Raw genomic sequence first — 71,810 nt, forward strand, 5'->3', positions numbered from 1 at the left:
TTCTCTCTCTCTTTTCTCTCTCCTCCCTCCTCCCCTTGACGCGCCGCCACCTCCCCTGCCTCCCCACCTCGCCCGCGCGCCACCACACCCCTCCCCACGGCGGCGCGCTGAACGCAGAAAGCGGCTCAGAAGCGGCCAGCGCGATCGTATGACTCCTCGACTTCCCGGCCGAAATTCGGCCGATCCGGCCACCAATCGGACCGGGTCTTGTGTCTAAAATCATCTACTCGTCGAGAGCTTTCCATAGACACCAAGAACACCGAAATCCATCGAGCGGTTTGTCCAATTTTTACCCGGGAAGTTTTAGCCCATTTTGACTTTCAAGCTAGATTTCTCGCAAACCGTGAATCCCACGAAAAAACCGAGAGTACCAGAGCGCTCCACTCATCGAGAGCTTTGCGGGGATATAAATTTTAAAATTTTCCGACACCGTTTTTCGGTGGGTCCCACGGAACTTCGCAGTGTTTTTCCGAGCATTAAATGAGCTTAGAAAATTCTGAAAAATTTATGTACTAACTCCCGTGTTGTGGGCTTCGTGTAGGTATCCTCAATTTGCGGAAATTCGACAGTTGCCCAGGTCTGTAAATTTCGGGCCAGGCAGACACATTACTGGAAAAGTCTCCAAATTGGACCGAGGTTTTGGCTACCCCCCCATTGTCAGACATCCCGAGCGCGTTCCCGAAGTCAGAATCGGCAAAGGTAAACCCGAACCTTGCTTTTTAATAATTTTCTAGTGCTTAAATAGGATTAAAAATTCATAAAATATTAGTGGTAGCTCAGAAAATTATGATTCTTTTTGCAATAGCCTAGTAATATTGCTAAGGACCGCGGGGCAAAGTTTTAGAATTTTTAGAGCTTGTTTGGGTAGTTTTTGCAAAAATGATCAATTATAAGGACTAAATTGAAATTTTACATATTGTGATGGATGACTGATTTGATGGGCCCAGGAGGGGCTGTGTGATGTGATTGAGTTGTGGATATATGGATTGTGAATATAGAAGTGTGTTTTGAGCCATTTTGCAGGTTGGGTAGGTCCTAGGTATAGGGGAGACTCTGCCGGATTTTCGGCACGACTTATGACGTATTTGGTCTTTTCTTGATTGTATTGAGTCATTTGTATTAAATAATTGTAATGTAATTGTTAGGTGAGCCGAGACAGCCTTCTTCCTCCGCCCAGCCGCCACAGTAACCGTTGTCAAGTATGTGAGTAAAATAATAATTTTAATTATAATTTCACTATTATTATATGTTCAAACATGCCCATGCATCACTTATATGCATATATCTATGTAGATAAACTTTAGGCACAATTTATGTTGCATTCATAACTGTGAGAGTGCCATGTATGTTGCTGTGGTAATTTGGAGTAGTGTGCGTGCGTTGGCGTGCGTGTGATGTGGTGTGGACTATGGATAGGACAGGTAGTCACGGCTTGAGATCTTCGCTGGGACCCGATCCTTCGGGGGGTAGTCACGGCTTGAGTTCTTCGCTGAGACCCCCGATTTGGTTTATTAAGCGAAAGTCCGGCTTGAGTTCTTCGCTGGCACCAGGTTGGATTTAAGAGAGCTGTATAGGGGATCAGCTCCCATATATTATGATTGATATCACTGGGTGTGTGAGTGCTCCAAATTACCTTTATGATGTTATGATGTGAAAATGCTGTTGATGTTGCATTTCACTCTACAGGGTGCATTAGTTTTAGATAGTTATAGAGATTATGGTTAAAATTTATATTTTACTCTCTGAGTCGAACGCTCACTCCTGTTCAATATTTTTTTCAGGCCACAGGAAGATATTTTTTAGATTAACCTGCTTTCTTTCTCGCAGGTCGATTATTAACGTTTGTATAAACTTGTTAAATCTTAGAATTTCCGCATGTGTTAGAAATGTTTATTTGATATGGGTCTGTAAACTAAATTATTATTTTGGACCTGTAAACTTAATATGCTATGCATGTTTGATGGATTGGATGAGGGAGCTGGGCTCCCATTTATTTTTATGCTGATGAGTATGTGGAGGGTGAGCTGAGCTCCCCAATTGAGTATTTATTGTGTTTACAGGTCGGGTGAGTCAAAAACTCCCCGTTGGTAGGTCCATTTTATAGCCGAACTCTGTCCGGTTGATTTATTGAAATTGGGCCCAAATGGGCCTTAGAGTTGGATTAATGAATAGTTAGGCTTACTACGGGCCTCGGGGGCTCTAGGCTGGCCCAGGTCCTAGTGCCGGTCCGGCCCATAGGTTGGGTCGTGACACTACTCTTAGGAATAGTAAAAAATTATTCCTTTTTAATAATATATAAGCTTTTAAAGCCCGCAACATTTGTTGGTATTTTCTTTTACATTTATCATATTAATATAATTAATGAATAAAAATATTTATATTGAAAATAAATTCAATTCCATTTTATTTTAATATATTGAGATCAACAACATAAATGTATTAATATCACTATTATAATGTAAGTTGAAATAAATTATACTCTCACTTTAAAATATATAAAATTAAATATAATAGAGTATATATATATATTTTTTTTCATAAGGTGTATGGACGTGATAAAAGTATAGCATGTCATGTTCGTTAATAAATCAATATTTCAAAAAGTTATACTTTTCTCTATATTTTTTACTTTAAAGTCATCTGATAATAGGATATAAACTGCTAGATCCTATGTGCTATTAAAAAAAGGTGTTTTTAATTATCTAAATTCAAATTAAAATAATATTTTCTCTCAGTTTAATATATTTTTTATATATAGTCTTCACACTACATGTTTTATAATTTTATTTATTATTTTATAGTATGAGGGTTAGATTTTTCACATATAATGATTTATTTATTCATTTAAAATAAACAGATTAATTACATAATATTATTTTTGATATTTTAAATATATTATAGTATATAATTATTATTTTTGAAAATATTAATTTTTATTTTTATATCATCATTAAGAAAAGTATAAGATTTTTAAAAATTATAATATTTTACCTTATCAATAAACTAATAAACTAAAATATTATAAAATTTTAAAAATAAAAATGAAAATTTAGAATTTAATAATAAACGAATAAAGGTTGGATCATTCATAATTTTAAAATAATAAATATCAAAATGCATATAATATAAAGTATGAAGAGTTTTTAAATTTTTATAATTTATATGTACAATAATCAATCCGAAAAAAAAAAAATCTAACTTCTAAATTTCAGTCACAATCTATGGCTATTAGTTAAAGTAATTTTTAAGATTATTATTTTTATAATAATTTATATTTATTTTTAATTTTTTAATATAATATATTGTTAACGATTTAATTTTTAATATAAAAAATTTAAATTTATTGATTAGCTAAGTGATTCCAAGATCAGTTTAAAAGTGAATGTTGAAATATTTTTTTTATTATTGACTCTGAGTGTATTCGTATAAATATATTTTATAATAAAATATATGTATTCATCTCAGCTGATATATCATTGATTTATTATATTTGCATCTGTTGTTATCTTTAAATCATAAGATATTTCTTATTTAAATTTAATTTATAATAAATTTAAAATATAAAATATATAGTAAAATTTATTTATTAAATATATAAATTTTATATATTTATATTTTAATTTATAATAAATTAAATTTAAATAAAAATTTTCTTAGAAAATATGTCATATTTGATTGTAGTGTGTCAATTAACTATTTCATCACTAATGAGTCTATGACACGTGAGCCCAGGATTCTCTGCGTCTCTAAGTATATAACTCATGTATGAAGTGCAAAAAGATGATAAGGGGGTATTTTTACTGTTCCTAATAACGGTAAAAGTATGCCCCTTAATAATAATAATAATAATAATAATAATAATAATAATAATAATAATAATAATAATAATTTAGAATAATGTAATAAATATAATATAATTAAAAAAATAAATTAAAATCAAAATTTATTTACATTATATTTCTTTGTCCTGTCAAATTAGTCCTCAATTCTTTTAATTCTAATTAACTAACAGAATTAGACATACCATTTGCGCGTCGTTGAGTAAATTATTTTTTATTTTATTTTAAAAAGTTAATATTTATTTTTTATATTTTTTAAAAAAATGCAAAAAATTTTTTATTGTTTTAGTTAATTATTTTAATAACATAATTTAATAAGTTTGATTAATAGATTATTTTTATTATTTTTCTTAATTATATTAAGCCTTTTAATATGCTACTTTTATATATATATATATATATATATATATATATATACATACGTGTTAAATGTAATTTAAATGCAATTTGAAATTTTGAATAATTATATACCTATAAAAATCAAATTGAATTTTCACTTTTAGATAATTATTAATTATTTTCTTTTACATATTTATATTTTTAACAACTTGTAAGATTTTTAAAATTTGAATAAGCTGATGAATATATATATACTTTTTACTGTTTAAATTATATTAATTTAATTATCTAAAATGTTATGTATGATTTTTTAAGAAATTAAATGGCTTATTCTTGTAAGGCATTTTTAAAGACTTAGTTTATTTTAAATTTAGCCATTATTTAAATTTAACAGTATTTACTTTAAATCAAAATAACCAACTAAATTAAAAGAAAGGTAGGAGAAAATTCTGTAAATAAAAATTTTTAGAAATGAAATTGTAATTGTCAACTCAAAAGATAAATTAGTAAAAGATCCTTAACATATTTGATAGTACGAAAATAATGTCAAAAATAATTATTAAAGATTAAGAATCTCTAAAATAAAAAATAGAATTTACTCATATATTTGATAAATTATTTTTAATAATCATATGGAAATAAAATTGAAGATGTTACCTGAATTTAATAGTTTAAAAAGGCTTTTACTGTATTAAATTTTCAGTTCTTAATTATTGTAACAGGCGCAATAAAAATTATAAAAAAATTAAAATAAAAATTTTAAACTCAATTAAGATAAAATTATTAAGTTAAAACATTATTTAATACTAATAAATAAATTTATAATTAAGAAAAAATAAGGTAAAATGAAATTTCAAATTTAATTTTGAAAAAATTATTAATTTTAAGTACTATCTAATATATTTATAATTAGAAAAAGATAAGTAAAAAAGAAATTTTCAATAGAGTTATTTTTTTTTATTACATCAAGTGTCAATTAATGGCAGCCATAAGAGTTAAATTTTGATTAATAGTTTTTTTGTATTTATTCATGTATTAAGGATTATGAAAAACTCATAATGTTCAATAAATTATTAATTTCTTTATATATATTTATAAACATAAATTATATTAAATACATAAAATCTTTCATGTTATCTCATATTTTAAATTTAAATAATTATATATTTTAAAATAAAATTATTAAAGTAAGAATTATTTAATAACAATAATTTTATTTATAATTGAAAAAAGATAAATTAAACTTTTAACTAAAATTATTATATTTAAAAATATCAAATGTCAATTAATGATAAAAAAAAAAGTTGATTTTTTATTAATTATTTTTTAACACTTTGGTTATATATATATATATATATATATATATATATACACTTTTATATTCCTTGTGTTTTATAAAGATAGAAAAAGATTAATTAAATTATCCTCTAATCATATATATATATATATATACACTTTTATATTCCTTGTGTTTTATAAAGATAGAAAAAGATTAATTAAATTATCCTCTAATCAGAAATGAAACATTCATTCAAGATCAGAGACTTACAGAACAATCCTCATGAAGAAGAGAGAGGAGCTGGGTTGGGGGCTTGCAGCCACCCATTTACAATATTACTCAATCTATTCCTCAATCTGGCAGTTCCGGCTAACCAATCAGCACATCTGTTTGTTGTTTTGAAAGCATAAACAGCGTTCAACTAAGGATAGGATTGCAGAAGACTCTTAATATCAATTAAAATTGTCATTACACGGTTTAGTTCAAATTTATATATTTTAAGAATAAAAAATTTACGATTTCAAATTGAATCGAATCAGCGGATTAAATAAAAAAAAATTATAAATATTTTATGATGTCTTTAATTTATTTATACAAATCTCAAATTCTCTATATAATTATTCTCTACTCTCTTTTTAATTCTCAATACTCCTTTAAATTCTCTACATAATTATTTTTTATACTATTTTAATTTTTTAATACTCTTTTAATTTCTCTACTTTATTATTATATACACTTATTAAAATTTTTAATATTATTTCAATTATTCAATTATTATTTTATACCCTCAACAAAATTTTTAATATCTTCTATTTAAATTTTTTTTTTCTTTTAGACTATCTTTTTAATTATTAAATTTTATCTTATAAATTAAAAAAAAAGCGCAAGAAATAGAATTGAAAACTTTGAGTATTCTAATTCCAAAAAAATACGAATGGATTAAGTTCAAGCACTTTCTTTCTTCTTTTTAATTTTTTTTGAAAAATTAATTCATCTTTTTTATTTTTAATTTTTTAATTAAGTCTAAACTTTTCGTATTAAATTTTTTTAAAAAGAGAAATTAATTTTTTTTATTTTATTTTAAAGGAAAGATTTCTAAGAAAAAATAAAGTATTTTTATAAATATAATTTAATTTTAAATTAATAAATTTGTTATACAATTTTTTTGTTCAAATCACTCCTTAACCGCCCTCTGAATTATCTTAAACTGCCTTATTTCGAATTGTCCTATAAACCATATTAAATCAGGCTTCAAACCAAAATCATTAATTTCAAAACTCTCTTTTAAATCGTCGGTTGAAATTCATAATTTTTCTCTTCCTGGGCCGTCGTAACCCATAATCACAGTTTTGTTTTGTACCTTTTATATTAATTGTTCACTAGTAGCTGGGCTTGTAGGATTAAAATGTTACCATTAAGAGGCAGACATGCATTTTCAGAAAAGAAAAGAACGAAAAAACGATAAAGGAAAAAGTAAAAACTAAAAAGGAACCAATAGGGACATCTTTCCCACAATTTTTGTCCTTTTCAATATTTCAATCTCTGTGGCTGTGAACATTTACAAGCTGGTACTACTGCCAGTGCCTTCTAGCAGAATCAAATAGGGATCAAATACAAAACCCATATCATGTGATGAACCAAAGTTTTGGAGCAGCAACACTAAAGCAACTTTTATTACATGTTATCATTTTGTCGTCGTAGTTTTCAGTTCTTGACTTCCTGACAACCCAAGAATGGACAAAAAAGAAAGGAGTCTAGTCCCACTAGACTAAAAGTTAAAATAAGAACGAGGATGGCAAAAGTTTCTGAACTCAATTTGCCTCGCCTCGAATTCGATCAATTTTTCTCATCCTAACTTTGATTTGTGTAGGCTAGGGACGGGATGACATTTTCTCCGCCTTGAAACTCTGTAATTAGCCCAAAACAGTAATTTATTACTATGTTGGACAGATTATGAAAGTAGCGATACCCGCCCTCGACTCGCTTGATTGCCATTCCTAATAAAAATTCACTGCTACTTCTAATAGGTATGAGAAGAGACAATGCACATATGGCCATATTCTGCCTGATTCCTCTGCCCTTCTCTATCTCTGCCAAGCCTTCAAAACTTTCTCACTCTAAGCACCTTATCTTTTCCTATTGTTGCAAGATTCCAGAGATTATGTTTCTTTTAACAACTCTCTTCTCCCAGTCCTGTTTGCCAAAACCAGTGACAATGAAGCTGTTGTTTTTGTTGTTATTACTTGAAAATAATGCAAATTCATTGTTTACTCCAAATGGGTCTAATTCTAAAAGGTTTCTGGCAGTGGCATCTGAAGAAGCTTACCTGAAATGACTAAAAGCAAAACAAATGTATTCTTTCAAGCATGCTCTCTTCCAGAAAGCCAAAAAAAGGTTCAACCCTTGTTTAACAATAAAAGTGAACAAAAAAAATCAAGCTCAGGAGATTTTATTACAGCGCAAAAAGCTATCAATTCCATGCCAGTTGTCAATAACTACAGGGTGGCTATCTCCATGAGCGCAGGAACTTACAGGTAACACTTCATTGCCCAGAGGTCTTATACCTAACGTTATATTTGTGTCGTGTCTAGTGGAGTTAAATGCATCTTGATATTGGAATGGATGGAAAATTCAGGGAGAATGTTGCGATTCCGGCAAGCACGGCTTACGTTACCCTAGATTCTCGAAGGTGAGGTGCTGGTGCAAACAAGACAATCATAAGTGGGATGACACAGAAGATAAAATGGGACAGGGAGGACCTCCATTTGGTACCTATGGGTCGGCAACATTTGCCATTAATTCAGGACATCCATTGGGTACCTATGGCTCTGCAACATTTGCCATCAATTCTCCTTATTTCATTGCAAAGAACATCACCTTCATGGTCAGCCTCATAATATTTATCTTATCTGCTATATCATCTTGTTTTATATTATGATCATTTTGTTAGCTTCTTTCTATGTAAACTCCTTATACATATTACCTTGATAACTACTATCTGTTTCAAGCTTATTGGAGTAGCTAGTTTTTATACAATTTCCAGTGGTTCGCTACAGAACAAGGCCCCATCGCCACCCTCAGGAGCTCTAGGAAAGTAAGCAATCGCGCTCCGAATATCGGCAGACATAGCAGCATTTATAGGCTGCAAATTCATTGGAGCACAAGACAACCTTTATGATCACATTGGCAGACATTACTACAAGGAATGCTACATTGAAGATTCTGTCGATTTCATATTCGGAAATGGACTCTCGCTCTATGAGGATTGCCATTTGCATGCCATCACGAATAGTTTTGCAGCCTTGACCACACAGAAAAGGGATAACTTGCTTCAGGAAACAGGCTTCTCCTTCGTCAAATTGCAAGGTCACGGGGTCTGGTGTCCTCTACTTGGGCACAGCATGGGGCACTGTCTCTAGGGCTGTCTTCGCATTCACTTAAATCGACAATATTATCACTCCCTGAGGATGGTAAAGAGTGGGGAGACAAAAACAGGGGAATGTACGTGCCTTCATATCTTTCGTCTACAATTTTAATAATCAGCTCATTCTTGCTTAGCTCAAACTTGAAATTCTAATCATACAAATATTTTGAAACTCATGGGTCTGTTTACCAAAACTAGTCATTGGACTAAGTTTTAATCATTTTCCTCATAGTGAAGAATTTCACTTATTTGTCCTACAACGATTGTAGGACGGTATTTTATGGTCAGTACAAGTGGCCAGGGCCAGGGTTCTGATTTTGTAGGAAGAGTGTCGTGGTCTAGGGTGCTCACTGAGCAAGAGGCCAGGCCGTTCATTTCGATTGGTTTCATCGAAAGCCATGAATGGCTTCCCAGGTCATGATATCTTCAACTATATTCAGAGCACATTAATGTCAGCGCAAAATTATAAAAATATCATTCTCCATCTTTATAAGAGAGATTGATCGGACTCGCTTCTCACGATTCAAGTTAAACAGGTTTCATCAGTTGCTCCTTTAAAAAAAACCATGGCTAAGAGTTTTCAGCAAGCTTGCAAGATCAACGATTTGAACATTTTTACCAGGTAGAGAGCATGCAGTCCAGCTTGATGCAGGGTTGAAACGTACATGCTTGCTTAAGTTATTAAGAATTACATAACATGGATATTAATCATATTTACAAATGAACCATATACAGTTAATTCACAATTCCAACATAAATTCCCCACGTGACGATGATGTGGGCAACTTGTGCTACTTTCTACTAAATGACCTGGACGATGTCCACCCACTCCAACGAAGTGGCAGCATCCAAGCTGGGTCAACTAATCAAATAGAAAATCAAAAACAGCTAAATTGCCATCAGAGGATTGCCATCAGAGGCAAAAATTATCAACCCTTGTGCAACACTTAAGTTTGAGCAAATTATTTGGCGTCAAATCAGCATTGTTATTCAGCAATAACTAACAAACAATATCATCATTGAAATGAATATGACAGAATGTTGAACAAACACTTGCAAAAAACAAGATTTTAGTGATAATTATGGAGAGAAGTCCAAAATGGTACAATACCCATGGTAATCTAGTTGGATTCTAAACATGAAATAATCTTGAACAAAAAATAGCAAACTCAAACAAAAGTTTGGAACAGATCACAATTGACCTTACTTTAGTTCCACTTCGGCTACGTTAGGATAGGTTAGGATTTTCAACAAAGATGATTGAAATATAATTTTCAAATTCACCCTCGAAGATTTGTTGAAAGAATATTTTTCTTTTTTATGAGTTTAAATCATTATTCACACAAGAATTATTAAACCCAGACTGGCCCTCCAAGTTGACTTGGCGAACCAATGACTCAAGCATCAAACCGGTCTGAGTTTATAATTAAACAGGATGAGGAATTGAAACACTAAAAACCATTCTACCCATTTTTTGTCAACCCATGTGACCCAACAGGTTGACATGATTAATAAAAGCTGCCACATCGTCTTTAACAAAAAAAAAAAATTTTGAGTGCCAGTAACTAGTAAAGAGATTTGAACCCAAGATCTCATGAGATGCAAATCCCCACCAACTTTTCATTGTTAAAGGCTATCACAGTGGAAGAGAAGAAGTCAACTCCCACATAACCAGATAAAGTCAGTGATTGAAATAGGGAAGCGAAAAAAAGATGGAGCTAAGGGACAGGAAGACTTTTTTGTTGTTCCTATTCCTTACCTTATCATACTCCTTATTCTTATTTTAGATCAATCAATATACCTTCCACCGATGGCTTGCTAGCAAGCAGGCTTGTCTTTGTTGTATTGGAAGAGACCCCCTTTCCATTTCAAATCTTAAGAAAACAAAAATTATGAAACCATCAGGTCTGTCATCTCTACTCATTTGAGTGTGTGAAGCAGGTTGCAAGGATGGGAAAGAAGAAGAATAAGGGTGCTAGGCTTTCTCCCGACCAAGGGGAGAAGCTTTTAGCCAGATTAAAAATTGGTCTGTTATGAACAAGAATTGGGATAAGGCTAATAGATAATCGGATAGTTAGGCCAATAGATCACATAGGGGATCCCCCAATCTTTCCTCAAATTAGGATCATACTCCCTAGTCGTCTTGTGCCACTTGGGACCTGGTCAAGGGTGGTAACTGATTGCCCATCGATGGAAAGAGGACATCGTCCGTGGAATACAAACAAAATCGACAACCAAAGGGCAAAGTAACCCTATGAAAGGAGGTAAGGTCCGATATACACACACAACCTAACGAATGTTGAAAATTTAATTAAAAAAATTAAAAATCAGTCAATTAAACTTATTTATTTATATTAATAAATGTACTATTTAATTAATTTTGTTAATGATACACCAATTGAACCACTAACCCGCTAGTTGAACCAGTTACTGATGACTCGATCCCTCAGCCAGGCCAAGGCTTTTAGGCTGGGTTTAATAACCAATTCATACAATTTGAACTAAAAGCTAAATTCAAATCCTTAGATCTCAAATTTGGTATCCGATTTGATTAGGTTGTGTTTGGGTTGAAATTTTGAGTTAAAAGGATTTGATTTCATGTTTTAATTAAAATTGCATAAATAGAGATTTGAACTTGTACAGGAGCATAAAAATATGCTTCAACAAAATTTTAGAGGGTGTATTCCAACTCTACTATTTTAGTAAGTACTTCAAATTCATTTTCAAACAAATGCTCGTCCACATTAATGAATCTGATCTCCATTTCTGGGAACATCCAACCACCATTTATGAATCTACCAAATCAAAGAAAACTTGTGCAAAGTTCTTCCAAATCCTTTCTTTTCAAATCTTCACCTATCCAAAATGCAATTTTAGTCTACTTTTATTCAACTGATTATGCAATTCAATTCATATGTTTAATAACAATATATTTTATGATGACACATTCAATTAAATTTACCGAATGAAGGGAAGAACAAAAAGAAGAAGAAGAAGAAGAAGAAGAAAAGAACTCTACAAGATAAAGGGATTTCAAAAAAAAAAACAGAAACTAGGGTCAAATACAGTTCAATTGAACTGAATTCCTCATTTTGGATGATTTTCAAGCAGACCACAAAGCTACTAGTAGAAAAGGCACATAGAATTGCTAATCAGAAAAATGCACAGTGAGGTGTACCAGAGAGGAAAATAATCATGACTGGAAGAGCGTTGCAGTTGCAATATAACCATTTTTCATCACCTGTCAACACCAAAGAAAATACTCATTAGTGAGAGAAATACAGTAAGAACTGCACCCATACAATTATACATCAGTTGCACATTTTTTTAACAATAGCTCAACCTTGAGCATAGATCCAATATTGATCATAGACGCATCAAAGGGCTTACCTCAAAGGCAATGTTCTGATAACCATAAACCAACGTGGATCCAAAAGGATTACTTGGAGAACCCTGTTTTCGAATAACTGCTCGGCCACAGTCCCCAAGGATTTCCTGAAGTGAATAATCATTCTTTATTTATAATTATCCTTCACTAGTGCATGACAAAAGAAAATTTTCTAATGCCGAGAACTTAGGAAAAAAAAAAAAGAAGAAAATTACGATGCATACAACTAAAGAATCTAAGTGTAAAAATACTAGCACCTTGAACATATGCACATTTATGAGAATAAAAAATCTTAAAGAACAATAATTTTACAAAATGAAGAGCATTGTTTATGCTAAGGCAAGCCAGCCTGGAGAAGGACAAAAGAAAAAAAAGAACTAGACACCCAAAATTTGCAACAAAAATTGAAAATTTAAAGGTTAATAAAGAATGCAGGGACTGGACAATGACATTACAAGGGCTAACTCCTAAAGAAGACGGAAAAAAAAATATTATACACTATGTCCCTAAAGCTTTGTCATACAAAGAAGAAATAATGATGAAAAGTTATACCTTAACTTGGTCCCACTTTGTGCTTGGTGTAATATGTTTCGAGTTATTTACTTCAGAAAAGCCCCAAATGCAAGCAAGAAATGAAAATTAGTTTATCAGTTTCTCGATTAACAGTGTCAACCAAACTCTTCTAAGAACTGACAAAAAAGAACAGTCAGAACCTTGTATAACAAAATTGCACTTTATATATGAATTGAAATCCACATGACCAGGGTGGTTTGAGTGCAAAATGAACTTCTTGACCTTATGAGTCTGCAAAACCAAAATGGTTATCAGAATACTTCTGACTCATAACATCATGATTAAATACAAACCTCCCAAACAACATCACCTGCTCCAAAATCATAAATATGAAGAGGTGATGGAAGACATTAATACCCGTCCATCAAATAAGATGTCCAAACCACGAGTGAAATAATTATAGAAGTGATCTTCACAAAGTATTTTCCGTGTACGAGGGTCTGAAGCAGAGTGAATGGCCATTTGGTCTACCTGCACAGCAAACAAAATAGTTACATACCAACTGGCACATCTTTGTGAATCTAATGACAAGCTAGCACTGAAAATAATGATTATGCTAATAGTAGGAGAACGAAATCGCCCAGAGGGGGGTGAGGTTGGGGGGTGGGGGAGTTTCAACAAAAGTAGTTAAAAGGTGCCTCAGTTTTGGTCTCCTTTCAATTGAAATCGGTCATACATCTATAAAACTATATCATGACTGTGATCCCACACTACTGATATCCCCATGTAAGGGTTATTGCTAAGTGAAGCTGGGCAGATTACTGCAATACTGCTTGCTTGGCTAAAATCCCACTGTCTAATCAGGAGTAGTCTTTGAGCGTCAAGATTGCATGTAGAAGATATAGTTAACTCTAAAATACCTGCTTTTGATGAAATCCACAAGGATGACCTAATTCACTCCAAACATCCTGCATTTGAAACAAGAGGACACACACAAGATAAATGACACATTACTAACCATTGCAATCTCACATATGATTGCACACACAGCCCCATAAAAAAATTAAAAAAAAAAAAACTTTTTTTTCCGTGGAAATAAAGAAAAGCAGAGAAACCAGTGAAACTTTCCTTGGGAGAACTCAATTCTTCAACAATAAAGGCCCACTACCTAACTATGGCATATAACAAAAAACCAAAAATCTCTGAATCCAATTTGACGCTGTGTTACAAACAACTTATTTTTATTTGATATAACAATTAATCATTTCACCAACTTAATAAGAAGTGTGATGAGAAAAAAAAAGATCATAGCAAAAAGTTATTGTCAAAATCCAAAAAAGTTTCTTCATGAAGAATGAAATTCCTCACTTTTTACCCTTACAGGCGCACTTGTGTGCTAAAGAGAACTCACAAACTCCTCATTATTTAGGGGAAAGGCAAATTGGCACACAACTATTGTTGCATGATAAGTGGGGATCACAAATGTAGCTGAAATCAAAATAGTGGATGCATATATGATATGAATGTAAATTTACACACACACACACACACACATAAAATTATAATATTGGAGCTCAACCACGTAAAACTATAATTTACCTGTTGAGATGCACCAAAGGGAATACGCTGCCCCCCCGTGGAAAAATATAACTCTTCACCAAGCTGCAAACATCTATGTAGAATAAAAACAGATCCAAGAGACAATAAAGAAAATAAGGTTTTTAACCTAAAAATCTCACAATACCACATCTGTAAGATATCGTCAATCAATTTGATGCTAGTAAAATAAAGTTAAAGCAGGAAGTCATTCACTAGAGAAATTGATCAACTGATTACTAGACAACTTTTAAAAGAAAATTTCGGGGATGATTAGGGAAGTGTCAAACCTTAACATGCACCTCTTCCATGTACAGGCTGGTAGCAGGTAGCGGAGGAGCAGAAGCATTGTCTATTAATGATCCAAGACCACCTTTTTTGTTTGTAGAACTATCATATATAAACACACGGCATGTTACTGGTGTAGTACCATCTGGAAACTCCAGTGGCAGTTCTGCTGCCAGAGAAAATTAAAAAAAAAAAAATTATTAGAATATTACAATTGCTAAAATAAGTATATGCATGTGTAGAATAGATTACATTACCTTCTCCATTGGGGCAGCAATCTGTATACTGGCTAGGAATTGGAAAAGTAAAGGATAGGCCCTAATACAATATATACATCAAAATAAATACCACAGTAGAAAAATATGTGCGATCTGAGAAATAAAATATTCTGACTGTAATGTTTTCCATGTACATACTGGGTAGAACAGAGTGTATACTCCTCTATCTTTGTCATAAATACCAGGAAAGGTTGGCCCGAAAATTGCATATACGTCTACAAAAGTAGCTAAAGTCGAAGGTCCCCTAAATATTAAAAGAAGAGTCAACAATTATATGACAAATAAAAATAAAAATACAAATAAAAAGATTTGCATAAAGGGAGAAGGAAAAAACAAGACGTTCAGAACATATCATACCCAATAAGAAAGGTGGCATAGCGCATTTGCAGCCGTTTAACATCAACAATTTCAATCAACCGTAGTCTCTAAGAGAACCCATAATTAGAGTAAACAAACTAGCTTAGATGTAGTGACCATTAAGGGGCAAATTTAGAGATAAAAAGTTAAAGCAAAGAAAATGAAAATTCCTCATCCAAGATGTAAGGTAAGCAACAACTATTTAAAAACACGCATGAAAAATGTCTAAGAAGCAGATTAACCGAGTACCTGGGACCAAGGATCAAAACGAAGACGAAAACCATGAACCGGAAAGCCAATTATAATGTCAGAACTAAGTGGTTCCTGCGTGTAACAGGCATAGTAATGAGTGATTGTATTGTTACAGAAAGAAGCCGTAGACACCTGAAAGACAGACGCATAATGGCATACATACTTTTTAAAAGCTTAGGAAAAAAAATCATCTAAACCAAAACATAACAAGAAGGTTCAGCACAGGAGAACCAAAAATTTTAGTACTTGGAGTTGGAGACCCACCTCATCATAAAACCTCACGTCAACGACGTCGTAAGTGTTACGCTGCTCCTCAATCTGGGCCAACGCTTCACATATTGGCATTCCTGAAAACAATTCGAACAATCCAATTTTTAGATGATTTCATTCTCGTTTTTTCCTCGGAAGCCAACAGAAAATGGAATGTGAATTGGTAAGATAACTTATAGAACGATAGGCAATGATGCGGAAGTAGAGAGAGAAATTACCAAGAGAGAAGGGGCCGACACCGTGGCCAGGGTGGAGATCGAGAACTATGGTTCCCACGGCGGTGCCCACGCACCTTCGACGACGCCGCTGGGGCGGAGGCCGGTGCTGCAACATATTGAATTGAATTAGGAGATTGCTTGTGTGTATTGTTTTAGTTGAGATTGCCTCCTGTACTCTCGCAAAAAACAAAATCAATTTTAGGCGGTTGGAACGGTTTTTTTTTATAGCATCACACCATCACTGTCCAGCTCGGAGATGGAGACGGAAGGACACCAAAGCCTTGCTTGCCACCCAGCGCACGAAACGTCAACACTCTGGTCGGTCCCACTTCTCCAATTTTTTTTCATTAGATAATGGATTTTTTTTTTTTTAATAATCCACTTGATATGATATTTTTCTTTTTCCAATGGATAATTGAAACAACTGATACGCTTTTTTTTTTTTTTTCCTTCAAACATGCAAATATATAATTGCATTATCAAGACCCATAGGACAGAATTACATGAAATTGATATAATCAAGGTTTAAATCCAGCTCCAATAGAAACCCATATTCAGAGCGAGACCCACCAATAATAAAAAGAAAAAAAAACTACCCAAGCCCATATTTACACGAGAACCAAGCAGCATTGCCGGAATTTCAAGGCTCATAAGCAACCAAACCCCTGCAAAACACAATTGGAACTTTGTTGAATCTCCCATTAGGACCCTTCCCACCAGCACAGCAAGGCAACAGTCACCTTTTAGCACAAAACCCTAGTTGGAGCAAAAGTAGTAATTGAGAAAACTCAAAACACAACAACCCAGAGCTAGAAGGACATCTAAAGCATCCGAGAAATCCCAATCGCCGCTAGACCAATGCTACTAGATCTGACCAAACAGCAGCAAATGCTAAGAAGACAATAGCTAAACCGCATTGGTTCAAGGCGTTTCAGTCTTTGCAGGCTTGGGTCGGCCATTTTTCGTCTCCTGCCAGCCAACTACTTTGCAAACCACCCTCTCCCCATGACAGCACCACCACCAGCCCACCAGATCACACCCTGTTACAGGTTTCTAAAGTTGCTCTCTCCTTTCTCCCCATCTGCACAAAATAGCAAACCAAACATATACACCCCGACCTCAAGGAAGAGGGAGAGCTAACCTCCTCACCCATTCGGAGAACTAAAACGGTGTTCCCTTCCCCTCCCTGAAGGGCAGGGGAAGCCAACTCAGGTGGCTCGGCAATACCGGCGGAAGAAACTAGGGCGAAACTTATCATCTCGCTTCTTGTCTTTGAAGTGTGAGGCAGCTTTCTTTGTCTTGCAGCGGGTATAAGTGAAATGCAAAACGTCCATTTTTAACTCTCGGTGCCTGTTCCGCGTTACTTTTGTAACTGTCTTGAAAAAAATATATTTTTAAATATATTAATTAAAATTTAATTTTAATTAATTTAATTATAAAAATATTAAAATAATAAAATATTTTTTTCTAAAATATTTTTTTAAATAATATTTAAAATAATATTTTTATTTAAAAAAATAATTTCAATCTTTAAAATTCAACACCAAACTTAAGGGTTAAATAAATTTTTAAAATTTTTTTAATTTAAATAAATCTTTTAATTTTAAAAAATTAATTAAATAATCAAAATTAACAGTATCACTTAACATTGTCAAAAAAAATGATAAAGTTAACTATTTTTTACGTAAAATATTAATTTTATATTTAAATAATTAAAAATATATATACAAAAAACGTTAAAAAAATTATTTATTTCAGAAAAATAAAATTAATTCCAAATATTTGTAAAAAACAATCAAAACAATGAAATTTATGAGCCAATTTAATATCTACATAAATAAAAAAAATTTTACTAATGTTTGAAAAAAAATATTGTATATAGAAGTTAAGCCTGCAAGAAAATGAATACAATAAAAAATGACTGAATTGTCAACTATTTTAATTATAAAAAATAAATGCAAATAATAGAGCAATAAAAAATAAATTGCTTCTTTCTACCAGTGAATTAATACGCATTTCAACAAAGAAAATGGAAAAAATAATAGAGCAATCATAAACAGCCATGAATTAAATTTTTATAATAAAAAAATAATTCAATTTACTCTATTTACTTCTCTCAGACCTTCTATCAAACAGATTATAAGCATTTGATGTAAAATAATATAACATATGAAATTCCTATTAATTATTGATTAATCACCATCCAAATTTCCAACAAGAAATTCATGACACTTGCCATCAATTTCTATATTATGGCATTAGGCATGATAAATGCACAAGTAGAGGAGGCAAAGGCTACAGTCATGGCTGTGGAAGGCTACAGTCATGTATATACAATAGAGAGGTTTATGATGACTTTCAAAATTTTTATATTATTTAATCTAATTTTATTGGTAATATTATAAGTGAAGACACTAGCGAATTTACTATAATAAAAATGGAATCAATTAATTCCTTATTTTTTCATAAATTTATTTTATATATTTATTTAAATTAATCTCTTGTAAATTTAAGTATTAAACTCATTTTTTTAATTGATAATATATTATTTATCTCATCTATAAAAATATTATAAACTCTATAAAATGGTATCTATTAATCTTAAATAATAGATCCAAATCTTACTTTATTTTATTTAATGGAATTGAAATTATCAAATTTAATGAAATATATTTTTTAAGTCCAAAATATTTTAATGAAATGAGTTAGGTTTTTAATCCATTAATTAAGGGTTTGTTTATCTTATTTTTTACAAATTACAACATATTTTAACAATAATTTTGAGAAAACAATAACAATTACAATCGAAAAAAAATGATTTTTATAAATATATCAAATTTATTCAAAGGTGAATAGTATGAATTTTTTTAACTAATTAGGTAAAAATATTATATTTTTATTTTTACAAAATAAAATTTACTTTATTAATAATTTATAAAAATAATAAAAGTAGCAAAATAAAAATAAAACAATTACATAACATATGTCTATTTAGTATTACTTTAGAGTTGTTATTAAAAGATATTTTCTTAAATACATTAATTAGAATATATTTAAAATTAAAGTTAGCATATTATAATTATAATTATTTCAAACTAATTAAATAATTTTAAAGTAAATTTTACTAATAATATTTAAAATAATATTATTTAAAAAAAAATTAACGTCCTTAGTCTCGATGTAAGCGAAGTCTATATCCATTACAAGGCTAAAGCGCAAGCTCAAGGTCACCGTCAAGTTGGTTACAAAGCGCCCCTTGTGGTGAGCCAGAAGTGTGAAATGTGAAACGCGAAACAATAGTGGCGGCTCCATGCCAATATGGTCGTTGGCCCTTACTTTCACATTTAATTTCTTGTCCATTAGGAAGCGAAAAAGGACAATAACGATAATAATAATAATCTATCTGTTTCTGAATAGTTGGACTGATGCTTTGAAATTATATATTAAGCATATAAAATATGCGTATGAGTCATAAAATTTAATATATTTTAATAAATTTACTATAATTTGATTAGAATGTCAAATAAATAATTTTTTTTTATCAAATTTATTAAATTTTTTTGATCTTTTCGAAGTATACTATTAACTAGAATTGTTAAATTATATATTTTAATTTATTTTATTAATTAAAAATATTTAATTTAATTTTTTTTTTAAAATGTCCTCTTTTCTTGTCCCACCAAAACTTTCCGTTCATTTTGCTTCTTGTCCTTAGTCTTTGCGGCTTTCACTTTCTTCGTGTACCTGTCTACTCTTTTTTGCTTTTGGGTACCTGGATTAATAATTGTTTCTTTTATATTTATTTGAATCCAACAAGAATTCAAATTTGAAATTTTATCACTTTAAATATAATTTTAATATTATTAAAGTAAAATATTATTGATATTGTTTATTCTATAATTTTTGTTATAAATTTAAATTGTAATAAAATTATAATTCATAAGTTCACGTAATATCTTATGTTATTTAAATTTTATGACTTATATTTTATGTAATAATTAGATATTTATATAAAAATCAAGAAATTTTTTTTTTGTTTGAAATGGGGAAAAAGAAAATTTATAGGAAAATTTTAAATTTTCTTGTTGCTGTGAAATTTTATTGTCTTGTTGTTTGATTTTAGCGGAACCTAATATTGTTATTATTGTTATTGTTGTTCTTCAATTAAAAAGAGTAAAAGATTGAAATTAAAAGAGAAAATTTATTTAATTTATTTTCTTTAATATTTAGGGTTCAAATAAAAAAAAAGACAAATTCTAAAGAAATTTAGAGTTTACTAGTCGATGATGATGATAATAATAATAATGAGAAATTTATAATCCGATTATTTGTGAAAAATATTTTTTATATAAAACTCTAATTTTTATTTTTTTTGATAAAAAGTAAGGAAAAATATAAAAATGTATCCATTGGTCAATAAAAAAAATAAATTTTTAATTCAACAAGTTGAAAAATATTCAATTTTTGACAATTAAAAAAATAAATTATTAGAAAGTATCCTTAAAAATTATTTTATTTATCAAATTTTAATTATTTTATAATAATATGATTAATTTTTATCACTATATATAAGTCTTTTCCTATATAATTATCTAATGTTAATTATGAAAAGTTATAATATAATTTGGTGATAGAGAAGTTATTGTTTCTATTTTAAAAAAAAATCTAAAAATATAATTTTTATTATAAAGAAAAAAAAAGCCACAATTTAAGATTCTTTTTAATTTAATTAAATTTTAAAAAATTTAAATGTCACTAATTTAAATGTTACAACTTATTGGATTAATAGGATAAAGATTGAGAATAAAGAAGTTAATTAAAGAAAGTAATAATTAAGTGGTGTTATGTCAAAAACAGTAAAATGCTATAATTATTTATTTATTATATATTATTAATAAAAATACTAAGGGTAAACAAAAAAAACTTGAAAGTTTTTCTTATCTGTTTATAACATCTGTGCATGATTAGGTATATGAAAAAATATATTTATTATTTTGCAATATTTGTAAGAGTTATTTTTTTTTTTTAATTATTTGAGCAGTTTGATATTTTTTCTTTTATGAGTTTTATTTTATATATACTCTGATTATATTAATGAAATTTTTATTTGGGAAATAAAAAATAAAAATTTTTTGATTAATTAATGGGATAAAAAGTGATAGAATATAAAAGATTAAAAGTACAAAACCATAAAGTATAGCAGAAAGTAGGATTTGAAAGACGAAGTCCAAAATGTCCTGTAATTTAAAGAGGTCGAAAAGTGTATGTCGAAGAGAATAAAGTGTTATTTATTAAATTTCTTTAAAATTTGAACTTAAGAAATATTATTCTTTGAATATAAAAGCAAAAGAGGGAGAATAATGATTTAAAATGTCATTTTAATAACATTTAATGAAATATGTTTTTATAATTTTCAAATATTTTTTTCAATTTCCCAAACAAAATTATAATTTAAATTAATTTTAATAAATATTAGGTTATTTATCATCACATAATTAATAAAATATTAGGTTAAATCTTTTTAAGTTTTTTTAATTATGTAAAGTAATTTTAATAATTTTATTTTGACGTTGATTATTAAGTTGATTTAATAATTAAAGATAAAAATATTATTTTTAAATTATGAGACCCACATATATGAATTTATATAAGGGTGGCCATGGTTTTAGGTATGGTTTTTTATTAGAGTTGGCAGTTTCTATTTATGGCATGAAAACCTAAAATTGGATCAGGGAAGGTGATTCTCTATAGTTTTAATTCTAATTTAATTTTGTTTCAATCAGATTTGAGGTAATTTAATAGTTGATTTTTATCTTAAACTCTTTCATATTTTATAAAATTTATAGTTTAGATTGAACTAAATTATTAATTTCGATATAATATAATTTAAAATCGTCGATAGAAAATCGCGACTCTTTGTCTAGATAATTTTGATCATAAATGAGCTCATGAATTATTGATCGGTTTCGATCTCAACTTGGATATGGCAAGCCTATATTCAGTCTTAAAAATATATTAACTGTAATCACTCAAACCTTAAGTGGCAAAATTTGGTATTGTCGATGTCATCCGGACTCGTTCTCCTCCATTGTCATACAAGGAATTCTTCTTAATGTTTTAGAATTGTCCTCAATAATTCAAGAGATTAGTTTTTCAGCTGTGGAAGAACTTGCAAAAAATTGCACATTCTTTAGCTACAAAGTTCCTGCAGAATGCTTAATTTCGTTGTAATTTTTATGGCCAATTTCTTCAGGATGCTTAATTTCGTTGTAATTTTCATGCTCAATGGACTTTGTGTTGTTTGCCCATTTCAAAGCTACTCCTAATATATTTCAACCTAAACAAAACTCAAAATGATGGGAAAGATAAAGCGATTCAATTGAAGGGCAATTTGATGACTTGACTCGAAGTCCATTTAATTGGATGGACCTAATCAACATTAATTTTGATCCAAACTCTAAATCAATGCAAATTAATTCATTAATAGAAATTAATATTTTTGACTTGAAAAACATGCAATCCACAAATTAATCTAAATTTCAATTTTTTTAATAAATATATAATGTGTAAATAAATTAATTTACAATTTTAAATGACAGGACTTAGTATTGTTTGAAAAAGTATACGAGACTTAAATAGTTTATAATTTAAAATAATTTAAGTATAAATAATTCAACTCGATCACATTTATAAAAATTCAAAAATTTAAAAATAATATTTTCGTGTTAGATGGTTGCTACACAATAATTTTTAAATTAATTTTGATAATGAATTTTGAAATTAATATAAATTTAATAAATTGAATGACTCAAATATGATTATAAATACTTTAATATTAATTATTTGTTAATATTAAATCATTATATTATTTTGTGTTAGTTAAAAAAGGACACGTGTATTGATCCAATTAATAGAGATTATAATTTTTATAAAATTATAATTTTGTGATTTTAGCTAAATTTATCAGAGAAAAAAAAAAAAAAGAAAAAGAAGAAGAAGAAGAAGCAGTGTCTCCAGCAAGACAAACCAAAGAAAGAGAGAAGAAAATTGAAAAACGGAGGGTGATCTAATAAAAAAGGCAAAGAGCAAAGAGCAAAGAGGTCATGTTTAAAGCATTTGGAAACAAATTTCCAAAAAGGCGGTCCTACGCCTCTGGGATCAATCCCTTCCCTTTCTCTGTACTAGCATGCTACCCTTCCCATCACTAATCACGTGGTGCTCATTTTGACAATAATCTAGTGCCGCGTTTGACGCCTCCCTATTCCCCCTTCCTCACTCCTCCTTTCTTATTCGTTCATTTCCCTTCTCCCCATTTCTCCGACTGGCCTGGCCTTCCCCTTTGGATGCTTTCGTTTCGTCCTCATCTTTTCTTCCTCTTTCCTTAAAAATTATCTAATCTTATTCTTAATTTTATAAAATATTAATATGTTAAAATAATTTCTTAATATGGAGATTAAATTTTAGATTTATCATTAACTCGAAAAATAGTAAATTAATCAAGACAGATGAGCGCAATGTGTAAAATTCATTGCCCACCCACCCCGGATAACAAATTAAAATGGAAACATCTTAACGCGCGCACACACAAACGCGAAAAAGGAAATGCCCTGTCACATCTCTAACCAGTCCATTTCCATCTGCCCACTATAGTTTTTTCTTTCTTCAACGATGACCACCTCCTCCAAAATCCCAAAATCAAACTTAGGGTTTTCTCAACTTCAATTTGCATCTTCTTTTTCTCGTTTATCTTTCTTCTCTATTTCCATCTAATCAGTCTGTAGAGTACAGTAATTTTCTCAAATTCAATTTAATTCTATTCTTTTCCAATACATGGACCAACAACAGCAGCAGCTACAGCTGAAGCTGGAGGAGTATAGACCTTGTACCCAACAAGATAAAGAATATGACAATTCTTTACGTGGCGCTGATCCTATGACCATCGATCAATGCGAGACGATTCGGGAAATGGACGATTCCCAGCTCGTTGGAACTTCTACTGCTGTTGCTGCACATACACGAGATGTGTCCATGGTGGATGTCGAGGTTAGAACTGTTGCGACAGTTGCAGTTGCGGATATGAGTACGATCAAGCGGAAGCGGGGCCGACCTCCCAGAATTCAGGGGAAAACCGGGCCGCCATCTCTGTCTCAGAGGAAGAAGAAAGATGAGGAGGATGTTTGCTTTATTTGTTTTGATGGTGGCAGTCTCGTGCTTTGTGATCGCCGGTGAGTTTGTTTGTTTATGAATTTTATCTTTGGTTGCCGTGAAAATTTCCTAATGGAAGAGGAAAGTTTTGCTACATCATAAGCCCTAATAGTAGAGCCTATTTTTGTTTAGTCAAGCGGCAGAACCGGGGACTTTGTACTTAAATGGGTGTAATATTTTTTTTCAAGCTGAGGTAATAACAATTTAGAGTTTAGTTTTGTGAAGTTTTGGAACCAAATGGATGTTTAGGTTTTTATTGCTGTATTAGTTTGCATAAGTAGTTCTTGTGATGCTATTCACTTGCTTAACTGTTTTGGGTTCGTACATGGTAGGGGTTGCCCTAAGGCATATCATCCAGCTTGTATCAAGAGGGACGAATCATTCTTTCGATCAAAAGCTAAATGGAATTGTGGTATGTGTCCAAATTTCAGTCCATTGTTTTTGGACATTTGTCAATTGCTTAATACCTGTTTTAATTAGCCCTATTCTATACAAAACTCAAACTCAACTAAGCCTATTCTATACATTAAAGTTAAATTGCATGGCAGTGTGGTTGGGTTTTTATTGGGAGGACGGGTTTATAGTCCAAATATGAACTTAATTTTGTATGAACACAAGCATTTCTTTGTAGTTTTAAAATTTTTGGTGCAGATTATCTTATTGCTATTTGATAAATGGGTACATTGCTTTGGCTGCTAGCTATAAGTTGTAATATATGTTAACTGACTAGTTACATATTCCATTTTACAATGGCATTCTTGTTTCTCAAGAGTACTTGTTGTTACAGTCAGTCTTTATGAAGTTGCCATTCTTTTTTTCTATCATTAACTTGAGTTCCCAGCTGGAGACCATCTAATTAAGATCTATTTTCAGGATGGCATATATGTAGCAGTTGTCAGAAGGCTTCACATTATATGTGCTATACTTGTACATACTCCTTGTGCAATGCATGCACCAAAGATGCTGATTATGTGTGTGTAAGAGGGAATAAAGGATTTTGTGGAACATGCATGAGAACTATAATGCTGATTGAAAATATTTGGCTGGCAAATACGGAAATGGTATGTTAAATTCTCTCTTTGACCAGCTTCATTAGCTTTATTCATTTAATTATGTGTGCGAAGGGTACAAGCATCAGATTATAGGAGAGAACTTCTGAATATACTCTTCTGCAGGTTGCCATTGTGTCTTTCATCTAGTCTTTATCCTTCTTGTTTTCATCAGTACTATTTTAAAGTCTGTTGTAAAATGGCTGAATTTTTCTTCCTAAATGCTTTTCTATTTTGCTGAAGACTTCAAGCTTGATTGTTCATTTCTTTGGAGCTGGGACTCTGACATACCTGTAGTTAGTAAATTAATTGCCACTTGATCATGCCATTTATAGATGTTCTCTTTTGAATATAAATTTTGCAGGTTCAAGTGGATTTTGATGACAAAACTAGCTGGGAGTATCTCTTTAAGGTCTATTGGGTTTACTTGAAAGCTAAGCTGTCTTTAACAATAGATGAGCTAACGAGAGCTAAAAATCCTTGGAAGGGAGATGAGTTACCTAAAACCAAAAATTCTTGGAAAGGAGCTGGCATTGTGGTTCCTAAGGAGTCATCTTCAGGTGAAATTTATCGTGATCATGACGAGAAAAGCTCTTGTTTGGACAACTGCTATGGAAATGTGGAGGCAAATCATTCTAAGAAAAGAAAAACTAAGGATCAACCAAACCTTCTCAATGAGAACCACTCTCTAGTTTTGGACAAATCAGGCAGTGACAAAGTCACACCTTTGCTTGAAGGAACAACATGGGCAACAAAGGAGCTCTTGGAGTTTGTAGCACACATGAAAAATGGGGACATATCTATGCTTTCTCAGTTTGATGTCCAAGGTCTTTTACTGGAATACGTAAAAAGAAACAATCTCTGTGATCCACACAAATCTCAAATTGTTTGTGATTCAAGGCTCTTAACTCTGTTTGGAAAGCCATGTGTGGGTCATCTTGAAATGCTGAAGCTTCTTGAATGCCATTTTCTTATAAAAGAAGAATCTTCAGCTGATGATGCTGTTAAAGTGGGAGTTGCTGATGCTGTTGGTGGACAGTTAGAGGCTGCTGGAAGCACTGATGGTCAACTGATTGCAAGTAATGACAGGTGTAAAACACACAAAAAGATGGATGAGAGGGGACCACAAATTTATCCAAATCCAGATGAATATGCAGCAATAGATGTTCACAATATTAACTTGTTATACTTGAAGCGTAATTTGATGGAGAACCTAATGGATGATTTCGAGAAGTTTCATGAAAGGGTTGTTGGGTCATTTGTGCGAATTAGGATTTTGGGTGGTGATCAAAAGCAAGATATGCACAGGCTTGTCCAAGTTGTAGGTATTATTCATATAACCACAGCTGCTAGTTACCTTTCATGGAAGAAAAAGCCAATGCTTCAAGATTTACCTTTTATGGAAGAAAAAAGCATGCTACAAGATTTATCTTTCAACAATGTATTTTGAAGCATAAGCTTGACAAAATTATAAGTTTTTGATGATTTTGTGTTTAGGTACTAGCAAGGTGGCTGAATCATATAAAGTTGGCTCAAGAACAACCGATATTATGCTTGAAATATTAAATTTGGACAAGAAAGAGGTTATATCAATTGATGAAATTTCAAATCAGGAGTTTTCAGAGGTGAGAAAGGCACAGTACCATTTTCTTGATAGAATTGACTAAAGACATATAATAAATAGATACTTCTCTTTCCTTCAAATGTTTGTAATTCTTTTCTTTCAAACCTTAAGAGTTTGCAGAAAATATTTCTTTTGTGTTCTCTATTGTCCGTATTTTTAGATCTAATATTTATAGATGAATACGTTGCCTTTTTGAATTTTTTAGATTAGGTTTAAGAAGATAGAAGTTCCTGGCTACTTGTTGTTTGTTGGCTTCTCTTTATTTTTCCTTTTCTCCCTAGGAATTTCTTCAGCGTAATCCCATCCACCAGGAGATATGTGTGTTCGCATGATATTTGTGCAACTCATGTTTTAGTGGATTAATTAATGGAAAACAATTATAAGGAACTAGGGATTTAAATCTTGGTTACAGTTTGGTTGTTTCAAACATGCCTAGGCTCACTTGGGGACATCTTTTTTGTTTTTTTGGGATGTGTAGCATATGAACTATGAACATACTTGTGTCATAAAGTGGACATGCATGCTAGGAATGCATATTTTTGTCTTTGCATGCATCTACATACTGCATAGGAGTTTCTTGAGCAAGTAAGCAGCAATTGTAAATATTTGCTCTTCTCTGTGACATCCTTATTTATTCTATGCTCTACATTTTATGGTGGGAGCATGATTGTTTGGCAACAGATTTCTTTTCCCCGTTTGTTTTTCATCTAATTGATATTCAAAACCCACTATGATTTTGATGATGTGATTTCCAATATACATAATAAATTAAGGATTTCAATCTTTCTTGTGCTCTGCTTATTATTCTTTGGTCATTTTGGAAAGATTCATTAGTCATCACTTCATTTATATCTTGGTAAAAATTGACTCTTTTCTCCATCTTTTTGTACCTTATCAAAACTAATCAATATTTATGGTGTTCTGAGTTCTGACTAATCAAATGAATGAAAGGAAAAGCTTGTTGCCATTATCATAAAAGATATTAAATGATCCAGATTATTATCTGCAGATAATATACATCATGCATTTGACTGATATTGGTTGCGCCCTTATACTTTATCTAAAGCAACATTACACGTATTGGTTATGCTTATACAGCAGAAATTAGACTCTGGTTACTCTTCCATTAATTTAGTGGGACACTTGATTGTAATAGCGTGTACCAAGCTTGAGATAATTGTTTTTGATGTGCCTTTCCTGGGGCCTAGATCATCACGGGTCTCATGGGTTGGAATTCTTTCTAATCTTTAGCTTTATCATTAATGATTGAGTTAATTGTAGTAGGTCTATCATTTGCATTCCTCTTTTGATGTTGCATTCATACTTACCTTTCCTAGGGCCTAGATCATCACGGGTCTCATGGGTTGGAATTCTTTCTAATCTTTAGCTTTATCATTAATGATTGAGTTGATTGTTGTGTCTATCATTTGCATTCCTCTTTTGACTTTGAATCACGTGCTGATATACACAGTGACTACACTAACATTACTATATACAATACTACCGCCACAACATTAATTAAGTCTTAATCCCAAACTAGTTGAAATTGGCTATATGAATTCTTTTTCGCCACTCAGCCATTTTTGAAATCAATTTCACATCAATATCCAAACCAACATTACTATATACACCTCTTATATTTGGCAATCAAGGGACTATTGGGTCAAGTAGTAACTTGGAGCCTTGTTAAATGAAATGTACAAGTCTTCCTTTGATTTTAACATGGTAATTTTGTCTCCAGGATGAATGCAGACATTTACGCCAGAGTATAAAATGTGGGCTTATCAAACATTTGAAAGTGGTTAGTATCTCCACAATGTTCACTTATATTTTCCAGTTTAAATATATGTGCCCCCATCCAAATTAGAAAATTTTTTTTTCTTGGATATAGGGTGAGATTCAAGAAAAAGCAATGGCGCTTCAGCCTTTCAAAGTTAGTGATGTGAGTTCCAGCTGGGTAGTTTTATATGACCTGAAATTCCATTGTTAAATTTGAGGTTTTTTATGGTGGTTTTATGGTTTCATATTGACTCCTGTAATTATTAAAACTTGATCTCTTATACTTTGCCTTACTCTTCTGATCCAGTGGCTGGAAGCAGAGATATCACAGTTTAATCCTCTTCATGATCAAGCTATCGAGAAGGGACATGGGAAAGAATATCCTTTGCTGTATGAGATTATTCTGATCTCTCTTGTAGTTTGGTTTTCTCTGTGTTTGCTGAATGATTCACTCGCATTTACTGGCCATATTTAGGCCCAGTATAATTTACTTAAATTCACTCAATGAAAACATTTTTAGTTTATATATCATATGCCATAAAAAATTGCAATTGGGGGTGAGAATGATAAGATGGGTCATTGTTCACATCTTGAGAGGTCAGAGGTGGTTAAGTAACTATCTGCATTTTCTGAATGGCTCTTTTTTTTTCTTTTCATAATTTTTTGTGGCCATCTTCTATATTCAACTCCTACTCCATAACTTTGGCTTCACTTGTTTGTGAACTATGCTACTCGTTTATTGGCTGGTATCCATCTGTCGCTGCAATTTGACTAATATGTTTTGCTACATAAATTGCTTAGAGGTTCTATGGGAGGAAGAGGACTTGGGTTGTTTTGCATCTACTGCAATATCTGCCTCCATTTTCGTTCTTCCTTCTCTCCTCTCTTGTCAGTATTCAAAAAAAGCATGTATAAAATATCACATTAACTACTGAAATGTGTGGAAAACTTGGAAGAATTTTATCAAGTATTTCCTTGACTATGTTGCACGCTCAGAGAATGTGTGGAAAAATTAGTACTTCTGAAGTCACCGAAGGAACGTGAGTGCAGGCGACTTGAGATACCCAACATACATACAGACCCAAATATGGATCCAAGCCGTGAATCTGAAGAAGGTGCTGGAGGATCACATGAAAAGGAACAAGGTTCTTAGCCATGACTTGTAAAATTGAAACAATTTGTGGTCATTGTAATGATTGGAAATTTTTCTCTACATTTATTTGGTGGTAACTTTTTAACCTTACATGCAGGTAACCACTTGAGACCAAGATTAACAGGTGTTGACAGAAAGGCTGCTGAGCTCAATTCTTCACTAAGAGAAGTTGATGGGCATGGTGTAGGAAACAGTGCAGAAAAGAATTTAGCTACTGCCTGTGAGAGAAATAGAAACATGTGCACTTTTTATGTGGATAGGGATGGTAGTGCTTGGGTTCATGAGAGAGTTGATAAATCCACATGGAGTCAGGGAGGGGGAGCATATGGGCTTAATAGTCTGAATACATCAGGGAATCATTTAGGTGCCACTGGCTCAGCAGCTGGTGATTGGAATAGTCAATCAGCTGTACAATCTGATTCACTTCCTGCGGTTGCATCAGCTGTTATACCATCACCACTTTCTTCAGGGAGAGAGCTATCTGTTACTGATTTTGAGACAGAAAAACTGTGGCACTATCAGGATCCATTAGGAAAAGTTCAAGGGCCATTTTCTATGATCCATCTGCGTAAATGGAATACAAGTGGGCTTTTTCCTTCTGATCTTAGGGTATGGAGGATAAATGAGAAGCAAGATGACTCTATTCTTTTGACTGATGCATTGGTCGGCCAGCTCCCTAAAGAGTCACTGCAGCATTGCAACAGGTATTTACTGCCTCAGGAAGCAACGGTTACCTCTAATGATGCAGGTAAAAAGTGGGAACATGGGCTCAGTCTGAGTACTGATGCTACTTGGGTAGATGGTAAAGGAGTTGATCATGGGCAGAGGCCAGTGCAAAATGCTGTTAGTGTCAATGCTAAAGGTGATAATGAACTCTTAAGTAGTAATGAGCTGGGCTCCCATTCTTCCACATGGACTAAGGCTGTGGATGTTGCAATTACCAATGATGCACAGGCTCAAAGTTCCTTGCAAGGCTGGGAGTTGTCTGAAGGTGGTAAATCTTTGGCTAGCCTCTCACCTTCATCTTCTGAGAAGCTTTTTGGAAGTCTGTTGCTTCAATTAAGGGAAGGGCATGTGGATGAAAAATGGAGTTCCAATCCTAGAAATGCGGACAGGAATTCGCACAGGGCCGCTGAGGGTAAAACTAATATCAAAGAGAGTGATGAGAAATTTGAACGAGCCGACAGTGAGGGTCATTCAAGCCAATCCTCTGGACAGAACTGGGGTTCTCAGCCAATAAACAGTTCCTCAAGTGGATGGGATTCCAACTCTGGTTTTGTGTCTGTGTCCAAGTCTACAGAGAAATCTGAGCAGAATCAGGAAATAGGTTTCTCTGATCTGCTTAGTCGAACACCAAAGCATAGTGATGGTGATTCGAAAGGTCAGCCTGCTAATAACAAACTGTCTGCTTGTTCAAATGTTCCTGCCCAGGATTCAGGGCCTAGTTGGAGCACTGCTTCCAGTTTAGTGGTTGGTGGTGGACAACTTCCTGAAGTAGCTGGTAACTGGGGTAGCTATTCTCCCACTCCTGCCAAACCTTCTGTTGAGGAATGGGATTCAAATGTTGTGAATGCATCTTCACGGAAACCAACTGAAGGGGCCAGTGATCATGCTGCTACTCCTACTTCAGGAACTGACCAGTTGACTCATTCTTCGCCAACGCACCCAGCAATTGATGTATCTAGTTGGCAGCCGATTGTTCCTGAGCCCAACGAGTTCTGCTCTTTAGTTGATGAATCTGTTTCAGATCTGCTGGCTGAAGTTGAAGCAATGGAATCTCTTGGTGGATTACCTTCTCCTACTTCAAAAATGAGCTGTGGTCGGGAATTGACACAAGGTTCTGACGATGATTGCTTTAGTCCTGTTGCGCCATTTAGCCCAGCACCTGATCCAGGTAAAAGTGATGCATTGAGCTCCACTGGTGATGTACAAATGCCTTCTCAGTTGACTGCATCTGATGAACCACTTCGGCTCTCTCACATGCCTTCTCAGCCAACTATAACAAATAAACTACATGCAGTATCTCAAATTCCTTCTCCGTTGACTGTGACCGATAAACCTCACCAGTTATCTCAGATGCCACTGCATTCGATCATACCTGATGAACATTACAAGGCATCTCCAATGCCTTCTCAGTCGACTTTAACGGAGGAACCACTTGGGTTGTGGCAGACTGATGTTCTTGATCCTCAAAAATCATCCTCGAGTGCTGAAGTAGAGGGAGACACAAAGCCCAGTGATGTTTCAGTAAACCAACGGAAAACACGCTCAGAAATAGAACCTCTGGCATCTTCAACTGTTAACCAAGGAGATGAAGGTTCAGATATCCGGGCTCCTACTTCATCAACAGTTAGCCAAATGGAAACTGGTTCCAACACTCGACGTGCAAACTTGAATAGGGGAGCACCTCAAGGAAATGCAAGCATGGCATGGGGAACTGGTCATGGGTCAGTTCAGCAACGAACTAATTCAACTCCAGCTGTTTCTACGGGTAATGTGGGTGTAGGCAGTTGGGGAAGCCAACCAAGAAATGGCGGGGACAACAGATATTCTAGTCCAAGAGACCACCGTAGTTACCATTTTCAAGGTCGAGAATCAGGTTTTGGTAGGGATAGATGTTCATGGAACAGGCAGCCAACATATGGTTTTGGAAATGGAGGTTCATCCAAGCCTCAGGGTAAAGGGCAGCGAGTATGTAAATTTTATGAAAGCGGGTATTGCAAGAAGGGGGCATCATGTAGTTATTGGCACCCATGAAAATATTAGAATCCAGTTTCGACGCAATTGTTGTGCATTCAATTATGTAACCATCAATTGTATTAGGACGTTTGGCCATGTCAATGGTCTAATTTAACATGTAAAAGTATTAGAAAGTGGCGTAATGCATTTGTTCTTTGGATAGTGCAGTTTAGGGCTGCATGTTGCAGCAGTAAGCAGATATAAATTCTTTTTTTTTTTTTTTACCGTTTCCGATCAATGCAGAATGTACTGTAGGAATTTTTCACTGTAAAAAATGCTTGCAGCAAACTGTGTTTGACTTTGAATTGTGCAACAATATATCTGGGTTGCAACTGCTCTACCTATTTTTGCTTGATGGCTGCCAGTAATGGGGGATGCAAGCTTCCGAGGAGCTTGTACAGATTCCCTCTGTTTGGGAAGATTGAGTGGGAAAGGAGAATAAAGACAGGAAAACAACAAGCGTTTTTGTTTGTTTGGATAAAGCACCAAATAAAAAAAATTGAAAATTATATAAATTTTTATTGCCATTTAAAATATTTTCTATAACTTTCCCTTTGTAACGAGTTAGTTTGTAACAGTTCTATAATGTGAATCAAACGAGAAGATATATTTCATTAGCCGAAAGGAGGCTAAGAGCCCCAAATGGCTTTGGAGGCTAACAAATCATGCGAGTCAACTTATACCCATTTGATACGCGCGGAAAAATAAAAAAAAACCTTACACCTATTTGATAAAAATACTAAATCAGTAGCGTTTCCACGTCAAAAGTAGCCATCACAAGGAGACTAATCAACTTAGCAACAGCGTTTTAATGAAAGTGACGTCGTTTGGCGCGAACCTAAGCATTTGCCCCACCTGGATTTTCGACTTCAGAATAACGAACCTTTCAACTTCCAAGTTTCAACTAAACTCGCTGTTGCATCTCACCATCTCAACGAGGAAGAACTCTGAAAAATTCCAAATCATGGCGACCACAAAGACGACAACGACGTCGTTGCTCCCGCCGACGCAGAGATACGCTGCCGGAGCATTGTTCGCAATCGCTCTTCACCAAGCCCAAATCCATCAAACCCAACCGCTAGGCTTGCCTCCGCACGATGAACCAACGGAAGGGGAGCGAATCAGTAGTAGTAGCAGTAACAGTAGCGACTCAGTATCCGAGGACCCTGATCTCTGGGTCCACGAGAACTCAGCTCTGCTCCGCCCTGTTTTCAGGTCCCAATTCCTTTCTCTTCATTTCTTTTATTCTTGTTCTTTGGATTTTGCTTTGGTCGCCGAATAATTAATTGTTTAGCTGTTGTTGGGGGATTGAACCAAACCAGAAGAGATGCAATAACTGGATTATTTGATTCTTTAATTGACAGATTTCTAGAGGTTGATTCTAATGCGTGGCCCGGACTTGAGGAGACTGCCGGCTCTTCTCCGGCTAAGCATCATGTTGGAGCAGTATGTCCTTTTTATTGTTTCTGTTCTTTCCCATCAATAAAATTAGGGTTCAACAAATTTTCATTTTGGTGGTTCCCTTCCCATCAATGAAATGTACGTGCATTTCTGTTTTAGAAATATAATATCACTTTTTTCTTTCGGGTCCGTGTTGATACTTATATAATATTTTTCCACTTGGCATTTTCAATTTCTCATTTTCTTAATTATGAAATGTTTTAATCGTGTCCTAGTTCCTGAGTTTACTCTCTGAAGATGGCGATGATGCTTCTTCTCAAAGTTCAGATCAGGAACTTGCTTTGTCCAAGGCTGTTGATGCTATTGCACAAAACATGGAAACAAATGCTGATTCTTACAAGTCTAAGAAGGAGAAGCATAGGGAGTATGAAAATGAATGTCGTGAAAAATTATCTGCTGGTGAGGTGCAATCACACTCTGAAGCAGTGAAGATGCCCTTAGAAACTGCAGAGGAGAGGGATAATGATTTGGTTGGTGTCAACTGTGGACATCACGGCTCTACCAGTAGAGTTGATGAGAAACCCATTGAAGAGGGAAAAATGCTTAGTTATCATAGGAAAATAACAGTTTTATATGAGCTTCTTTCAGCTTGTCTGGCAGATAAACGTGGAGATAATACAAAATGTGCCAGGCGAAGAAAGGGCTATGATGCTCGACATCGTGTGGCTCTGAGGTTGCTGGCAACTTGGCTTGACATCAAGTGGATAAAAATGGTTTGTATACACCACCAATCATTCCTTATCATCCACATCCCAAAGTCATGATTCTTTATCTTCTCTTAGGAATGTCATAGTTAAAATTCTGTGAGTAATATTGATATGAAAAGGTTTCTGCCTTTTGGGTTATGATGTAGTTGTAAAGATCATAATATTTTCTTAAACTGTGAAGTTGGTGCAAATAACCCTTTTGCTATCTTTTCTTATTGAAATTGGCCACAACCCCTGTGCTTTTAATTTCATAAACTTAGGAAGAAAAACCCCTTAATCTTTGTATTCATATATTATTGCTTTCTGAATAGTTCATCACTTAAAATAATATGTCAGACCTTCTAGTCTATTTTATCATTGCTTGTTTTGTTGGGCTAAATGAGAAAAGTTTCTTTGCAGGAAGCCATTGAGACAATGGTTGCTTGCTCTGCAATGGCTATAGCAAAGGAGGAAGAATCAAAGCAAGAAGCAAGTCAATCGGCTGAAAGCAAGTGGGCTAAATGGAAGCGTGGTGGTATAATTGGTGCAGCTGCAATAACTGGAGGAACCTTGTTGGCTATTACTGGAGGTGTGAAAACCTCATAGTTTGTCCTCTCCTTTGATTAAATATTAGCCTTGAAAAGATGATGGCATCTTTTTGAAGTGGTCTTTTACCACTCTCTTTTTTAATTTTTATATTAAACAGGATTGGCAGCCCCAGCAATTGCTGCAGGATTTAGTGCTCTGGCTCCCACGTTGGGCACTCTTATCCCTGTGATTGGAGCGAGTGGATTTGCGGCTGCTGCTACTGCTGCGGGAACAGTTGCTGGTTCTGTTGCTGTTGCTGCATCATTTGGAGGTAGATACTAGTCACATTCTTTAGGCTTCTAAAATAATTTCCCTCTTCTTATTACATTTTACTTCTATTATTAGGACGGGGCAGATGTCAGACCTTTTCACTGTGCTTCAGCGTGTGCTAGTTAAATGTGTGCTTAAAGAAAAATGTAAACGATCTTATGAACTTATATCAAATGTCAAGCTTGAACATGGCTCCTCTTAAGAGCACACTCTTATTTTGCTGACAGAAGTTATGAACATATATGCATATTCATTGTTTTATTTATTTATTTTAGACCTTTCCCTAATTAAGCCTTCTCCTTGTTGTGTTGATACATAAACTCAACTCCAGTCAGTCTCAATCTCAATCTAGTTGGGATTTTCCACATAGATCCTTTTTCTCTATTCTGTTTACGGCTTCATCAGGTAATATCCCAGCAGCATATTGTGTAAGATCCATTTCATAAAAATGTCATAAAATTTTGCACTGGTTGTCATACCACAATCCTCTTTTTGTATGAGACTGGTCATATGTGATCCAACTGAGATTGAATCTTTTATAGGTGGAATTGCATGCTAAACAAAATGGAGATGTGTTGGGTGGTCTCATAAAGTGACATTGATTCATAATCTAATAATTGACGTGGCAATTTAGATCTGGAGCAAATTCTTGTTTTAATTTTCCAATCTTGCAAGTGATTTCTTTGGAGAGCATTGGTAGATTTTCTACACAAGTAACTATAATCTAGACTTCAAAGATCAAAGATGTCGTGTGGATGTGTTAATTCAGGTTACACTAGAAAGCTAAAGATATGGTCAAACTTTCTTACATAATGATTAGATCTCCTTTTATTACAATAATTTTCTAGTATCTGTATTGAAAGAACAGTTGACTGATTGTTCAGTAGTTTGGTTCCAATGTTCTAATTTGCTTGCATGTTTTAGAATTTACTATGACTTCTTGTTGTTACTTTTATTCAAGCCAGCTGCTGGAGCTGGACTTGCAGGGACAAAAATGGCTAGGAGAACTGGAAGTGTTGATGAATTTGAATTCAAAGCTATAGGGGAAAACCACAACCAAGGAGTAAGTTTATAATGCTTCCACATTTCTCGGACTCAAACTCACCCACTGTGTACGCTTTTTATCTTTGGCAGGTATTGTTTTTATTTGATGAAGCTAAACTTAAATTCTTATTGATATTTTCTGTCAGAGACTAGCAGTTGAGATCTTGGTCTCAGGTTTTGTATTTGACAAGGAAGATTTTACAAGGCCTTGGGAAGGACAAAATGACAACTTAGAGAGGTGTAGATGTCTACACCACCTTGCTTTGTGTTGGAAATTTCTCTTCATTATGTTTTTATTCTATCTGAATACATCAATATAAGTTGATAATTCTAAAATTAAATAATCATTTTGATAGTTTTTTTTTTCCTCTTTCCTTTTTCCTTCACGTAAAAATTATACCTGGTTTTTAGTGTTTGTTTTAAATATCATCTCTATTGATCAAGTAAAAAGTTATTTCCTGCCCATTGGTTTTATCTGACTTGTGCATATTGCTTAGTTGCTTTGCTCGTTGCAATATGAGTTGTTGTTCATTTTTAAATGGTAAGAAGTTGAAAACAGAACAATATTCTTTATTTGGGCAACACAGGCCTGAAGAAGTTGCTTGCTGTTTTGACATTGTCTATTCTTTTGTCGCAAGACAGAAACTAACTTGCTGAAGGTATATGGTATTCAAAATGGATCTCATAACTCACAAGATACATCTCTTATGACTAATAAATTTTTTAGGTATGCGCTGCAGTGGGAATCTAAAAATCTTATTGCAGTGAGTTCTGCTATTCAAGATTGGCTTACGTCAAGTAAGACATGATGGCTGCTACCTTGTTTAACTACTAGTTCAGTGATTACACTTCTGCATATTGTTAACAACCAATGCTTGCTCTAGGAATTGCATTCGAGTTAATGAGGCAAGGTGCAATGATGACTGTGTTAAGCACGCTTTTGGCAGCATTGGCCTGGCCAGCAACATTACTTGCAGCTACTGATTTTATAGATAGCAAATGGACAATTGCTGTTGACAGGTTAGCTTCTCTTTATGGACTATGAGCTGAATGCTTAGATTGGAAGAGGAGAAGTGCCTTTCAATTTCACTCAACTTTCTGCATTTTGCACGTAATAGGCACCCTAAACTAGGATTCCTGGAGGAAATTAGTTATAATTTATAGTATGCAACTGTCTGGCTATTACTTCTACTTGCGATTATCTTAACTGATTTTTTTTTCTGCCATTTTTTAGATCGGATAAAGCAGGAAAACTGCTAGCTGAAGTGTTAATGAAAGGATTGCAAGGGAACAGGTAAACAGGTTATAATCTAGTTCAAAAAGTTGTCATTCTAGTGCCCTAAAATTTACCAAAATTAAGGGAAACAAAATTTAATTCCATGTTTGGCTTTCTACAAATCTTTCAGGCCTGTGACACTTGTGGGTTACTCGCTTGGAGCTCGAGTTATTTTTAAGTGTCTTGAGACTTTGGCTGCTACTGAACATCATGGTAATGCTTATTATTTATTAATCGTGTTCAAAGTTAGTTTTCAAATGATAGCGCAATCCTTATGTGATTCTGAATACTGGCAGCTGAAATTGTAGAAAAAGTTATTCTTCTTGGAGCGCCCATCTCTATTAAAGGCGAGAAGTGGGAAGCTGCAAGAAAGGTGATTGGTGTTATGTCATGGGAAGCATTCTCTGCTGTTTCTTCATGAATATTTTTCTTTGCCAAATACTTTAATTTGTTATCTTCTGCAAAAGACTCAGTTAGCTTCCCCTGTTTTCTAGATGGTGGCTGGGAGATTTGTGAATGCATACTCCACAAATGATTGGACACTTGGAGTTGCTTTTCGTGCAAGGTATGAGTTATTTGCAAGGCTCTATTGGAGAATGTATCTGTGCAATAAATATACACTATCTGCTTGTGGACCACTAAAGGTGCAATTTTAGTGGGTCCAATTTATAACTTTATACCCAGTACCAACCTGAGCAATGCGTCAATGTTTGGGCTTCTGCTACTCTAATCAAGCCTTACTCAAATTGCTTGAGTTAGAGGAGGTCAGGCCAAATCTCTTTGGTTGGTGTCAAACAACTACCAGGATTTTCGGATGTTGTTTATGGCTGAATCTGTCTCACTTTTGGCGGATGATTAATATTCCTGAAATTAGACATTAAATTTTTGTATTCAGAGTAGCCATTCACAATCTATACGTGGTTATATTGTCTTATGTAGATGATTACAATTAGATTTTCACAATCCTTGCATGGTTATCCCATCATCAGTAAATCATCAGTCCTTTTTTGTGCTGAAGTATGTCATTCAATCTGTGTTATCAATGGAGATTTTAAAACTCCTCGTGTAGTTCCATCTGGCAGGGCCCAAATAGGAATGTTTTAACAATTTGATTCTGCTGTTCTTTGTGGGGAAGAGAGAGATGGATATAGTATTTTCTCATCAGAGCTCTTTCTAATCTCGGAAAATAATTTTTACTTGTTCCTTCTTTTAAAACCAATTGTGAACATGAGAAATAATTGTTTGTTCTTTCATTAAAAACTAATAATTCCTTTTTGTTAGCAGTCTACTTTCTCAAGGATTAGCTGGAATTCAACCAATCAATGTTCCAGGGATCGAGAATGTAAGGGTTTTCTTTCTTTCTTTCTTTCTTTCCTATGAATCCTTTTTTCTCCCCCTACATCAGAGTGTGGCTTTGGTTGCAGTTACATATAAAAACTAAGGAAGAGTGCATTAAATGCACAAATGTTAAAATTGCTTTATTTGTCAATGTGGCAATCATCTTCTTTTCTTTTTAATTTTTCTTTTATTCCGCTCTCTTCTTTGTAATTATTCTATTTATTTTCTTTAGCAAAAATAAATTATCTTTATTTTCTTATACTTTTTAAAATATGCATATAAAATCTACTATATTTTGTAGAATAAAAAATATTATTGCCAATCATAAAATTAAATTATTATATTATTTTTTTTAAAAATATACCATTACAAACAAGTTATTCAAAAAAAAGAAGATTTAACTATTATTACCTACATGTCACTTTTTCTAACATAGTAAATCATCCCTTAGTTTTTTTTTTCAAAGATTTTATTCCAACTATTATCATAGCTTAATCTATTGTTATATATTAAAAAATTATAAATATCCCAAATATATTTTACTTATAACTAAAAAGATTATTATTTTCACTCAATTATTTTCTTTTTAATACTATAAATATTTGTTTAAAAAATAGATATTAGTACCAGTGCATTGCGCAGTCACCTGACTAGTATTTTAGCAAAAAATGAGGATTTTACAAAATAATATTATGCGCTCATTTATGCTCTGCAGATTGATATTACTGATATTATTGAAGGCCACTCTTCCTATCTATGGGCTACACAGCAGATTTTGGAGCAGCTTGAATTGGATGTTTACTATCCTGTTTTCAGAAGCACCGTTCACCATGAGTAGAAAATATTTGGAAAATTTGGTATACTTCAAATATAAACTAGACTTGGATTGAGATTGCTTTAAATTCTTGCATCTCATTGTGGGGGAAGTCGTGTTTCTGGTTGAGCGAAGTCAGCTTAGCATGTTTATGATAGAGCTAACTCCGATTTCTCATGGTTCAAATTTTCTTTCGTTTTATTACATATTGTGAACGAACGGATGCCTATTATTTGGTTTATATAATTATTTGTGTATCTCAGCATCATTTTCTTATGTTTGTTTTCATAAACTATTCATCATTCAACAGCAAACTATTCTTATTAGTATTTGTTTGTTATACTTTGCTAACTATGCAGAGTGTAATTTTCAAAAAGATTTGAAGAGGCTTCTTTTGAAAATCAATTGACTTTATAATTGGTAATATCATAATCAGGGCAAGAGGCGCACTGAAAGGTTTTTCAATGATTTTATAATTGATAATAATTTAATGTGTTTGTTCATATTTAGTTTAATGTATTTATGTCATGTTCAGATTTTATGTGATCCCAAATTCTAATGAAAGGATTCTTTTCAAAATAAAATTATAATAGGGAAACGTAGAACTCACTTCTAAAATGAAAGAATTCGAAAGGGAAAAATAAAGTACAGTAACAAATCATTTTGCAAAAATTTCTTCACGCGTTTTAGCTCTTCAATCGCAATTTGATGCATTTGATCTTTTGATTTATCATATTAAATTTTAGTAGGTCAAAAAGAGAAAACATTTTAGTTACGAAAAAAAGAAAAAAAAACGACGTCGTATATCCAAGTCGCGATGTGCTGCCCTTCCGCGCCTCTTTCTGCCCGATACATACCAGTACAGGAGAGGGAGAGACAGCAGAAGCCAGAAGGTGGGCATGGATGCGAATAAACAAGTCGGTGGTTTAGGAGACGAGAGAGCAGGAAAAACCCAAAATCAAACAGAAGCTAGAGGAGAAGGAGGAGGAGGAGGAGGAGGAGGAGGAGGTTCCAAAGGTAAATCATGCAAAGGATATCTCTATTATTCTTCCTATCTCAAATCCAACGGCAACAATCCTCGCTGCATCGGCATCCCTCGTACCCTCCAACAAGGTCTCTCTCTCCGTCTCTCTCTCTCATTTTCTGTTTGGTTCCTTAGAGAAGAAATACAAAATCCTCAATTATGATTGCTTAATTTGATTACTTTAATTCTTTTATTTTTATTATTATCTGGTGTTTTGATTTGCTGTTTGATGCGATTCGTGCGTTACTATAATGGCGATTCTTGTTTAATTATTTTTCTTCTGCTGCAATTTTCAGCCTTTCTTCTAGCATTTATAATATGTCAGTTTGGTTTGGGATAAAGGAAAGCTTAGTTGTGGATCTCTCTTCGTTTCTATTTCAGTAATAAGCTTTTTCCAAAGGTCTTTTCTTAAGTTGAAATTCTAGACTTCTTGCAATTGGCTTTTACTCACTCTGCGGAGGAGTTGGCCTGGTCTCTTATAGAATTTACCTGTCACCTTGTCTCTGCCTGTCAATGGTAATGAATTCTCTCCTTCTTCTACAACCCTCAAAGGGCATTACAGATACATGAAATATTGCAACCATGGTATTATTTTACAATTTAATTTATCTATTTGAATTTTAAATAAGTGAACTATTTTCACATCTGTACCCCGAATATTAAATTCAATGAAATCTATAAGATGTTCAGTTTACCTGTTCTAATAGTAGAATCTACATACACACACTAGTTTGTAGTTCTAGTTATACAGTTTATTGGAGGAACTTTCTTTTGAGCTGAATAGGTAAGTTTCTTTTTGGATGCCTTAACTTAAATCTTTTAGATGCGTTTTTACATTCTTCTAAGGCCTTCAACAAGAGTTGCTAAAGATAGGTAAATGAAAGAACCAAGCTAGAAAGCAAGATCCATGTTCCTGCAGCAGATCCATTGATCCTTTATTCAGAGTCCTCCCACTTGATTTCAAACTAAGGCATGAGTCAATCTGGTATCAGACCCCGCATGGGTGATAATGGTTTGGCTACCTTAGAGAATTAATATGGTTTTTCTCAAGTGTTCAATGAAGAATTTATTCTTAAGCAATTGCAGTAGTGTATATCTTGAAGCATGTGCACTCTTGTCATGCACAAAGTTTCAAAAATACTTGTAAATTCTAATCATAGGGGTGGGATAACTTGGAGTGTAGCTTAAGGAAGTGCAATTTCTACAATCCCTAAGCTTGTGAAGTGTTATTTCCCAAGGTATTATGGTGATGAGGACCCAATTAGCTGGGTTTGTTGGACACAGCAATTTTTGGAGTTCCAAAGGATTCCAATGATCAGGTGCTTCTTGCTTCTTGTCATCTTGAGAATGATGCACAACTACATTGGGTTAAAGATTTTGATTTGGTTTGGACCAACTTAGAGGGTTTGAACAAATTGTTTGGCCCCACTCACTATGAAGACTTCTTTGGTGATCTTACAAAGTTGAATAAATGGGCAGTATCAAGGACTACTAATCTCACATTGAGCATTTACTAAGTTGAGGAGTTTCTCTTGCACTGCCACAAGTGAGTTGCTTTGATACAGACTTATGAGGGGAGCCAGTTTTTTGGTCTTCATTAGTGGCCTTAAAGCACACAATCCACTTTGAATTGGAGGCATCCAAGCGAAAATTATGTCTAGTTGACTAGAATTGGTTGAAATTGAAATAAAATAATATTTTGTTAGTTAGTTGAATTTAAAATTTTCTTTTATTTTTATTTTTTCTTTTCCCCTCTCTCTCTCTCTCTCTCTCTCTCCGGTGTAATTTTTTTTTTTGATAATATGCTAGGCAGCTATAAAAAAATTGTTAATTCAATATCAACCATTAGTAGGCCCATAATATTTATGTTTGAAAATGAAGTCATTTCTTCTTTTATATGCTTGTGTGCAATATGGTGCATTGCTTGCTTTGTTATGCAAATGCTGTTAATGCACTTGCCTCTGGATTCTGAGCATGCTACTCTCATCTTGGTCAGGATTTGATGGTAAAATTCTTCTTTCTTAGTTTCATGCATGTTTTAATCCAGTATCTTTTAGATAAATACTGATACCTAGTTTTGATTACCAGTTCCAAATTATATTGTTGGACAATCTGAGGTTGAAGCTTCTAAAGAGGGTCGGACACTTGCAGATTTTTATTATGCTTGTGCTGGATACTCAGTGTATATCAGCAAAGATCATTCTACTGATAAGCAAGTTACAAAAACACAGCTACCAGTCTGTGTGGGCCTTGAGGTTTATCTTTTCCAACTCTGTGTGCATGTCCACAAGCATGCACATCTGTGCATCTGCATTTTCTTTTGTTGTTTGTATGGAGTATGGACAGTTTGCTTTATAGCAGTGTATGAGCTTTTAACTTACATTGCTTGGTTTAATGGACACATTGCAGCAGCTTGTCCCTTAGGGTGTAAATGAGTTCAGCCAAACCAGTTATCAAGATGTTTAGACTTAATTCACTTAACTTTAGATGAGCTCAAGATTAAACTGAGCTCAAATTTTAATGTCGAAGCTTGTTTGATTAAAAAGTTATCGAGTTGAATATTCCAATAGTCTAAACCTAAACAAAAACTTTACCTGTTGCTAAATAATAATAATTTTTTCAGCAAATTTTAACATTAAATGAATATGAAAATAACAATTATTTTAACTCCAGAAAACTCTTGTACGAACAGGTCCACATACAAAAATCATATGGACTCAATTTGCAAATAAAGAAAGGGCTTGCTTTCTCTTTTAAGAGGAGACAATAGTCTTTTCATTTTATTTATGGTCAATATACAGTACAAAGTTTCAAATTTTGTACTTGTTCATTTACTTTGAATTAAATATTTCATATTACAGCAATTCATTTTATTACTCAAAGATAACTTTCTATAAAATTTGTTGCTCCTAACAATTCAATTGAACAACCTCTAATTTTTCGTTTAAACTTGTTCATTAAGTTTTTAAATGAATATAGGTGAGCTTTCATCCAGCCTGTTAATGACCTATCCACCAAGTTTGCTTACACTACTAAAATATTGCTTGTAGTTTTATGTTTCTTTGGTGTTGCTATTATTTCTGTTATTATCATTTATCAGGAACTTATCATGCTCTTTGGTGGGTTGGTTGGAGTAAGGTGGGGATTGATTGGGTTTTTTCCTTTAAATTATTGACTGCATTTTGGACTGTATAGAGTGAATTTTGGTGCAATTTGAGGGTTGGGGGTTCATTATGATGTAACTTACATTCTTAAATTTAATCTGGCAATTGACAAGTTGGGTATTGTCTTCTATGATATCCCTAGTTTCTTGAGAAGAAAAAGTTTCAATCTGACTGATATGAGTTTTTGCAGCTTCTGGTGGATAGAAGAGTTGCTAATGCTGATAATGCATCTGCTCCAGCTCATGTTCATGGTAGAGAAGGTAAGGAAATCACTATGGCTTACAATATCTTATTTCATATTGACTCAAGTATAATCAATGTCTCTAGACATGATTTCTCAATATAATAGGTTGTCACATCTGCTCTTGATGAATGATATGGTAGTAAATGTAGTATCTTTAGCTTTCATGCTTTAGTACAACATGATATATGCTGGGAAAATCCATCTCATTTAAGACCATGGTAGATCGGCATATATATGTAAATGTGCTTGGTTTGGTTTTTTTTATTATTTTAATAAATTCTTTTTAAAGAAATTATGATGCGTTCATTGCTTTCTGAATTTCTGAATGGCATATTTCTTACATTTTCATGTGCTGTTTAATTTTTGGCAATTGTTTTCTTGAAGGTGGCCGTGAAATTCATCAGCCTCGAACACATAAACCAGCCCATGCTACAGGAGATGACTTTCTGAGCAGGCAAGCATATTCTTTTAGTGATCAATCGATATATAGACATTTTGATGAATAAATCCAATTTTTTGCAAAACTGCAGGTATACAAGGAATGCAAGCCTGGTTGCATCAGGGGTGGCTAGAAACATGCGAAGAGTTGGGAACTACATAAAAGAGAGTCTGGATGATATTTTGTACCCATACCGAAGGCGACCAAAATGAGGCTGTAAGTTCTGGATAACTGAAAGATGAGAATTAGGTAGATGAAGTAGAATAATGCTTCACCTGTTATTTGCATTTAATTATGTAATTTTCTCCCAACACCACTTTTATCCCCATCTGCACTCCCTCTTATCAATGGAACGCTGGCAACTGGGTTAGTGGTAAGGGGAGATGTTTTATTGTTCATTCACAAAACAAGTTATTATGATTAACGCTGTCTATTGAATATATACAGAGGAGAGGGGGCACAAATTGCTTTTTTTTTTGGGTATAATATAAGCTGATAGTTCCTCAAATACGTGATCATGCAAGCAAATTTTTCATTGCCTGTTGATCAATACTGCACGCTTATGTGCCTGGGATTTTAAAAAGGTTAATGGCCTTTTTTTGTTTTTTTCATTTTGTCTTAAATTTCTTCTAAAAGTGTGTGTGTGTGTGCAAGTGGTTGAATTAGCGAGAGTTTATGTATATGCATTCTATAATTTTCATTGATGTTAAAATTCATGACTATTAAGAAATTTAAAATAAGTGACCACAATTAAAAATAGATATAGTTTTAGAATTTTTATTTTCTCTACTAAGTTTTAAGAGTTTCTGGCTAAGCAGGGATAAGATGGCAATACTACAGGGCAAAGGATGGGATTGAGGTGTATGCCAGTTTCGAGTTGTCTCATTCGAAAGCAAGACGAAGTATTGTCTTTTACTTGGTAAGGTGATTGAACCAGAAATGATGCAGCCAAAAGGGTTTATGGGTCTCACGGGTTTTAGGGACCAGGCTTGATTTATCATCTCTCTCTCTCTCTCTCTCTCTCTCTCTCTCTGTGTTTTCAGACGAGAAATATTTTGCCAATTAAAAATGGAGGAATGAAAAGTCTACCAATTCCATGTTCGTGATTTTTGGCTTAGATTTTATAATTTATATTTATATAATGTAATTTATCACTTAGTAAATGTCCTAAATTAATGATATAAAATATATTTTTTTTAATGGATGAATAAAACTATCAAGATAAAAAAATTCCATGTTTTATTTTTTTCCCCGTTTTTTAATTGGCATAAATAAAATAATATATAAATCTCCGTTCCGTCAGACATTTATATTGGATGTGAAAAAGGGACCAATTAGAATCTCAAGTTTTAGAAGTTATTTTTAATCATATTTATAGTAAATGTCCTAAATTAATAATATAAAATATATGATTTTTTTAATGGATGAATAAAATTATCAAGATAAAAAAAATTCCATGTTTTATTTTTTTCCCCGTTTTTTAATTGGCATAAATAAAATAATATATAAATTTCCGTTCCGTTAGACATTTATATTGGATGTGAAAAAGGGACCAATTAGATAATCTCAAGTTTTAAAAGTTATTTTTAATCGTATTTAAGTTGATTACTTGCAGAGTGTTTTCAAATTTGAGTTAAGCATAATAATACTTATGCGGTGTTAAGATATAATAAGTCATTATGGTAAAAAAAATTTTAAGACTTTATCTTTTTGTATTATTATACAGAATTAGATTTGGAGGATCGTAGCAATAAATCAATGAATTAGCATTTTTTAATGTACAAGATCCACTTAAGAGCACAATGAGTAGATTTTTATCTAAACCAAAAAATCAAATCGAACTGAGTCAATTTGATTTAATCGATTCGGTTTTAAAATTCAGTTGGTTTGATTCAGTTTATAAATTTTGATAATTTTAGTTAATCGGTTCGGTTTGGTTATTTTCATAATAAATAAAAAAACTACTGAATTTAATATATATATATATATATATATATATATATATATATATATATATATATATATATTAAGGAAACTCTAAGATTTTTGAGTTCTGATTTTTAAGTTTTTTTTTTTTGTTTTTGTTATTGAGATTTAATGTTAAAAATATGAAATCTTACAAAATTCGGTTTGATTGATTTAAAACTGAATCGAACCAATATTTATCGATTTGGTTTGGTTCGGTTGTCTCTTAGTGATTGGTTTGGTTCGTTTTTTAAAATTCTTGATTTTTTATTTTTGGTTTCATCAGTTCGATTCAATTCAAAACTGAGCCCATCGTTTGCTCACCCCTACTTAAGAGTGGCAAGTGTAGAGCATACTCATGCCTTAGTAGAAGATAATATAAATAAGATAGAATATTTGATTTTCAAGAGGGAGATAAATTTAGAAAGCTATAAGGCAAAGAAGCTGGAATATTATTTCTTAGTAAGTCTTATTTCAAATTGAATCAAAGATCTTTTTATATAGGAGGAGAGCTAGGACTATTACAACTACTTTTTACACAAATACATGTCTACCTAATAGTTAGATGAGAACACCTAACAAGATAAGGACTAGTTTGCTAGGCACATGATTCATACCTAACTAAGTTATACCTAAAGACAAATAACTTATCTAACTAATATTAATTGTATAGATGTTATATTTCTCCAGCTTTAAGGGGGAAGTCTATTGTCAATTCACATGGAATTCTGACTTGGACTCATATTGTAATTATAATAGTCTGAGTCATCAGAATCATATTCCTTGTCATACAGGCTCTTGTGCCAGGGACATGGACTGTTTTTCTATTTAGGAACAAATACACTCTTGTTGGTTTCTTCTTTTTCTGCCTCGGTTGGGTCCTGAGAATCTTGCCAGATTGGATTAGTATAATCAGGAAAAAAATCTGGAACTTTTTCTGGTTGGGCCTTTGGTCCTATAAAAGCGAAAGTCATTATCTGGGCCTTGGACTTGTAGTTGTTAATTTCACAAGGATGGGCAGTAATTTCTTTTTGCAGTGCAAGGCTTTGTCTTATCTTCACAGTTTTGAAATAGGTCTTTCATTTGTAGAATTGGTTCTTTTGTAGAATTGGTTCTGAGTCCATAATAATCCTTTTGAATTCCTGAAAAAAGGCTTGTGTAAGATGAACAGAGAGCAGGCTGCTATGGCTTCTGGTAGAGGCCTACAGTGGAGATTATGGTTCTCACTGGCTGTCTTAATCTCTACGCTATGATAAAGCAGGGGCAAACCATTCAAAGAAGCACCATATCAGGCTCTGTTGATTTTTCATATCTCCAAGGAAATTATAGAGCCCTAGGGTAGGAACTTCAAAAGTGATGGCGTACAGGGTGATCATGCACCATAAAAACCAAGTTTCTTCATGGAGTAAATCTTTTTGGAGGTTTAGACAAAAGTGGTGAGAAACAGAGCATCTGGACTGAATATAGAGTCTGTCTCTTACTTTTGTCTGAGAACATTAGCAAGGTTTTGGAAATAAAAGAGATGATTTTTCGCAAATTTAGTGATTTGGCTGAGTGTCATTGATGCATTGCATCCTAGTGGAAAACTTTCCAGTGCAGGAATTAAAAATAAAGGAGTTTTAGAATTGGAGGGCTTGGAGGAGTTGGCCATGAAGATGAGAAGAATTGAGTAAAGAGAAGTAAACAGATGGATAAAAAGTGGTCTGGTGAGGAGATCTGGAACTAGGTTAAGGTCTCCTTTTATGTGCTGGACAGTAAACTCATCCAAACCAATTTTTTAATCTCAAAAGATGTGGTTCGGGAAGACTCTTGTTTTTAAAGTCTAAAACCCTGGAAAAAGATGAGTTGTCCATGATGATCAAAAAGCAGTGCCCTATAAGATGGAATTCAAATTTTTTGATTCCATTTTTGATTGCCAGGATTTCTTTGTAGACTGTGTGATAATGTTTTTCAGAGCCTTTAAACTGTCTGCTTGCATGACCACAAATATTTCATTTTCCTTCCATTTTTTTGAGAAGAACAACTCCCCAATATTCATCACTAGCATTGGTCTATAGGATCCTTTTTCCTGTGTTAGGAATCTTTAAGGGAGGTAGATCCTGTACGATTTTTTTCAGTGTTTGATTAGCTACCGTTTGTACAGTGCTTCAAGGTGGGGCTTGTTTTTTCAGTATTTTTGATAGGAGGAAAGTGTATATAGACATATGTAGAATAAAGTCTCTCAGATAGTTGATAATTCTAATAAACTTTTGGACTTATTTAATTGTCAAATCATTATCTGGAAACTTTAATAACTCTTGAGCAATGTGGGATCCAGGATAGTACTTTCCATCTTCAAATTGCATTCCCATAAATTAAATGTTGGTTTAGGCCAAGTGACTCTTTTTCTCAGATAGCATGATCCCATACTCCTAGACTAGAGCTTGAAACTGGGCCAAAAGTTTTTTATGGGCCGAGATACTTTTTGAGAATAGAAGGATGTCATTAATATATATCAAGGCACTATGTAGGAAGGGTTCAAAAATCCAAATAACATTTTTTGAGAATAGCAGGATGTCATCAATACAGATCAAGGCACTATATATGATGAATCATGGCCTTTTGAAATAGGGAAGAGCCACCTTAAGCCCAAATGGCATAACAATCCATTGGTATTGGGCATTTGAAATACAAAAAGTCATTTTGTATCAATCTTTTAGAGTGATACCTAATTGCCAAAATCCTGCTTTAAGATCAAACTTAGAAAAGATGTGAGCCTCCTGGAGATGAGTGAACAGGGAGTTGATTTTGAGCAGAGCAAATTTATCATCTCTTAAAAAATGATTCAAAGGCTTATAAGTAATCACAAGCCTTTTCTTTCCTCTGATTTTTTCTGATTTTTTTTCTACATAGAAGGCCTGACAGGCCCATGCTGAGTTTGTAGGTTCAATAAGGCCTCATTGGAGGAGTTGCTGGCATTCCTGCTGAGCCAAAGAGAGATTTGAAGAAGTCATTTTAGGATGTGTTGCCTTTATGGGATTGATGTGTACATTAAGCTTAAAGGGAAGCTTAATAAAGAACTTTTCATTTTTCCATAATGGTGTAGGATGAGAAAAATTTGCATAAGAGTCCGCACAAGAAGGCATTAAAAGATCTCTAGATTTCTGAAAGTCTGGAGGAGCTTCAGAGAGTGGAAACATCTTTTAAATTATGGTAAAAGGTTTAAAAAACCTTTTATAATTTATCCCAGTGGGTAGAATCTGAAGCTTTTGAGCTTGCTGATATACATCAAAACCAATTAGCAAGTCTTTATCAGGGAGATCTGTGCTGATTATGTTTGTCCAGATAATACAATTAGGGAAAAACTGTATTCCAATGGGTTTTTTTTGTAATAAGATCAGTTTTGAATATCTTTCTATCTGCTACATGAAAGTATTCAGAATGAGGGATCTAGGTTTCCTCAGGAAGTACTGCAGGATTCATCAAGCTTTTATGAGCACTGGTATCAATGAATCCAATGATAGAAATAGGTCACTCATAATTTGATGGAAGAACATGAATCTAGACCAAAGGAGTTGGAATAGCTAGCTAGGCTAAAGAGCATAAAGAAGCAACACGAATACTTAGAAATTTTATATTAGAAACATCCATATCAATATTATCGGCTGATGTAGATTCTGGTTTAGCAATCTCAAGAGCAAAGATAGTTTCTTTGTCAGCTTCATCTTGCTCTAAGAATAAGGATTCAATATCTACGTCTTCCAGATCCAAATGAGTGCTCTGATAGATTTGTTGAATCATTTTTGCTGCCTTCTTTGGATTTTGAGGACATTCTTTAGAATAATGGCCTTTCTTTCCACAGATAAAACATCTATTTGATTTTGTTTTGCCTCAAATGGATTTTTTCTTGAAAAACCAAAAATCTTTCTTTTTGGGCCCTTTCTCTGGCTTGTGCATATACTTCTTCTAATGAAATTTCTTCTTGTTCTTATAGGCATAGGCTTTTTCTTTGCATTTAATCTGAAGATGGGACTTGTTGCAGGCTTTTTGCGAAGACTTAGTCTTGTTTATGATTTCTTTGAATAACTTTCTATGCTCATATAGTGTGTTAAGAGTGAACAGGGTCATTTGGTGAATTTCTCTAATAGAGATCCGTGTTAATTCTCTACCAGTTGCTTGAATTGTTCGATACAAATCAGACTATATTTGCTCAGAGAGAGAGGCAATATACGTGTTTTTAATATTAACATCATCCAGTTCACTGAGCCTAAAAAAGAGCTAGGTCATGTGCTGATAATGGAACTTAAGATCTTTCCTTTTCAAAGAACAACACTTCATTTCAAAAAAATCTTATCTCTTTTGTTGTTCTGCCAAATCTATGTTACCAAGGAACTCTGAATAGATAGTTCCTAGGAAAGTTCTAGTGTCTGGCATCTGGTAAAATTGAAGCTGTTTGTATTGTCCCAAAAAAAAGAACAAATCTTGGAGTGATGCGGTCATTCGAGTAGCAAATTCTCGAAGGATTATTGATAATTGAGCATCAGGCTTAGTTAGCTGTAGATCAATCTAGGTACCAAATTTAAGCATCCTTTCTCTCCATTTTGATGGAGAAACATCATCAAGTGTAAACCAGAGTCCACCAGTTGGACAAGTATAAGATCCTGCTTATGAAGTTTGGCCAGGATATGTTTCTTCTTTCATAGTTTCTGGGGGATCTCATTTGCATTAGACCCAGTGAAAGTAGCCATGAGAAAATTGGTAATATCTATCAGGTTTGCTTCAGGGTTAGAATCAGAATATTCTTCCTTTGAAGATTCAGAAGAGTCTTCTGTCTCAGATTGTGGTATTTGGATGCTCATTTGAAGAGGTGGGTCTTGAGGATACATAGGCTTTTTATTTTTATGGTCTTTTGGTAAAGACTTTTCTTCTTCCATTGATTTAAAAGAAGAAATGCTTTTTGATGCATGGGATTGTGACTGAAAGGGATGAAAAGGTGATTGTTTAGGTGTGGAAGTCTCCTTGAATAATTTAGGAGGTGTATCAAAAATAGAAAGTCCAAAAGAATAGATGGTTTAGGCTGAAAAGAAGGTAGTTTGTAAGATGAAAATAGATTGTCAATAGGCGTATAGGTTTGTTTATGGTAGGCTAGGTCTGCTTCTATTTGAGCAATTTGAGATTTTAATATTTTGATTTCTGACTTCTTTTGCATGAAATCTTGTTTGAATCTTTTTTGATAGATCATAGCTGTGAGATCTTTGTTAAGCTGACTGATTTGGGATTAGAGGTTCACATATAATTGATGAACCTGGGTTGATAGAGTATTAACTTTGGTTTCTGTTAGTTGAGTTTGACTAACCATCAAGTTAATCTTTGAATCAATCTTCTCAAGGAAATTGTTTTGGGCCTTGGCATTCAAAGTCTGCTAATTCAATACTTCTTCTACTTGGGACAAGGGCTCTAACTGGCCTTCTGGGTCAATAGTGGATAATTGAACAAAAGAACGAGAAGCCAACTTCTGGAGGGGATCAATTTTATGGCATAAAGGAGGAAAATTTTCTTCAAAGTCTTCTTGAGAGAACATCATGCAAGGAGAGATTAAAGGAACGGCAGGAGGTAGAGCAATTTCCTGCTTATTTCCCTTTTCTCTTTCTTTCCTCAAAATTTCCAATGCCATTTCATAAATTGGCAAAGGATTACACCTTTGTATTTCTTTGCTGATGCCGATCTATGGACCAGAATCTAGAGAAGAATCTCTTCTTGGTTTGTATGTTTTACATGAAGAAAATTTTTTTGGCACTATTCATCTTTTGTGGAGGCACTCATCATATTCTTCAATTTCATGATGCAGTTACAACATTCATCTCACATTCCTGATCTAGGAACATCCCAAATGAAATATCCATTAATTTTATGAGTGTAAACAGGTGTTCCATTTGTCATAAATGCAAGCACATGAAACTTATCTCTCTTTTCTGCGACAGGAGAGATCATCATAGTGTGAAAAACTACTGATGAAGATTCATAAGAGCTTTCTGGAGCTTTGAACACCATTTTTATAGTTCCATCAGATTGTTTATGGAATGACATTCTATGGCTTGTACGAGATGAGAATTATTGTGAAGTTTCTCATAGTTGGTCAGCCATTCTGTGGGGATCAGCTTTACCAACTCATCTCTGGATAACTGCTGCGATATTTGAACAATTATGAGAGTCGACTCTATATCTGAAAGGATATATAAAGCATCTAAAGAGACTCATAGTTGGAACAAATTAACAGCATGATCTTGGAGGCGATAAATGATTTGATAATGAAGAGTTGTTGCCATAGAGAATACTGTCTATTCAGCTTCAATTAGCTGAACTTAAATTTTTAGAGATGTGGAAAAATTTAGATTTTGCAGAGATATTTTGTAATTAGGGAAAAAGGTAAGTACAATGCTCCCAGCATGGAGAGTGGAGATGCAAATACCAATCACAACGTGTTCATATATGAGGAATCTAGCATCCAGTGTGGTAGTAACTGGTAGTCCTCTTCATCTATGTAGAGTAAGGACTATTTTGATTGCTTCAAAGTGCAATGAGTGTATTATTGTCTTTTGCACTGAGAGATAAAAAGAGAAAGAATCTCCAGAGTGACATACTGTTCAGCCGCAGTGGATTTATTAAACCTAATCTTATTGTTTTTATTATTTCAAAATAAAATGTAAACTAGTTGAATTTAGAAAAAAAAAAATCCAAAATAAGTGTAAATATTATCAATTTTTCTAAAATTTTGGATGCTATGGTAATATTATTTTTGAAGTTTTAATTTATAATATAAAACACCATCAATCTTGATTTGAATAAAAATTTTTCGATTAATCTATTAATGTGATAGGCATTTTATAAAAAAAAATAAAAATAAAAATAAAAATGACTTTCTCTCTCATGATCTACTCCACCATCTCTCTCTCCTTTTATCGCGATCCTTTCCCTCTCAATATTTCCTTGCCTTTAGGCTCTAGCCTATTCTCTTTCTTCATCTCCTTCCCTCCACCCAGTGAGCAATGGCACATCGATGATCCTTTTTGCTAGACGATGCGGACATCGATAATAATGAAACTCTGTGTAGTTCTTATGATGTATTCAATTGAATCGTCTGTTGATTTTGATGATTTTTCAATTGAAATTATAAAAGTTATTAAAAAAATGCTCATTTTATAATTTATAAGATATTTATTCATAGAACCAGTGATAATTTGAAATTGTTCATAAGAATTTTATTTTTTAAATGCCCATAACATCAGTAGATTAAATGAAAAACTATCATTTCATGTAATAAAGACTTCGTTGTTATTGAAATCAAACATTGAAGTTTTATATTAGAAACTAAAATTCACAAATATTGTTCAAAATTATGATTTTTTAAAAAATTTATAATTTGGTTTATGCTTTTTGCAATATATTATACTTAGTCTCTTGATTTTGAAAAATTAATTATTTAATTTTTGAGTTTCACACTATATAACATTTTATTTCCTGAATTTATAGAAAAGAATTATTTAGCAACTGAATTTTGCACTATGACATACTTTAATCCCTATAATTTTAACATAAAATTTAATGCTTTTGTCAATAGATAAAATTATTATAAATATTAAAATTATAAATATTAAATTGTGCTGTATATTAAAATTAAAGGAACTAAATAATTTATTTCTCAAAGTTTAAGGACTAAAGTATAATATGGTATAAATTCAGGAACAAAATAATTAATTTTTTAAAATTTAAAAACAAAAATATACTATGGGACAAAATTGAGGGATCAAATTATATATATATATATTTTTTATTTTGAGTGAAGAGTTTGAGACATTAATCTAGCTCTATCAGATTAAATCCAGCTTTATCATATGAGTGACATATATTTAGATACTGAAGAGCTCCAAAATTGTGAAAATTTACCTCTAAAATAAAGTACATTATTGTTTGAAAAATTTACAATTTAATCCCTAAGTTTCACCACTAATAATAATTTGGTCTTGGGGTTTTGGAAATTCTACTATTTAGTCCTCGACAAATGCTTCTGTTAAAATCCAAGTCCTTCCGTCTATTTTGATTTAAAGATTCCGCTAGGAGCACTTGAAAAGTCAAAAAAACCCTTTCTAACCTAGGGTAATCGAAAATTCTAACACTCCGTCAAAACCATCCTCCCTCTCTCTGTCTTCGCAATTGCTTTCCCTAATGATGGGAGGTTGCATTTTCTTTTCCCCATTTTGAAAGTAAGCACCTTGATATATTTATCAAACATCCCAAAGAGAGAAGTTGGTGGTTGCATTTTGCTGTTTTCATTAAAGGGAAGGAGTGAGCCATCATTGTCGAAGTTATGTTTTGTTATATGCTTTATTTTTATGTTTCTCTTTTCATGCCAATTGTTTATTATTGTAGGTGTGGTACAATGCATTTAAGGGTTTGTTTATTACACCCACTGGGACAATTCATAAAAAATGTATTATTTAGAATAGTTAAAATAGTTGTCTTCACTATATACCATAGTTAAACCAAAAGCGAATGCTTGGGTATAGTGTGTTTGCAATGGGTTTGGTTAGTGTAACCCTAGGTGAATAGATGAAAGTGAATGGCTATGTAAATGTGTTTTTTATGTTCAATATGACTTGGTAAATATTAGTTTATTTAAAATGCAAATGTATTTTTGTTCAATGTTATAGGAAAAAAATGAATTATACTGAATATTATAATCTGATTTATAAGTTTAGAGGTGAAGAAGGTGAGATTAAAAATGTTCCTGCTGATAAGAATTCATATATTAGCATGTTGAGTGATGTATATCAACTATTTGAAATCGGGTATGATTTTGTGGATGTTACTTGTGGTAATGGGATGAAAATTGAGGATGATTTGGATTTAATGTTAGTATTTGAGTTGTATAAAGATAATCCCACCATTCCTTTAACTATCACCTCAAAAGAAGTTGCTTTAAGTATAATTCCTCCTGGGAATAGTGAGGGACCAAGTAATGCTAGACATATGAATGATGAAGTCCATGTAAGCCAGGGTATTCAGAGTTCTTTCAACTCTAATCAAATGAGGGGCACAGAAATGGAGGATGAGAGGGTCCATAGTGAGGGATGTAATGGTCAGGTCAGGGAAGAGGTACGTATAGGTAATAGTGGTGGTGGGAGAGGCCAAGTTAATAATGGTGATAATGATGAAGAAAATGTAATTAAATTATCTGATAGTGAAGATGTAGACTGATAGCCTGCAGAGGTGGAAGAAGATAGTACTGATGATGGAGATAGGGTTGATACTGAAGATGAAGATAATGAAGTTATTTATGGGGATAATGATGGTTTGTTTGATTTGGATAGTGAGAAGGATACTGAAATAGAGGGTTCTAAACATGAAGAATATGACAAAAAGCATAGAAAGAGGAAATTTACAAATCCATTTAGAGGTGTATACTCTGACCCTTATAAGCATAGAAGTAGAGATCAAATTCAGTTCAAAATTAGGCAAGTATTTGAACATGTTGCTGCAGTAAGGGATGCATTGAGAGATTATGCAGTGCAGGGAGGTTATACAATTAGAAGGATTAAAAATGATAATGAAAGAGTTACTACTACTTGTGAAGGTAAAGACTGTCCATAGAGATTGTTAGTAGCATGCCCTAGAGCATATCATTTAGTATGTATTTTGTACATATTTTATTAATAAAAGGCATTTTCACTTTTCCGTTTACATAATATATTTATGTGTAATAGAAAAGATCCATTGATATTTTATTAAAAATTCTATTCTTAAGTTGTTAAGAATATGAGTGACAGTATTTCTAGCACAAAGTATCATAAATAGGTTCACAATCGAGGATACTTCACAATAAGAACATGACTTATTCAGAAAGATTGTAATCATGTTTGTTCCCAAGTTATTTATATGAAATGTAAATAAGATGGAATGGTGAGTCTCGTACCATTTAACAAACATGATAGGCACTTATATATGATAAGTAGGCCGAACCAGTGATATTTATAACAAGCACTTGGAGTTTACTTTTGTCAATGTATGGTCATAAATCATATCAGTGTATATAATCTTTAGACCTGAGATAGCACAGTTATCTTGTATATAGGTAGTTTTAAGTTTGATACTGCTTTCATACTTGTACTGTGTATGGGTATATGGGCATGTGTTGGCTCCTACTAGTTATATATGGAGGTAGGTGTTGATCAAGATGGAATTTGTTACCCTAAGTAAATAGGGATAAAATCCTATGTTCATTTAATTGTTCTTGATGTTTCAAGTTCCTGGCCAGGACAGATAGATTTAATCAAAAAAGAGTTTCTGATGAGAAAATCTTTTTAACCAAGAACTAGAATTAAAAGAGAACATAATATTCATAGCAAATGGGGTTTGACAAAAACCATGACTCCAGCTCGAGTTGGGATTTTGTAACAGAGAGATTCTAGTGCATGATAACATATGATTATAGGTTCATTTATTACTGATTGGGTGGTTATGACATGCTATGCTAGGTGTTAACCATAGTTTATGAGCTGCATAAAATGATTTAGAGAAATCATTTATGGTAAGAAAGAGTTTTGATGATATTAAGAGTTGATATCATGTCTCATTGCCAATTAGTGATGAGCCTAGTAAGTCACACACATACACAAGTAATCACCAAATTAAATATGATTTAATTAATTAATTAAAGAATTTAATTAATTAATTAAATAGGTTTGGTTTGCAATTAGATTGCAAAGTCCTTAGCATGGCTTGAAACTAAATTCAGGTTATTGGATGTATAGTATAAGTTAAATTTATATTTAAATTGTTTAAATATGAATTTAATTAATGAAAAATTAATTAATAGAGATTAATTAATTAATATATATTTGATATTTATTGATTAGAAGAAGAGAAATAATTATTTTGGGTTAAAAACTCAAAATTAAGACATAGGGGTATTTTGGTCATTTCACAGGGTGACATGTGGCACCATGAGATTGTGACACATGGCACTACACATAAGCTTGTCATATGTCTTTTAATCATGTAAGATGATCAAAGTCCAGATTAAATATAGGTTGACACTTGGCACAATGTGATTGGGTCAATTAAACCTAAAACCAATCAGAAGGTGAGATGTGGCAAGGGTTTAAAGTGATGACCTAGCTATATAAGTGTAAGGATAAAAGAACAAAAAATACAAGCTGCTGCATTCTCTTGGTGCCGCCACCCTTGGCTGCCTCTCCTTCTCTTCTTCTTCATCTCTCATCAATTCAAAGAGATTTGCCAACAATCTCTTGAATTAAAAATACTAGAAATTATTTCAAGTGTCCTGTTTAAATCTTTAATCTCTCAAAAGGCAAAACTTGATTTTCTAATTGATTGAGAAAGCTTTAGAAGCTGTTCAAGGGTTGCCATTGGTGATCTTAGTGTGGACAAGCTAGAGGGACAACATCTGGTGCTCTAGGCGCATCCCAAAGGTGCCAAACGCACTGCAGTACATCAAAAAGGTTAGTGCACTTATTCTTGATTTAATCTAGGGTTCTAATAAATTAATCTGTTAATTCTAAAATCTTAAATGGAAAATATAGATGCGAAAACATATTAAAAGAGTTTTAATATGTTGTTTATCATTGAAATCAAATAGATAAAAATGAATCTTGCATGATGCATGTGACCTTAGATAAAAAATTTATGAATTCAATGATCCAATCTTATATTTTTCATGCTTCTGCTCCTTCAATTGGTATCAGAGCCACTATATTTGCCATTTAGATTGTTGATTATATGATTTAATTGTATGATTTGATCATGAGATCAAAAGTTCATTGCTGATTGTAAAGCAAGGTGGCGGCATGTATGTTGAACACCATGGTGCGCATGGTTGATGCATCACAATAGTACGCAAAGGTAAATGGGTGTTGTATGTGCAAGTATTGTATGATCTAAGGCCCATTTTATGTCTAATTAAACTGTTTAATTAGAAATATAATTACACAATTAAATTTGTTTGAATGTGATTCAAATCTGAATTTTTAAATTTGTTTGAATGTGATTCAAATCTGAATTTTTAAATTTGTTTGAATGTGATTCAAATCTGAATTTTAAATTTGTTTGAATGTGATTCAAATCTGAATTTTATATGATTCAAATATGAATTTTTAAATTTGTTTGAATCATATTCAAATCTGGATTTTTAAGTTGAATATGAGATATTCAATTTAATTTAAGTATGTATATTTTATTTAATTGTTAAATAGTGATATGCATGATGGATGATCATGGACTATAAAAGACCAATGTGATTAGATTTATTTCTTTTATGTTTTTTTGAGTTGTAAATTAATTAATTAATTTTAATTTATTTTGGGCATGTATTATAAAGGTTGTAATATTTTTTGGGTTGTAATTTCATTTATTTAGTTCTTGTAAATTCGCCTTGGTATGCCAAGGATTACTATGTAATTGGATTGCAAGAACATCAAGAAGGTCAAGAGCATTGGTGGGACCAGTGGGAGGAATTCAAGATCAAGTGTTGATTATGTACTCCTTCAGCAACTCTTGTAATATGAATGAATGAAATGCACCTAAAAATGCCCTGATTCAATTCTTAATGGCTCAGAATTGAATCCCTTAGAAAGTCCATGATCATTCCATATTTATTTATTATCCATGAATGCATAAGATGTATGGGAATGTATGAAAGTATATGATATATGCATACTAATTGGATAATGTGCAAAGTGATACCTTAATAGTAATTAGGACAACCACAAAATCTTCCAAACAAATGACTAAGTTGGAAATGGTATAATTAAAGTAATTATAACATGGGCCCTCCATTGAGGCAATTATTTTAAGAAATTTTAAATACATGCATAAGATGTAATTAATTTAAGAGATTTTCTTAAGAATAATTGCTAAGCATGAGATGTTGTAAATATAAAAATGGTTTGGTGGCCAATATTGGATGTACCTGAGGACATTAAAATTATTTGCATAATTACTGGCTCAATGAGATCAACGTAACTAATGCAAGATAAGTCAATAATGGATGTATCTAAGATTTTGAGTATTAGGGGTTAGAAAAAGGATTGAACCTCACATGAGATGTGATGGGCAAGGAGTTGCTCACTTATAGTTTATTGTAATTCCAATAATGGATATACCTGAGGATGATCAATAGAATTATAAGAACTCAATCACCCACTAGAAATCTATCCAACTAGGATTTCCATTTTATACTTTGGAAGTATAGGATTCGCTAAGTTAGTGGGAGGACCAATTTGATTAAAAGACCATAATCATTTTGGTTAAATACATGATACATTTACTAATTAATCTGGTTATTTTTTACAATTAATTTTCTGATAACAATGAGCACAGAACAATCACCACCATCTAATAGCCTTGCAAGCATACTTGATCGAAATAGGTTAACAGGACCTAATCTATCTGATTGGCTACGAAATTTGAAACTTGTCTTGAACCTTTAACATATAGGATATGTTCTAGACTCACAGGTTCCTGGTTCCTTAACTCCAGAGGCCACACAAGAGGAACATGAAACATTGGACAAGTAGAAGGAGCATGATATGAGAGCTAAGTGTTACATGCTTGCTTCTATGAGTAAGAGTTACAGAAGCAGCATAAGAACATGCAGAATGCGAGTGAGATCCTTCTTCACCTACAAGAGTTGTATGGTGAGCACAGTAGGAATGCTAGGTATGAGATATCTAGACAGTTGTTCCGCATGAGGATGTCTGAGAGACAGAATGTTGGGGATCATGTCCACAAGATGATTAAGCTAATTGAGCAGCTGGAACATCTTGACTTTAACATAGATTTCCAACTGCAAACGGATTTGATCCTTCAGTCCCTTCCTGAGTCTTTTGGGAATTTTGTGACAAATTTCCATATAACTAAACAGGAATGCACCTTGGCTGATTTACTCAACATGCTGGTTATTGCCCAAAAGAATATGCCGGGCAATAAAGGAAAAGAGGTAGCTTTGATTGCATCTTCTTCTGCTAGAAAGTCCAATAAGAAGAAGGGCAATAAGAAAAAGAAACCTCAGATTTTGGTCCTTCTAAGAAAATAGCTAAACAAAAAAACAAAGATCAAAGCTGACAAAGGCAAAGGAAAGTGTTTCCATTGCCAGCAGGAAAGTGTTTCCACTGCCCAGAGTGTCACAATCTAAAAGAATGCAATGCCATGGTGAAAATCAACTCAAGTTAAAAATATATTTGGCACTTAAGGTTAGGTCATGTTGTAGAAGATAGGATTGCAAAACTGGAGAAAATGGGGATTCTATCCTCATTAGGTTTTGAACCTACTCCAACTTGTGAATCTTGCCTTCAAGGCAAAATGACTAGATCACCCTTTGTTGGACAAGGACTAAGAGCTGACAATATTTTGGAGCTAATACATAGTGATGTATGTGGTCCATTTAAAAAAATGGCTCGAGGCGGTTTTCATTATTTTATTACCTTTACTAATGATAAATCAATGTTTGGGTGTTTGTATTTGATGAAATACAAACATGAATCCTTTGAAAAGTTCAAAGAATTTAAATCTGAAGTAGAAAATCAAACAGGAAAAAGTATTAAAGCTCTTCGATCAAATCGTGGAGGTGAATACTTGAGTACTAAATTTGATGAATACTTAAGAGAGCAAGGCATTGTTTCCCAGCTGACTTTTCCAGGAACACCACAGCCGAATGGTATATCTGAAAGGAGAAATCATATCCTATTGGATATGGTACGTAGTATGATGAGCTATACTGATATGCCAATTTCCTTTTGGAGATTTGCATTAGAATCAGTTTTGTATATTTTGAATAGGATTCCATCAAAATCAGTATCTTCCACACCTTATGAGATATGGCATGGAAGAAAAACAAGTCTTAAGCATGTTAAGATTTGGGGTTGTACAGCTTATATCAAAAAGCTGAACACTGATAAATTGGAAACCACATATAAAATAGGGTCGATTTGTTGGATATCCAAAAGATAGTTTTGGATATTATTTTATTTGCTTACATCATAAAAGGTTGTAGTAAGTAGAGAAGCCACATTTCTTGAAAAACAGTTTGTTCAAGAAGGAGGCAAAGGAAAGCAAATAGAGTTAGAATTGAAGAATTCTGACCAACCAACAGATCAGATAGATATAGATCCATCTGGTCAACCTACACCTATTAATGAAACATCTACAGCTGTTCCTCATAGAACAACCAGGGTATCTCACCCACCAGTGAGATATGGTTTCCTTCATAAAGAAGAACAAGAGTTGTCTACTCATGAAGAAGTAGATCATGGAGATGATACACTTATCAATGAAGAAGCTATATCATATATAGACTCTTCAAAATGGATTGATGCTATGAAATCCGAGATTGATTCTATGTATAAGAATCAAGTTTGGAATCTTGTTGACCCACCTGAAGGTATTGTACCTAGAGGAAACAAATGGATTTTCAAGAAGAAAATTAGTTCTGATAGAAAGGTAGAGACCTATAAGGCAAGGCTAGTAGCGAAAGGGTTTCGCCAAAGGCAAGGAATCGACTATGAGGAGACTTTATCGCCTATTGCCATGCTTAAATCAATTAGGATTCTATTAGCAATAGCTGCATACTATGATTATGAGATTTGTCAGATGGATGTCAAAACAGCTTTTCTTAATGAATACATTGAAGAAAACATCTTCATGGAACAACATAGGGGTTTTGAATCCCAAGATGGTTCCAAAGTATGCAAGCTAAAGTGATCCATTTATGGGTTGAAATAAGTTTCGAGGAGTTGGAACATCCGTTTTGATGAAGCCATTAAGTCATTTGGTTTTATAAAAAATGAGGATGAGCCATGTGTATATAAGAAGGTTAGTGATAGTGCTATCACTTTCCTTGTCTTATATGTGGATGATATTCTATTGATGGGTAATGACACAGGTATGTTGACAACTGTAAAGGTATGGTTGTCAAATACATTCTCCATAAAAGACTTAGAGGAAGCAACCTATATTCTTGGGATTCGCATCTATAGAGATAGAGCGAAAAGAATAATTGGTTTATCCCAAAGTCTATACTTGGAAAAGGTGTTAAAGAGGTTTAACATGCTTAATTCCAAGAGAGGATTGTTACCAGTGAGACATGGTATCTACCTTTCTAAAGAGATGTCTCCAAAGACACCTGAAGAAAGAGATAAAATGGCTAGGATTCCATATGCTTCGGCTATTGGAAGTTTGATGTATGCAATGTTGTGTACTAGGCCGGATATCGCATATGCTATTAGTTTGAAGCTGTCAAGAATATCCTTAAGTACTTGAGAAGAACTAAGGATTTATTCTTGATTTATGGAGGTGGTTACTTGCAATTGGATAGTTATACTGATTCTGATTTTCAATTAGATATCGATGATAGAAATTCTACCTCTGGGTATGTGTTCATTTGTAATGGAGGTGCAGTCAGTTGGAAGAGTTCCAAACAGAGTACGACTATTGATTCCACTACAAAGGCCGAGTATATTGCTACATCAAATGCTGTAAAAGAAGTTTTTTGGATATAAGAAACCCCGGTCTAACTAAAAATCCAAACACATAGAAAGACGCTACCACATTATTAGAGAAATAGTTGGGCAAGGCGATACAACCATATAGAAAATAGCATCAGCTGAAAATCTAGCTGATCCATTCACTAAGCTTTTGTCATAAGCACAGTTAGACCGACATCTTGAGAAGATGAGTCTAAGGTATTGTAATAAATGGCTCTAGTGCTAGTGGGAGATTGTTAGTAGTATGCCTTAGAGCATATAATTTAGTATGTATCTTGTACATATTTTATTAATAAAAGGCATTTTCACTTTTTCATTTACATAATATATTTATGTGTAATAGAAAAGGTCCATTGATATTTTATTAGAAATTCTATTCTTAAGTTGTTAAGAATATGAGTGACAGTATTTCTAGCACAAAGTATCATAAATAGGTTCACAATTGAGGATACTTCACAATAAGGACATGACTTATCCAGAAAGATTGTAATCATGTTTGTTCCCAAGTTATTTATATGAGATGTAAATAAGATGAAATTGTGAGTCTTATGCCATATAACAAACATGATAGGCACTTATACATGATAAGTAAGCCGAACCAGTAACATTTATGACAAGCACATAGAGTTTACTCTTGTCAATGTATTGTCATAAATTATATCAGTGCATATAATCTTTACACCTAAGATAGCACAGTTATCTTATATATAGGTGGTTTGAGTTTGATACTACTTTCATACTTGTATTGTGTATGGGTGTATAGGCATGTGTTAGCTCCTACTAGTTATATATGGAGGTAGGTGTTGATCAAGATGGAATCTGTTACGCTAAGTAAATAGGGATAAAATCCTATGTTCATTTAATTGTTCTTGATGTTTCAAGTTCCTAGCCAGGATAGATAGATTTAATCAGAAAAGAGATTCTGATGAGAAAATCTTTTTAATCAAGAACGGGAATTAAAAGAGAACATAATATTCATAACAAATGGGATTTGACATAAACCATGACTCCAGCTCGAGTTGAGATTTTGTAACAGAGAGATTCTAGTGCATAGTAACATATGATTATAGGTTCATTTAAGGTAAACCTTATTACTGATTGGGTGGCTATGGCATGCTATGCTAGGTGTTAACCATAGTCTATGAGCTGCATAAAATAATTTATAGAAATCATTTATGATAAGAAAGAGTTCTGATGATATTAAGAGTTGATATCATGTCTCATTGCCAATTAATAATGAGCCTAGTAAGTCACACACATACACAAGTAATCACCAAATTAAATATAATTTAATTAATTAATTAAAGAGTTTAATTGATTAATTAAATAGGTTTGGTTTGCAATTAGATTGTAAAGTCCCTAGCATGACTTGAAACTAAATCTAAGTTATTGGATGTATAGTATAAGTTAAATTTATATTTAAAGTATTTAAATATGAATTTAATTAATGAGAAATTAATTAATAGAGATTAATTAATTAATTTATATTTGATATAAATTGATTAAAAGAAGAAAAATAATTATTTTGGGTTAAGAACTCAAAATTAAGACACAGGGGTATTTTGGTCATTTCACAGGGTGACATGTGGCACCATGAGATGATGACACATGGCACTACACATAAGCTTACCATATGTTTTTTAATCATGTAAAATGATCAAAGTCAAGATTAAATATAGGTTTGACACTTAGCACAATGTGATTAGGTCAATTAAACCTAGAACCAATTAGAAGGTGACATGTGGCAAGGGTTTTAAGTGGTGACCTAACTATATAAGTGTAAGGATGAAAGAACAAAAAATACAAGCTGCTGTATTCTCTTAGTGCCGCCACCCTTAGCTGCCTCTCCTTCTCTTCTTCTTCATCTCTCATCAATTCAAAGAGATTTGCCAACAATCTCTTGAATTAAAAATACTAGAAATCGTTTCTAGTGTCTTGTTTACATTTGTAATGTCTCAAAAGGCAAAACTTGATTTTCTAATTAATTGGGAAAGCTTTAGAAGTTGTTCAAGGGCTGTCATTGGTGATCTTAGTGTGGACAAGTTAGAGGGATAACATCTGGTATTCCAGGCGCATCCCAAAGGTGCCAAATGCACTGCAGTGCATCAGAAAAGTTAGTGCACTTGTTCTTGATCTAATCTAGGGTTCTAATGAATTAATTTGTTAATTCTAAAATCTTAAATGACAAATGTAGATGCAAAAACATATTAAAAGAGTTTTAATATGCTGTTTATCATTGAAATCAAATAGATAAAAATGAATCTTGCATGATGCATGTGACCTTAGATGAAAAATTTTTTAATTCAATGATCTAATCTTATGTTTTTCATGCTTTCGCTCCTTCAGAGATTTCATGCTTCAGTACTAGCTGATAATATTACTTTCATAATTAAGACAGTAGTGCCTGAGCGTAGTTGCAGTATACCACCAAGGAACAAGAATCCAAATTCAACTGTTGGCTGGATTATAAGGCAAATGGCAAGTAGTTTAAGAGCAGACCCTAAAATGAGCTATGAACTAATGCAGAATGAACTAATGGAGAAATGGGGAGTGGAAGTTAGTCATTGGCAGCTGTACAGGGCTAAGTGTAAAGGAAGATCACTCAATGATGGAAGTCATGCTGCTAGCTTCAGAAAGTTACACAAGTATGTATATTACTTGCAAATGTACAATCCTGGTACTATTGTAAAGATCCAGACAAAACTGAGGCCTACTGATGATGACCCACTAGTGTTTATGTCACACTTTTCCGTCTGTAAGATATAACATGATCCTGTAGTATACCTAATGAATTACTGACTCCGACTACCGATAACTCACTAAATACACTACAAGGAATTTTAAAATAATTTTCTTACTTTTTGAAAGTGGTGAGCATTTCTAGCAAGCATTAAAAACATTTAATTGAAATTTAAAAGTTATGTAAAATTTTTATCCTTTATTTTTCCGCAAATTTTGAAAAAATTTCAACAGAGTGCCAGCTGTATTTGAGAAAACCGAAAATTTTACCTATAGAAAACACTTTCAATATAACACTTCATCAATTCACAACCACCATTATAACTCAAATCAACACAGTTTCCTCCAAACTTCACAATTCAATCAATATTTCACAACTCAAAATTTTAATTCAATTATCTCAAAAAATAGTAATAATTAATTTCATACACATTGTATTAAAGAAAAATTAATTTACATTTATCAGTCCAAAATTTACATCAGAAAATCCAAAATAATATTATTACAAAATCTGTACAACTGCTCATGATCAATTTACAAATGTACATACAATCAATTAAATCAAAATAAACATGTACAATCATGGTATAAAATTATACTCGACAAAAGGTCTAAAAGTAGCTCTGAAATCTTCAGCAGCTCACTCTGCTGCTCTACTAGTCTCTCTATGACTTAGTGGTGCACAACATACTAAAATAAAATTTCATGCATAAATCAAATCACATTTATTCAAATATGGTACTGAAAATGAAAACAAATACAAAACACAATTTATAATTTTAGTCAAAATAGTCTCATTTCGGAAGTTCCAAAATAGATTTCATAAAAACACACAGTTATATCATGCCATCAGTACAAAATTCATCTCAATAGCCAGAGGCTTATGAGGAATCTCAAGGCTAGCAAGCTCAAACTATGAGTACCCATTCAATTTCTTCCTTTACTGGCACACACCTCAACACTTTAGCCAGAGAGGGAATTCAAAATTCAAAACTAATTCCTCCCTCTAGGCATGCTAGTGAAGCATTCAGATATATGGTCATGACACTGTGATTTTAAAACTATCTTAACATTTTACTAAACATTTATTGACAATGCAAACACATATAATTAAATTTCTAACAATTTAAGTCAAAAGCATAATATTCATTTCATTCACAAATTTGCAATAAAAATAAATCACAATTTATTCATCAAAACAAATTGTCAAGAGAATTTATAGAAAAATTTTATATTGTGCACAAACCTTGTGCGAGTCGCGTCTAGGCCTTGACTCGATATCTCGAGTTCTTTCTCAGTATTCTTTTTAATTGAAACACACAATTTTACAGTATTTTAGTATCATAACATATAATAAATTCAATCATAAATTCACAATTACTTATGTCTATCTCTAATATGTTTAATTTAACGTTCTTTGAATTTTGCATTTCAGGGTTACTATTCACGATACTATTCAAGTCAATTTGTTGACTTTCTTATGCTTAATATGTATGGGAATTTCAATTTTACTCATATACCACATTTTGGTTGCTTAATTTGTTGATTTTGGTTGCCCCTTCAATTTTTAGGTCTCCTAGGCACAATTTCAAATTTTCAATTTCGGTGTCTTGTTTTGCACTGTTTCATTGGTCAAGTTGCTGTTGGAATTTGGCTAAGTGTTCTTCATAAAAGTTGTTTCTTATTATCTTAGCTTTAATCCCCTTTTTGAATCACTCCATTCGGAGTTTTGTAGCCCAAGATATGGCCATTTGAACATGGCTGGCTAGATTGGTTTAACCCAGATTTCTGGGTACCTAATTTGATTCTGGCAGTTTTGGACCACTAACTTTAAGTGGCAAAATGACTGGGTTATGGGCATAATTTGAGTTGGTTTTCTTCATGAAAATTGTATTGCTATGTCATACCTTTCCAATTCCACAAAAATCAGGTCATTTGGACCTGTCTAGTCCAAGTTATGGCCAAATGAACAAACACTGTTTATTTAGTCATTTTGGTACAGTAGCAGTGCACTACACCCATATTTGACCTAATTGTTCACTATCCTAATGTCATTTTCTAGGCATGGTTCTTGAATGAAAAATGTGCCATTATGTGTTTATTTTCATTCCTAATTGGCATAACGTCAATTGGGTTGGTAAAGTTTTAGTTTTAGTCTCTAAAAGAGACCTAGGTCAAGCTACTAGAATAGTGACCCTAACCAATCCGAATTGCACTTGGTTTCTACCAATTCAAACATACCACAAATGGTCCCAATTAACCATTTCTCACTTCAATTAGGGTCATTTGTACCAATTGATCATTTTCTATAATTTTTCTCCCAATTTCAAGAGGCTTAAGAACCCTAATTACATAATTGTGCAATCTAATACAATTAAAGTTTATAATCAACTTCTATACACCCAACTCAACTTAACTAACACTTCAATTCCATCAAAATCATGAAATTTCAATACCCCTTAATGCTGGCTAAATTCCCTATCTAGTCCCCCATAATTGTTTTTGTTTTTATTTTCTCTAATTCCTAAGTGTATGTAATCATAAACACATAATTTAAACTAAAAATTGTACTTTAAATAACTTACCTCAACTTTGATTCTCAATCTCCAATTTTCTCCTCTTTTCTTCTTTCTTTCCTACTAAATCTCCTTCTCAAGAGAAGATAAGAAGGTTTTATGAAGTGATTGTGGAAGAAATTAGGGTTTAGTGAGGGAACAAAAGCTTGGAATAAGCTTTAATGGAGGTTTGGCTATGGAGGTGGCAAGGAAGAGGGGTGGCCAAAACTTGTGGAGGAGGAAGAAGTGAATTATCTCTTTAATTTTTATGTATTTTATGTGTCTTTTAATTAATTGACCTGGTCAAAATTGGTGGAAAATAAAACAATTCATTTATGATGTCATATATATGAGGTAAGTATGATGATGAAATAAAGTGATTTTTCCTACTTTTTCTTTTTCTTTTATATTTCCTTAATTTTTCAATAGTTCTTTAATTAAATTCCCGATTTTGAAATTTTCATTTCTCTGATTTTATTGGACAGTTAGGTCAGGAGTAAGCTCTAGGGGTGAATTGACCAATTTGCCCCTCGCTGGTCTGATCCGGTTTGTTAGTTATTCAATATTTCTTCTGGATTCCTGACCTAATTATTTGACCTGCTTAACAATTCATTTCTGTGATTTTCTCTTTTTTACTGTGTTCGCAATAGTCCTAAGGACCGCGGCGTCACATTTTTCGGTTCAAAATTCGAGTTAAGACTGACCTCGCAGTCATTTCCTGTGAAGGTCACCCATCGCTGTGACTCCCTGCTCATTTAACCTTTTATGTTTTATTTTTCTTATTTATACTTAACTATCTGGCAATTACTAATTATTTGTATTTAGGGCTTATCTAGATGTCTTAGATATGGTTCTCATTCCCTTAATTGTCCGGACCGACACCGGTCACCGGAACAGTGAAATATACCAGGCTATGCAAATAGGGGTGTTACAGTTTAACTGGATATTCATTATGTTTGAAGCAGTGAAATAAGGATTCTTATGCTGGTATATTTAATGTGTTGCTACCTTGGATGGCAATAGGGGAGTTTTGCCATTGGCGTTTGCAATAGTAGAGTCTGAATGTGGAGATAGTTGGAACTTTTTCATGGAGAATTTGTATCATTGCATTGGAGGAGGTAATGAAGACAAGCCTTGGACATTTATGTCAGATCGACAAAAGGTATAATGACTGATAATTTTATTTAAATATATGTTTTAAAAATAATTAAAAATCTAACATCTTTGTGTTTGCAGTGGCTAGTTGAAGCAGTTGGGAATTACTTCCCCAATGCATGTCATAGATTTGTTGCAGACATCTATACACCAATTTCAAAAAGAAATTCCCTGGTATCACATTAAAGAATGACTTTTGGAATGCCACAAAGGCCACACACAGCTATGAATTTTGGCTTCATAAGAACGTGTTAAAACCAAAAAGGGAGCAAAAAACTTATGATTGGCTACTGAAGATACCTCTCTCACAATGGAGCAGACATGCATTTTGGCCTGAGCTAAAATTAGATCATTACACAAATAATATGATAGAGAGAGCTTTAATAGTTGGATTGGGAAATTAAGGGGATAACCACTGATCATAATGATTGAGAGTATCAGGTAGAAGTGTATGCTGAGATTTCACAAAAGATATGAAAAACCATCTACTTGGGAGGGAAAAGTCACTCTAAAGACCAAGAAGAGCTTCAATAAAATTATAAGCCAAAGTAGGTATCTTAGGTTGATCCCTGGTAGGAATGATGAATTTGAGGTACATGAAGGCCCTTGTAAGTTTGCTATGTTTTTGGAGAGCAAAACATGTTCATGTGAGTAGTGGGATAGAAGTGGACTTCCATGTAAACATGCTGCTAGTGCCAATGGCTACAAGAGAGACAATATTGAGTATTATTGCCATGAATATTACCACATAAGCAATTACCTCAAGGTATATGAAGGAGCAATTCATCCAATTCCACATAGGGAGTTAGAACCAGATGATGAATTTCTAGCCTTAGACCCTCCACAACTGAAAAGGCAACCTAGCATGCCTAGGCAAGCAAGAAGGAGGGAGGAAGGGGAACTTGCTTCTACTCCAAACAGAAAAAGGAATGTTACTATCATTTGTGGAAGGTGCAACCAATTGGGTTACAATAAAAGGACAAGCCAGTATGCACCTATAGCAATAAGTACAATAACATTATTATTTTACTATTTTAATGAAGAAAATGATTTATTTATGCTAATAATTTCTCTAACTTTTATTACAATGCTAGTGGAAGAAAGAGAAAGGGCAAAAGTAATCAGTCATAGCTGACAACAAGTGCAAATGGTGTCCCAGAGTCACATGCTATTGGTGTCTCACAAGAAATTGGAAATAATGTCCCCCAGTTAACTATTTCTACTGAAGTCCAGTCACTAGATACTAATGTTCCATAGTCTTTGCCATAGGAAATGGGAGACCAAAAAAACTTGTTTTTGTTTTTTAGTATTAACTGCCTTTTGTGTTTAGATAAAATGTGCAATCAATAGTTTCTTTTTGTGTTTATGTGAGCATCCATTTTGGGTTACTTTTTGGGTTACATGGATGTGCAACCAATAGGTTACTTTCTCTATTTTGTGTAGTCCTTTGGGATTATATTGGTTGTAAATTTCTTATGGTTGTGAATATGTTTACAATTGTGGCTGTAAATGGGCTTATTAGAACTTGATGATTAGAATGAGTGTGTTGTTACATTCATTTGCATGATCAAGGAATTATGTATTTATTTTGGATATTTATCAATGAAATTCAAAAGTTACTTAATATAATTATTAGTTTACTGTCATTTTGATTGTTTATTTACCAATTTGTGGCTATTTAGGAATCAAACTTGTTAATAGGTTCACAAGTTATGTTTGCAGCTGAACTCTATCAAATTTTTATATTTTTTTATACTGTTTAGTCCCTCAAATTTCAAACATATATGTTATTACATTCTCGTCATACAAATTATTATAATAATTTAATTCTTCACATTTTAAGTCATTGAATAAATACATCTTTTTATTTGTACCAATAGTTTATTGCAATTCAACATTACTGACAAAGCATACATAAGCTTT

The 71,810-nt window shown here is 33.0% G+C and overlaps 4 protein-coding genes and 1 pseudogene across 13 annotated transcripts; 4 read left to right on the forward strand and 1 right to left on the reverse strand.

Annotated features, from left to right (window-relative positions):
- The first annotated feature begins 7,532 nt into the window (after positions 1-7,532).
- LOC110636682 (probable pectinesterase 53) lies at positions 7,533-9,302 on the forward strand (annotated as a pseudogene).
- LOC110636681 (PHAF1 protein At3g51130) lies at positions 8,801-17,387 on the reverse strand. 8 transcript variants are annotated; one of them, XM_021786485.2, is made up of 15 exons: positions 16,042-17,386; positions 15,818-15,900; positions 15,551-15,685; positions 15,302-15,369; positions 15,083-15,188; positions 14,924-14,984; positions 14,669-14,835; positions 14,382-14,444; positions 13,703-13,750; positions 13,200-13,313; positions 12,983-13,073; positions 12,822-12,871; positions 12,272-12,376; positions 12,060-12,122; positions 8,801-9,549 (listed from the first exon to the last, which is right to left on the reverse strand). In XM_021786485.2, exons 1-14 carry the CDS (start codon positions 16,154-16,156, stop codon positions 12,075-12,077), a joined length of 1,254 nt encoding a protein of 417 aa, XP_021642177.2. In that variant the 5' UTR covers positions 16,157-17,386; the 3' UTR covers positions 8,801-9,549; positions 12,060-12,074. The 8 variants fall into 8 exon arrangements, 7 of the variants coding, with proteins under 7 accessions (XP_021642177.2, XP_021642175.2, XP_021642176.2 ...); XM_021786483.2 differs by lacking the exon at positions 8,801-9,549 and adding an exon at positions 9,570-9,743; XM_021786484.2 differs by lacking the exon at positions 8,801-9,549 and adding an exon at positions 9,760-11,731.
- A 6,222-nt stretch (positions 17,388-23,609) lies between these two features.
- On the forward strand, positions 23,610-32,930 carry LOC110639592 (zinc finger CCCH domain-containing protein 44). 2 transcript variants are annotated; one of them, XM_058153165.1, is made up of 10 exons: positions 23,610-24,266; positions 24,579-24,658; positions 25,120-25,307; positions 25,660-26,620; positions 26,793-26,920; positions 28,661-28,720; positions 28,811-28,861; positions 29,006-29,076; positions 29,689-29,843; positions 29,949-32,930. In XM_058153165.1, the coding sequence occupies exons 1-10, from the start codon at positions 23,872-23,874 to the stop codon at positions 32,606-32,608; spliced, it is 4,749 nt and encodes a 1,582-aa protein (XP_058009148.1). In that variant the 5' UTR covers positions 23,610-23,871; the 3' UTR covers positions 32,609-32,930. The 2 variants fall into 2 exon arrangements, with proteins under 2 accessions (XP_058009148.1, XP_058009150.1); XM_058153167.1 differs by having other exon boundaries at positions 28,811-28,852.
- A 495-nt stretch (positions 32,931-33,425) lies between these two features.
- Positions 33,426-40,343, forward strand: LOC110639583 (uncharacterized). 2 transcript variants are annotated; one of them, XM_058153168.1, is made up of 15 exons: positions 33,426-33,805; positions 33,955-34,036; positions 34,267-34,764; positions 35,158-35,326; positions 35,444-35,596; positions 36,561-36,658; positions 36,786-36,877; positions 37,367-37,437; positions 37,524-37,659; positions 37,874-37,933; positions 38,046-38,128; positions 38,224-38,288; positions 38,410-38,480; positions 39,200-39,257; positions 39,969-40,343. In XM_058153168.1, the coding sequence occupies exons 1-15, from the start codon at positions 33,555-33,557 to the stop codon at positions 40,089-40,091; spliced, it is 2,010 nt and encodes a 669-aa protein (XP_058009151.1). In that variant the 5' UTR covers positions 33,426-33,554; the 3' UTR covers positions 40,092-40,343. The 2 variants fall into 2 exon arrangements, with proteins under 2 accessions (XP_058009151.1, XP_021646280.2); XM_021790588.2 differs by having other exon boundaries at positions 33,429-33,805; positions 38,212-38,288.
- A 512-nt stretch (positions 40,344-40,855) lies between these two features.
- LOC110639581 (uncharacterized) lies at positions 40,856-46,039 on the forward strand. Its single transcript, XM_021790583.2, has 6 exons — positions 40,856-41,180; positions 43,180-43,346; positions 44,446-44,515; positions 44,884-44,953; positions 45,030-45,154; positions 45,757-46,039. The coding sequence occupies exons 1-5, from the start codon at positions 40,967-40,969 to the stop codon at positions 45,148-45,150; spliced, it is 642 nt and encodes a 213-aa protein (XP_021646275.2). The 5' UTR covers positions 40,856-40,966; the 3' UTR covers positions 45,151-45,154; positions 45,757-46,039.
- Positions 46,040-71,810: the final 25,771 nt, after the last annotated feature.

Source organism: Hevea brasiliensis, chromosome 9, assembly GCF_030052815.1.
Source record: "Hevea brasiliensis isolate MT/VB/25A 57/8 chromosome 9, ASM3005281v1, whole genome shotgun sequence".
Classification (NCBI taxonomy): Eukaryota; Viridiplantae; Streptophyta; class Magnoliopsida; order Malpighiales; family Euphorbiaceae; genus Hevea; species Hevea brasiliensis.

Bases quoted from the DNA above. Each gene is read 5' to 3' on its own strand.
- LOC110639581 (XM_021790583.2), top strand. From the start codon at position 40,967: ATGGATGCGAATAAACAAGTCGGTGGTTTAGGAGACGAGAGAGCAGGA. The intron at 44,516-44,883 runs GTAAGGAAATCA...GTTTTCTTGAAG, and splicing joins TCATGTTCATGGTAGAGAAG to GTGGCCGTGAAATTCATCAG. The intron at 44,954-45,029 runs GCAAGCATATTC...GCAAAACTGCAG, and splicing joins GGAGATGACTTTCTGAGCAG to GTATACAAGGAATGCAAGCC.
- LOC110639583 (XM_021790588.2), top strand. From the start codon at position 33,555: ATGGCGACCACAAAGACGACAACGACGTCGTTGCTCCCGCCGACGCAG. The intron at 34,765-35,157 runs GTTTGTATACAC...GTTTCTTTGCAG, and splicing joins ACATCAAGTGGATAAAAATG to GAAGCCATTGAGACAATGGT. The intron at 37,660-37,873 runs GTTAGCTTCTCT...GCCATTTTTTAG, and splicing joins TGGACAATTGCTGTTGACAG to ATCGGATAAAGCAGGAAAAC.
- LOC110636681 (XM_021786485.2), bottom strand. From the start codon at position 16,156: ATGTTGCAGCACCGGCCTCCGCCCCAGCGGCGTCGTCGAAGGTGCGTG. The intron at 14,836-14,923 runs GTAATGTAATCT...TTTCTCTGGCAG, and splicing joins TTGCTGCCCCAATGGAGAAG to CAGAACTGCCACTGGAGTTT. The intron at 12,123-12,271 runs GTAAGCCCTTTG...TGGTGTTGACAG, and splicing joins ATCAGAACATTGCCTTTGAG to GTGATGAAAAATGGTTATAT.
- LOC110639592 (XM_058153165.1), top strand. From the start codon at position 23,872: ATGGACCAACAACAGCAGCAGCTACAGCTGAAGCTGGAGGAGTATAGA. The intron at 24,267-24,578 runs GTGAGTTTGTTT...CGTACATGGTAG, and splicing joins CTCGTGCTTTGTGATCGCCG to GGGTTGCCCTAAGGCATATC. The intron at 28,721-28,810 runs GTTAGTATCTCC...TCTTGGATATAG, and splicing joins TTATCAAACATTTGAAAGTG to GGTGAGATTCAAGAAAAAGC.